Raw genomic sequence first — 72,089 nt, forward strand, 5'->3', positions numbered from 1 at the left:
CTCCCTAACACCATCCACAAAGATAAACTCAAAATGGATTAAAGACCTCAAAGTAAGGCCAGACACTATAAAATACTTAGAGGAAAACATAGGCAGAACACTCTATGACATAAATCACAGCAAGATCCTTTTTGACCCACCTCCTAGAGAAATAGAAATAAAAACAAAAATAAACAAATGGAACGTAATGAAACTTAAAAGATTTTGCACAGCAAAGGAAAACATAAACAAGACGAAAAGACAACCCTCAGAATGGGAGAAATGATTTGCAAATGAAGCAACTGACAAAGGATTAATCTCCAAAATTTACAAGTGGCTCATGCAGCTCAATATTAAAAAAACAAACAGCCCAATCCAAAAATGGGCAGAAGACTTAAATAGACATTTCTCCAAAGAAGATATACAGATTGCCAACAAACACATGAAAGGATGCTCAACATCACTAATCATCAGAGAAATGCAAATCAAAACTACAATGAGGTATCACCTCACACCAGTCAGAATTGCCATCATCAAAAAATCTACAAATAATAAATGCTGGAGAGGGTGTGGAGAAAAGGGAACCCTCTTGCACTGTTGGTGGGAATGTAAATTGATACAGCCACTATGGAGAACAGTATGGAGGTTCCTTAGAAAAGCAAACATAGAACTACCATATGACCCAGGAATCCCACTGCTGGGCATATACACTGAGAAAACCATAATTCAAAAAGAGTCATGTACCACAATGTTCATTGCAGCTCTATTTACAATAGCCAGGACATGGAAGCAACCTGAGTGTCCATCAACAGATGAATGGATAAAGAAGATGTGCCACATATATATATAATGGAATATTACTCAGCCATAAAAAGAAAAGAAATTGAGTTATTTGTAGTAAGGTGGTTGGACCTAGAGTCTGTCATACAGAGTGAAGTAAGTCAGAAGGAGAAAAACAAATACCGTATGCTAACACATATATATGGAATCTAAAGAATAAATAAATAGGTTCTGAAGAACCTAGGTGCAGGACAGGAATAAAGACGCTGATGTAGAGAATGGACTTGAGGACATGAGTGGGGGGGAGCGTAAGCTGGGACAAAGTGATAGAGTGGCATGGACATATATACACTACCAAATGTGAAATAGATAGCTAGTGGGAAGCAGCTGCATAGCTCAGGGAGATCAGCTTTGTGTTTTGTGACCACCTAGAGGGGTGGGATAGAGATGGTGGGAGGGAGACACAAGAGGGAGGAGGTATGGGGATATATGTATATGTATAGCTGATTCACTGTCTTATGAAGCAGAAACTAACACACCATTGTAAAGCAATTATACTCCAATAAAGACGTTAAAAAAAAAAAGAAGTGAGTAGATAATATATAATAGCTAAGGGCTTTTAAAATTCTGCTTGGTTACTTTTTACATATGATGATATAAGCCATATATAATAATTAACATAAATCAAAATAAAAAAATGAAATTAAAGAGGGGACATCACTACAGATCTCATGGACATTAAAAGGATAATAAAGGAATACTATAAACAACTCTATGATCACAAATTTGGTAACTTAAATAAAATTGACCAATTCCTTGAAAGACACAACTCACACAAGAAAGAGACCATCTGAAAAAGCCAACAGACTATGGCAAAGATGGTGGGATATCACTCCCATGATTACGTTACCTCATATGGCAAAGGTTAAGGAATTTTGCAGATGTAATTAAGGTCCCTAATCAGTTTGACTTCCAATTAATCAAAAGGGAGACGTTTCTGGGTGGACCTGGCCTAATCAAGTTAGTCCTTTATAAGAGACCTTAGGCTTTTCCCAAGATCAGAGACTTGAAGCAGCAGAGCCTCCCTTTTTCCTGCTGGTCTTGAAGAAATAAGTTCTATAGTCACAAGGAAATGAGTTCTGCCAACAACTATGTGAGCTTAGAAGAGGACTCTGAGTCTAGATGAGAGCTCAAGGCCTGGCAAACACCTTAATTGCAGCCTTGTGAGACCTTGAGCAGAGGATGCTAGACCATGTCTGGACTCCTGAGTGGGGGAAACTGTGACATAGTATATAGGTACTGTTTTAAACTGCTAAGTTTGTGGTAATTTCTTGTGCAGCAATAGATAACTAATATAGCAGAGGAGCAAAGATTTCCACCCAATCTGACTCCAGGATATGTGCTTTAAATCCTGGTTCTCAGATTCTTTCTGACAGCAGATGAGAGATTTTTTTTTCCCCAAACCAACAAATTCGCTATTTCTCCAACACCACCTAGGTGTTCTACAATTGAAATTCCAACAGTTTGACAGGAACTGGGGACAAAGACTAAATATGTATATCCCATTACACCACACTGGTCTTTAAGACCTTTTGGAGGAGGACTGTGGCCCATACCAGTGACTAAGTGACCAACCAACGATCTGATGGCCACTGACTGAGGGACAAATGCCCCAGTCTTCATACTTTAGGACTTTTTGACTTCTAGCTCTATCCCGAGCCTGGGCTATCACCCCTAGAACGTGTAAAGGCAGGTAAAAGTAAAACTTTTAAAGGAGAATTTTTAATATATAAGAGGCAAGAGAACATTGGCTAAAGGTTACTAGTTTTCTCATAGGTCATATTCATTATGATTCTGTGAGGTAAGTCAAAGGAGATACGGAAAGTGAAGCTCAGAGAAACTAAATAACTTCTCCAAGGTTACGGTCATGGGAGAGGCCCTGGGATTTGACCCTGGACCTGACACCCTCTTTCTCTTCCTTACAACACCACCAAAGAACAAAAGGGGAATGTATCAACTATCTTCTAGTTTCCAGTGGATTGGCAGAATTCTTTAAGGAAGGACTACAATCAGGAAATTTCCATCTCCACAGAAAGAACTAAAGAAAATGAATGATAATTAAACCATAAAGGATTTAACTTAATCCTAAGGAAGAGCTTTCCAGGGGTAAGGTTAATTAAACACTAACAAGATTTTATTTCAGAAAAAAAATCGAAAGGCTCTAAAATTCTGCCTCCAGATTTCTGTTTATAAAGTCTCATGTAAAAACAGCAAGAAGAAAGGTTGGGGATAATTTTTCAAGCCGGTCAAAGTGCTTGCAAGCCCAAGGTCTTCAAATTTGACCCTAAGGATGAACTGAGTAAATCCTGTAATGATCAGTCATAGTTTTCTGGGAACCTATAGCAAATGTTAATAACATTAAATGTTTACATGTTAATTTCCAAGTTTGAAATAAAAACTAGCTTTTCTCATGAAATCATTGGTATTATTTTTCAAAATTATCAAGAAAGAAAGCACATGGATTCAGGCACAGGTTTCTGCACTTACATAGTGTATTTCCTTTATAGGTGAAGGATTTCAGACCCTGCACCATCCCCCTGGCCCTCTGCAGGGCTGCAAAACTTCCCTTCTCCCCCATGGCCCCTGCTTTGTACTCTTTCCTTTTGCTGCTGCAGATCCATTGCTGCATGAGACCCTGTATTCAGCCCCAATCCTCTGATGTATCATGGGCAGTCTTGGGACAGGAGATTTAGGTGACCTCATGTGCCATGGGGTGGGGGCAAAGGTATTAGGAAGTGACGGGGATAACCCCAAATTCTACATATTTGTGTACACCTTTCCTGCCCTATCTCTCCAGATCTGGCCCGAGATCCCCCAATCCCATCCTTTCTTTCTACCCTACTTCTTACACCCAGCTCCTACTCTAAGTCTTTTGACGAAATGCCCGCGAGAGGGGTGGCTTCCTCTGGATGTAGCTGAGTCTTAACTCCTGGTGTGGTCCAGAGGCCAGTCCTTTCCATTTATAGAACTCTTACCAACATCTAACTGAAAAGAAAAAGAAAGGAAGGGTAGTAAAGACAGCACTTTCTTGATTGAAAAGAATGGGACCATGAATTCCAACTTAGAAATAAAAGGAGCAAAAGGGGTTGGGCAAGGAATGCTCTCAACAACAAAATTTGGCAGTAGCAAAACTCTTTACAATAACCATATCGTTTGGTTCAGGCATTCTACTTTTAAGGATTAAACAATGGAAAGATAAATAAGATCTACATAAGTAGAGTGATATACCATTTTCATCTATTAGAAGTCTCAACATGGTAAAGATATGGAACTATCCCCATTTCACAGATAAATAAACTGGGCACAGAGAGGTTAAATAACTTGCCCAAGGCCACACAGCTATCAAGTGGTGAAACCATGATTCAAAACTAAGCAGCTGGGGCCCAGAGACCATGCCCTTTACCACTCTGCTTTCCTACCCGCCCCCTGTGCTCCCACAGCCCCGAGCCACTGTTCTCACGCATTTTCCCCTCCCTGTGTGCCTGTTTCCTCTGCTAGAAAGAGCAAGAACCGTATCTTACTCAACTTGGCATCTCCAAGTGCCTGACACACAGGAAGTACTCAAAATATTTTTACTGAACCCAACAAAATGGTACATTAGTAAGTTGTCTAGTCAATGGGGCTTATGCTTCTACCTTTATAGAATTCTCTGTAAACCAGGACACAGACATAGTTCCAAATATACAGACTTAATAATGATTCTTACGAAAAATAGTTTTCTCAGCTACTCCTCTTTCTTGGTTTAGGGTTGTTAAATTATTTAAATGGTAGATCCAGAATTAATTTTTTAATATGACTTTCTAAATTGGAAATTCCAAGACATTTCTCACCTTTATATTATTTGAGAGCAAGGATCAAGTATTTTCATTGTTATTCTATAGCGGGGGTTAGGGGGTGCCCAATAAATATTAAATACTGATGCCCCCATTAAAACTATAAAATTGTAAAGAGGAAAGCAGAGTAAAGCTTTTTTTAAAGGAGGATGTATGGTTAGAGGAGGGAGATAAGAAAGGATTTCTTTATGCCTCTTATGTTTACAATAAAAGTACTGAACCTGGTGGAAGTTTATGAGACCTGTGAATATGAAATGGTTAAACAATCCCTAAAAGTTAGTTTAAGAAACTGGAAGTAGAGCGTTCCCAAGCAAAACTGCGGACATTTAAATCTGCCTCTGGTTGATGTGGTGACTTGCTGTGTTTCAATATATAACCAGTCCCCTCAGCCCTGACTACTCTAGTCATCATAAATCCACATAGCCTCTTTGCTTTGACCTCTTAGTATTACCAGAATTTTACAAAACTCATGATCAGATATGTCATAGAGAAAGTGACCTCCTGCTGAAGAGGTCCAATTTAGGTCAGAAAAGACAGGAACTCTTTTCTGGTAACCATTATTTGTTTTGATAAAACCATTGTATTTCTCAGGGTTCTCCAGAGAAACAGAACCAATAGGACATGTGGATTTCTCTCTCTCTCTCTTTTCTCTCTCTCTCTCTCTCTCTATATATATAATATAATATATTTCCTTAAACTAATTGGCCACATGATTGTGGGGACTGGCAAGTCTGAAATATGCAGGGCAGGCTGGCAGGCTGGGGGCCCAGGGAAGAGTTGATGTTGCAGGCTCAGGTCTAAAGGCAGTTTAGAGGTCAAATTCCTTCTTTCTCTGCGGACCTTGGTCTTTTCTCTTAAGGCCTTCAACTGATTGGATAAGACTCACCCACATTACAAAGGATAATCTGCTTTACTCAAAATCACTAATTTAAATTTTTTTTGAATTTTTGAATTTTATTTATTTTTTATACAGCAGTTCTTGTTAGTTATCCATTTTATACACATTAGTGTATATATGTCAATCCCAATCTTCAATTCATCACACCACCACCACCATCTCCCACCTCCGCTTTCTCCCCTTGGTGTCCATACATTTGTTCTCTATATCTATGTCTCTATTTCTGCCCTGCAGACTGCTTCATCTGTACCATTTTCCTAGGTTCCACATTTATGCGTTAATATACGATATTTGTTTTTCTCTTTCTGACTTACTTCACTCTGTATGACAGTCTCTAGATCCATCCACGTCTCTACAAATGACCCAATTTCATTCCTTTTTATGGCTGAGCAATATTCCATTGTATATTCTTTAGCCATTCATCTGTCACACCTGTCAGAATGGCCGTCATCAAAAAAATCTACAAACAATAAATGCTGGAGAGGGTGTGGAGAAAAGGGAACCCTCTTGCACTGCTGGTGGGAATGTAAATTGGTACAGCCACTCTGGAGGACAGTATGGAGGTTCCTTAAAAAACTAAAAATAGAACTACCACACGACCCAGCAACCCCACTCCTGGGCATATACCCAGAGGAACCATAATTCTACCATTTAAATGTTAATCATATCTAAAAAATATCTTTACAGCAACATCTGGACTGGTATTTGACCAAAAACTCGGTACCATAGTCTAGCAAGTTGACACATAAAATTAACCAACACAACCATCAATATTCTTTTTTATGCCAGTTATTACAGCTACAATTCATTCAGCCAATAGGAAGAGACATACCTTTAAATTTCTCCCCAAAACAAATCAAACCAGTCCCTCTTCAAATTGTGTAATATTTCTGTGGACTAAAATCTATATCAAATATCCTTTGGCCAGATTCTTCCTCGGCCTACGTATTACCCAACAGTAGTTGCTATCATTTTTCAATATCAGCATGATGGCTTTTATCCTCTTTGACTACGTATTTCCAAGGAGGTACCACAGAATAAGGTGCTATCACATTCCACCAGCATGGTATCTCTCATCGATTAAATTATCCCAGTTGCTCTGATACAGGTAAGTAATTGCAGTCCCTTTGTTTATAAATCTGTGTCTTGGATTAAACATTCATGGCGTCCATACAGTGAAGAAAAACACAAAAGTATTCTACCTCTAATGAAAGTTTAATCATTATCTGATAGCGGGGGCTTACAAAACGCCCAAAGCTGCAACTGGGTGGCGTGATCTCCTTGCTGGTCAAAAAGTAGGGGCTGCACACACTTCACCTGGGCATCTATGCCAGCCATCTCACTTCACTGCCAGCTCTCTCTCTCCCACCCGAACAACTTCCTTCTTCTAATTCCTTACATTATCTAAACAGCCATGGAGCCCTCGGACCGGGAACAGAGCTCCCAAGAGCTGGATTTAGAGGAGATAACTAGGAAGATTTCATTTCTGGACAAGTGGAGGGAAATCTTTAGTTATCAGCGGTAAGATGTTCTCATTTTCTCATTTCTCGAGAACCAGAGGGATTTTAGGTGTTTAAGTAATCAGCTTTTATGCTTGCCACGTGAGAAGTGTCCGTTACAGATTTACATTTTAAATGCTTCAGGTATGACTGTTTGCAGAAAGAGCCATCCCTAGCAAGGTTGAAGTTGAAGAGGTTTGAGGGTATAAGGGTTGAACATAGTGAGTAATTTTCTTGATGTTTTCTCTTTCATTTATAGGTTGGGAACCAATAATACAACTTCTCAGGTAATTATTTTTCTCAGAGCCAGTGTGTTTCCCTCTAGCTGCTTCTTCAAAACAATCACATTAACAGCATAATCTGCATTTATTCTGTGCACATAATGTCACTCAGGCACCCAGCATTTAACGTGTGAAAACACAAAACTAGAAACCTTGTTGAAGATCTTTTCTTGCGCCTTCTTTTTTCAGAAAAATCTCTTCCTACTTTTTCTTTTTAATTGGGGTATAGTTGCTTTACAATGTTGTGTTAGTTTCTGCCGTACAATGAAGTGAATCAGCTGCATGTATACATATGTCCCCTCCCTCTTGGACCTCCCTCCCGCCCCACCCCATCCCACCCATCTAGGTCACCACAGAGCACCGAGCTGATCTCCTCTTCATCATTAAAAGCACCATGTGGTTATTATTTTAGAAAAAAAAAATATGAGAATCTAGAGTTCCTACACTTGTGAAATAACACTAGATTCTGACACCCAAGTGCTTCAGTGATCCTGGAGAAAAGTAGTTCTGAAAATAGTTATTGTCTTGTTTCAGCTTCTGAAAAATTGTTTTCCTTACCATCTTCAAATAAGGAAAAGATGACTGAATTCAGGTGTTAACATGTATTTTAAAATCTGTTATACAGTATAAGATGAAAGATGTTTTTCTCTCACGTCACCTGAAAAGGTTAGAAGGTAATGGACTTTGTGTTTCAGATATTAATTCAATCACTGAACAAACACAGCATAAAATATTAAGGTGATTTTCTTGGCACTAATATACGATACAATCAAACAACTGAATTATTAATATTTTAACTATTACCACTAAAGCACCTTGCTCCAAGTAACCTGTGATCAAAAGCCTTATTATATGTGCTGAAACTCTCTGACCCAGTCTGTTAGAATTGGGGAGATAATACTTCTGTTTTAGTCCTGAAAGTATTAAATGGAGGTAGCTATCATTTGGGGGAATAGAATAGTCAAAAGATAAAACAATCTTTACAAGGAAAAAAAAATAAATGTCAAGTTATGCTTTACACAAGGTGGGGGAAACCCCCTGCCAAAAATGTAAAGATTTTCCATGTGATTTGCGAAATGCATCTTATCCCACCAGTAGTCTGTGACTTGGATGCTGTGTTTCTGAGATAAGAAAGCATCTTAGCCTCTAGGAATCCAGAAAAACTAGGAAGGCAGTTTCCTTCATGTTTCAGCTACCAACTGGGCAAATTTGTTTCATGAAATTAGGATAGAAGTAAATTGGAAGAAGAATCAATGCTAACTCATATTTAAATGCCGTAAGAATCAGTTAAGAAAAGTAAAAATAGATGTTTTTCTTAAAGGTAGGGGGTGGATTTTTTTAAGGAAGAAAATTATTATATTCACTTGCTAGGCAACAGGAATCTGAGAGAATTAAAAGGAGGTAACCTGACTTTGTTTACTGGCCAGTTAACAACGTAATGAGAAATACCTCATATAGACTGGAAAGATTCACTCATTGTTTATAAAATGTTGCCTTCTCAAAACAAGAGACAGTGACACTTACATTCTTCTATAAACATAGTTTCAAGTCAAGGTCTTGATAGCGTTAATTATGTTTCCATAGTTACACTTAACCTCTCCGAGTCACATAAAACTTAGGAGAAACCCTTTTGACACAGACACTGGGATTTTTCTGCCTCTTTTATTGCTATTTATGAAAATTTTCAGACAGCTTTAAAAGGGAGACAACATTTTCTGAACACTGATATTTCAGACAGAAAGAGAGAAAAGAGAGGAAAAAAGGTCATCACCAGCTCTGTTTGCTTTGTTTTTTGGTGGTGGCACTTTACACAGAATCGTGAAGGCAACCATATATCTGCCGGTGAAACTGAAGATGGAACAGGAATACCTCAGCCAAAAGGACACGGACATTGGCCATCGAGTAGCCTTTGTTCTATTCCCAAACCCTCTATCATCTCTTCAAAATCGGGCGGCCTTCCTATCTCCCTAGCAGTGGCCACGGTAAGTATAGCTTGTCAATTAAACATGAAATGAAACGTAATCTTCCCCAAACAACAAGGCAGGGGAATCTTATCTGCTGTCATGTGAGAGTATTATGGAAGATAAGACTACAGACGGTGGTTACTGGTAAAAGGCGAATATAATTAAAATGACTTATTTATGGTATTTTTCAAGGACACCGGTGACGTTACAGGCTTTTCCTCCCAAACTCTCAGTCTCTCTTTATTTACTCCCTCAGTGTGACAGTCAAGTGTGAAGCCATGAGGGAGTTAAATTCAAATAATTTACATATAAGGTAGGACAGGGCAGCCGGTGAGGACTGCAAAGGTGGAAGACGAGGTAGATGTGGGAGACAGGACCCCTGTCCTGTGTGGGCAGGAAGGAGGGAGATGGGGACACATGTCCAGGCCCAGTCTTGGGGCAAAGAGATGATCTCAAGAAAGAAACGTTCCCTGGGGCTGCCAACAAATAAGCAGATTTGAAAAGAACCCGATGTTCAAGAATCCAAGTGGACCTGGAAGCTACTGTTCCCAGGGACTGTTTGTTCCATTCAAAACTTGACCAGGGCTGGGGAGAGGGGCTGAGGCAGAGACCCAGACACACCTCACTGCATGGGCTGGGGGCAATGCCTTGGCGAATGGCCAAAGGACCAGCTGTCATGGTCAAAGAGGCATGATCGGGAATTGGGGAAGTAAAGCCAGGGGTCGAGGCAGGGAAAAAGCACCAGAGAGGGTGAGAGATCCCGCCAACAGGATTGTCCTGTAATATGGCCCTTTCAATCATAGTGAAAATCAGGGCTTTTAGGGACAGTTTTCCCACATTCACCCCATTTCCTCAGCCTCCAGACCACATTCTAGATACTTAGGCAGAAACCTCTCCTTGGGGCCCTAAGGACAAAAGTCAGAAGAAGCACTTCCTTTCTGAGGACACGCGGCCCTGCACCTGGGCACGCTTGCAGAACCCACCCGGGACCAGCCTGGTCTTCTGGGTAAAGACCAGCAAGGCCTACGGTCAGACCTGCCATGGACATAAAGCTCTGTAGTCTGTGCCCTGCAGGCAGGGTCCCTGATGAGAGGCAGGAGTGGGGGCCAGACCCCCTCTGGGGAAACCTCACAGTCTCCCCCTGCTTGTCGAGCCCAGAGGCCAGGCTGGCCCCGACTGCAGTATTTCTAACCCTCAGTGTAGCTGTTCCTGAGGCTCCCCAGGTGGAACATCATCGTACACAGGGACTACAGCCCCCGTGTTCTTTTTCATCACGTACATCCGCACAGGCTTCACAGAGCAACTCTCTCCACTGCTGAGGTTGCGGCACAAACGTGCTGGGAGGCCCACGTGCTCTTTCTTATCTTCACAGATCTTTCTGCCTCAATCCACCTTCCCTCTTGTGCTCCAGTGCCAGATGTCACAGGAAGACAGGCCAGCAGGGCTCTCTTGAGATGCTGCACGTTGCTCGTTGGCCTCACAGTTCCTGGATGGTGCCTTAACTTGTGTCTTAGGTGTCTAGTTCATCACTCTCCTTTTGAGGAATGAAGACAGGTGACGTGTAATCCTATTAGCATCTCCAGGCTCAGTGGTTATTCTGCCTACACTGTGCTGTAGAAACAGTAGTTAGAGCAACTACAGTGCCCCTCAATATCCTCGGGAGATTGGTTTCAGGACCCCCCAGAGGAAACCAAAATCCTCTGATGCTCGAGTCCCTTATAGAAAATGGCCTAATACCATTGCCCCCCCCATATCCGCAGATACAGAGGGCCGAGTGTATCCACATTTTACTGTAAAAGGTTTTTAATGAACACTTTAATAAAAAAGTATTATTGGCTACTAATGAATTTCTATGAAGAATGTCATTTTAAAATTTACACATATCAGGAAATAGGCTACCTTTTGTACGGAAAATAGAGAAAACTGATTCTACACTGATACCGTATTTGCCTGTATATGCACACAGAAATTCCAGAAGACTTCCTAAAATGTGACAGTAGGCGGAGGGAGAGGGGCAAGGGCCCTGGGTCGGGGGGAGTCTTCTCAGCATAGCTTTTTGTACTCTCTGGATTTTGAACCATGTGAATGGACAATCTATTTCTAAAAACACCGTCATGCCTTTTAAAAACAGGGGAAAAAAAAAGGCATTCACAGGTGTTTCCAAAGTCTTCTAGTTCCTCTCTCTATTGTGGAGGCAGGAGAGTCTGGGTCTGAATTCTCCCACTTGCCTACAAACACAGACATGATGCAATTGGAGACCTCCTCAGTGACTTTTCCAAGGTAATTCTCTCCCTTTGGAAAAGGCTGGGAGACGAAAGAATCAGACCTGATGGAGGGTTCAGGAAGTCCCAGAAGCAAAGAGAATTGATTTTTCTTCAAAAAAAAAAAAAAAACAAATTTGGACGTATTCCCATTATGAGGACCAGATGATAATGTATCCTTTAAATAACAGTAGCATTAATTAAACACACCCTGGGATTTCAAGATGATGAGCCTTGCGGTTCTGAATACTCGTGTCCAGGGAGGCAGTTTGGAAGCTTGACCAATTCTAATCGACATTTTGGCCGTGCAGCCGCCTGGCAAATTATTAGAGCGATTGGATCCTAGCACTCACATGAGAGTGTTTTTCGTTGTCATTCTGCTGTTCTCATTTCCCGCCTCCATTTGGAATTGCGATTCATAGGATTTCCTGACACTGGCACACACTTTTTGCTGGGAATCTGCTGAGAAAGTAGGGAGTGGGCAAAACAGCCAATGCCCCTTTGCTTTCCCCAGCTCTCCTGTTTCTCGCCTTTTGTTGCCCTATTTCCAGTACCACAGGGTTCTTCCTTCCCCCAGCCGCACGTCTTATAGTGTATGTGGTGTAATGAACGGCGGGCAAGGCTGCTGGCCCAGGTGGCATCATCGGAGAAGGTGAGAGTCCTCCTCTGGGCTCTTCCACAGCAACACCCCCTCCCCCGCTGTGCTTCCCACCAGCAGAAGTTTTTCATCCTCCTTCACAGTCAGGCCCTTCTGCGGGACCCAGCCTGGAATACATTCCTATTGCCTCTTTTATCAGCAGCCAATAAACAAACCCCTAGTGTATTTGCAATATCACCCAGCAGGATCATATTAAAACTGTAATACTGGGAGATCAAAATATTCTGGGGGAGAACCAGAAAAATGAAGCTCTAATCGAGGGTAACAGGCAATGGGCTGGCTTTAGGGGAGCAGGAAGCACAGCCTGGTAACCCCAACATAGGTCTGGCTGATAGATGGTCCTCAGTAGGTGTTTCATTCATTCATTCATTGCCTCTTGGGTGATCCCCAAGAGAGGCATCGCTGTACAGGGTAGTGGGTGTCATTTGTGTGCCCCTTCAGAAGCATACTCTACCCCTGTCCGCCCTGCTTTCTGCACTGCAGACTGAGCTGTACTCACCCCATCAGTAGGGCTCCCTCCTCTGACTTCCTGTTGAGTTTGACCAATGGGAGCCCTGGAGGGAGCCTGGAGGGACGGAAGGGAATGAAGTCAGGTGTGCAAAGCTGGCTGAATCCCTCTCCTCAGAAGGCAGTCCTCTCCCAGGACTCCCTCGCCCTTCCACCCCTCCAGGTGTCAGCGACATAAAAACTTCTCACTCTTGCTAACCCTGGGGCCCTGCATTAGCCACTCTTGCTGCCCCACGTGCAGCCCACATCTTTGTAAATGGTCCCTGAATTAAAGTTTCCTCAAGTTAATTATCCTGACTCGAGTGCCATCTGTTTCCTGCTGGGACCCTGACTGGTACCAGTTGAAAGGCTTGCATTTGATTCCTGGCACTACCATTTACTATCTACGTGACCCTGGGCATACCACTTCACTGCTCTGGGCCCCAAGTCCTTTAACTGTAAAACGAGAGCCAAATTCGCTTTTTAAAAATTCAACAACTACTTCTTGCGAGCCTGCTACTGCACCAGATGCTGCGAAATTGATGGTGAATGCAACCAGGTAAAGAGACTACCACTCTATTTGATGGGCTAGTTTAGAAATGTCTTCTTAGGACGCAGTAATTCTAACCTCTCTGATTCCATGATGGTCCAGTAATTTCTAAAGCAGGAAAAGATTTAGGGAAGGAGCTTCAAAGCAAATTATTCTACTTCAAATTGTGGGCAGGGAGCATGTGGGAGAGGACTGGACGGGGACAGGTGGTCACAAGAGGTCCCTCTAAGACCAGGGACAATGGACAAGGCAGTCAGGGTAAGGAAATGAAATCTGTTGGGAAGAATGATCCAGGACGTGTGTGTGTGTATGTGTGTGTGAGACAGAGAGAGAGAGCGAGAGAGAGACAGACAGAGAGACAGAGAGACAGAGAAACAGAGAGAGAGAGAGAATGATCACCATCGTTATCATCACCACAGCAATCAGGGAAGAGAGGTATTCCTGGAAAACTAACAAAGTGAAGAGAGAAAAACCGTGCCTGATTGTGTTAAGTAATAACAATCATTATAGTCATTTATTAGGACCATTTGCCATTTGTGTCTAGTTACCAGGCAGCACAACAACATACATGTATCACTGACTATGTGTCAGGTTAATCTTGTTATAAATTATACTGATATGAAAGTCAGTGTTGGGAGGAGGGATAAATTGGGAGATTGGGATTGACATATACACACTACTATATATAAAATAGATAACTAATAAGGACCTACTGAACAGCACAGGGAACTCTACTCGGTACTCTGTAATGGCCTATATGGGAAAAGAATCTTAAAAAGAGTGGGTATATGTATACGTATAACTGATTCACTTTTGCCGTACAGCAGAAACTAACACAACATTCTAAATCAACTATACTCCAATAAAAATTTTTAAAAAAAAAGAAAAGAGGGCTTCCCTGGTGGCGCAGTGGTTGAGAGTCCGCCTGCCGATGCAGGGGACACGGGTTCGTGTCCTGGTCCGGGAGGATCCCACATGCCGCGGAGCGGCTGGGCCCGTGAGCCATGGCCGCTGAGCCTGCGCGTCCGGAGCCTGTGCTCCGCAACGGGAGAGGCCACAACAGTGAGAGGCCCGCATACAGCAAAAAAATTAAATTAAATTAAATTAATAAAATTTAAAAAAGAAAAGAAAAGAAAGTCAGTGTTACATAAGTAAGGTGAGTCATCTCTGTTGCCACCCTGGACACTGGGGGCTCCCTGAGAAGCCTGCAGCCCCCCTGTTCTAGGCCTTCCCGAGGTGAAGCTGGACAGTGGCTCTCCCTAAGTTGGAGGGGGCAGCTGGCAACAGAAACGGGAGTTTGATCTGGCTTACTGAGCTTTTTAAATTGAATTTGAATTCTCAGCTTTCTCAGCCACAATTGTCTTAGGCTGTCACATTATCCATGGCTTCTCCTCCCTTACCCCTGCCAGTGTCTGGGCTTTTTCCATCTGGGCTGGGACTTTCTTCCATGCAACATGAGAGGTTCCAGTGTAGACAGGCTGTGTTTTCACAAAGGTAATAACAGCACTTATGGTTCCCACAGTCCTTTCCATACTTCTCCTCTTGCAGTGGTAGCTTTCAATTTCAGTGATGGGGACAGAGCAGGGGTTATCCCCGTTTCAGGATAAGCAAAGAAAGCCTTAGAGAGGTTTGACAATCTGTCCCCGTTCATGTGGTCGGCATGTCCAAGCAGAGCTGGGGCTTCTCAACCCTGGAGTCAGGAGTGAGCAGTTTTCTTCTGTGCAGTCTTGATGTCAGGGAGACACTTTCTGTCCATATTCAGGGCTCTGCTGGGGATGTCCTGGGTTGGTGGCCCTCTTTGGTTGCAGTGCACACCGAGTCTGTGTCTCCTAAGAGCAGCCTTCTCCTCCCTCTCCTTGATGGCCACCGGACAGATAATTTTCCTTCAGGTGCAATTCTAGGCTCTTGCTTATTCTGAAATGCACCTGTCTCTATTTCTCTGTAGAGGCAATCTTTTCTTTTGAGGGTGGGTGCAGAGGTGGCCAGGAAATAAACTCCAGCCATGGAACCAGACCCTGGTTTGAGATGGAGAAGACCATTCCAGATGCTTGCTTCTCCTGCATCTGTCCTTCTTGGAAACCATTAGAGCCCACGCTATGCACAGCTGGGAAGAGGTACCCTGGCTCTGACCGGCTGGGCTCCATGTTCCTTTTGTCCACACTCTTCAACTGGCTCCAAATGCCTGAGTGTGATATTCAAAGCCCTCCAGGATCAGACCCAAGGTACTTTCCATTCTGAGCTTCCACTGACTTCCTGCCCTGGGGCCCCAGAACACACAGTGTTCTAGACCCAGTGAACCACTCACTGTCCCTGGATACCCTGGTACCATGTGTGTGCGTTTGCAGATCTCTCTCTCTACCCAGCCTCCCCGCCTTTACAGGCGACAGACCACTGTGTGGTCTGTCACAGAGTGTGGGACATGTGCCTGTGCTGGAGCATGGGGTGCTTTGGGGATATGGCAGTAAGCGACACTGAATAGCACTGAGTTACCTGTGGGAAAGTCAGCCCCTTCTCCACTCTGGCAGGCCAGGGAGAAGACCCGGTAAAGGGCAGCACACATTCACACCTCTTTAACACGTCTTATCTCCCTTTTAATTACAAAGAGCGCAGGGCTCAGTCAGAGCTTTCACAGGCAACGGTTTCTAGCATAATCTAATAACATCGTTATATCTCTATTTTTTTTTTATTATGGCAAGTGATTTTGATTCTCATTTAAGGATGTGGTATAAAGTGTCCTTTTAAATAAACGCTTTATTTATTTATTTAAATGAATGTTTCCTTGTAAAATGGGGATTAAATGAGATAATGCACATATCTGACCCTTTGTAAGCTCTTAATGACGGTGAACTGATTTGAAATAAACGAGAAACTGCCAACTTCCCCACCAAGAAAGAAAGAAAGAAAGAAAGAAATGCTTTAAATAAATGTTTTCTAAGTTATAAAAGAATGTCCCAAGCTAATGAGAAATATTAATTCAATAATTATTGGCATACAAAAATGACAGCAGTTATAAGGATGGTACATACACTATTAAAGCTGGGGAGGCAGATCAGTGGTGTTAGCATGGGTACGAATACCAGCCCTGCCTGATTTGCTGGGTGACCTTAGGCAAATACTTTCCTGTAAAAGGAGGATGATAACAGTACCTTTCTCAAGGAATTGAATTAACATAATGAATGCAAAGCACTTAGCCCAGTGCCTGGTGCGTAGAAAATACTCAATAAATGCTAGACACCATCTGCCAGCCTAGTTTAAATGCCACCTCTTCCACGAAGCCCTCCTGAGTACTTCAGTCGGAAGTTCTCTCTCCATACCCATACCCCACACAGGACCTAGCACAAGCCGAATGATTAATATGCCTCTGATTATAAAGGGATTCCCTTTTTGTCACGGGTTTGGTTTACAAAGGCTTGTACCCAATTTTCTGGGATTTTCTAAAAGACCCTCTCCAATCTTAACATGCTGCAGAGTATCCAGAAAAAAAAGATTCTAGGGCAAAAAAACAGAGGCTGCTTGTTTAATACCAATTTACACCACTATTGTACTCAGACTGCTGGAATCAGAGTCCTGCCTATTCCTTTTTTCTGGAGCAAGAGAGAAAGACCCTAACGTGGGAGAGATAGGAGTTACAGAGTCATGGTTAGAGGAATGAGAGGCATAAGGAGAGCGTAGTCGCCCGTCATGGATCTTAAGGGGGTACAGGGAAGATGGCTGGCAATGGAGGGTGAGACAGACGCAGAGACAGAACTCGGATGAGGATAAAAAGGTGCACAGTTGACACTCTCAGCCTTCAGGATAAAATGTCCTAAGTGAACGCTATGCAAACCTTTTGCACAGAGCTGGACAATTACAATCAGGGAATAGAGTAATGTGTGAACCTGACTCTAGGAAGGGGACAGGCCCTCCTCCATGGTTTCACCACCTTGCTTAAGTCTGTTTGCTGAGGGCTTGTGTCTTGTTTGAACCATTTAGTTCCCCTCTTTTCAGAAACTGCGCCAGATCCTCTTTGGAAATACAGCCCAGGTCTTCAGCTCTGACTGGACAAAGGCCTATTTCCGGTTTCATGATCCTTTTTCTGACCTGGCTTTCGCTTTGGAAGTGGGAAAGGTAATAGCAGGTGATAATTTTTTTTTTTTTTTTTTTTTTTTTGTGGTACGTGGGCCTCTTACTGTCGCGGCCTCTCCCGTTGCGGAGCACTGTCTCCGGATGCGCAGGCTCAGCGGCCATGGCTCACGGGCCCAGCCGCTCCACAGCATGTGGGATCTTCCCGGACCGGGGCACGAACCCGCGTCCCCTGCATCGGCAGGCGGACTCTCAACCACTGCGCCACCAGGGAAGCCCAGGTGATAATTTTTTAAAGTCCTAATCCCATGCTCCCTGTCTGTGTTTCCTTCCATCCTCCTCCATACGAGGCATGTTTTCATTATCATCATATGTAGAAACATATCGACGATTTAAAATGTAAACTTAAATGATAACAGACTATTGAAAATTATGACACGCTATCTAGGATGTCACAAAGTCTCAAACTCCTCCCCACTCTCTTCCAAATTTTCGTTTTCCTGGCACTTTTCTCCAGGTCCTAAGCATTCCTAAGAATCTAGAGGCTGGAAGAGATCTAGGAGTTTCTTTCTGGCTTGTTTAAAACCTCAGTAATTCAAACCATTGATCCCTAGCCAGGCAGAATTTCAAGAGCTAGCCGACTGGTTCCTTACCTCCTGCAAATCTAACGGTTGGACATGAGGCACGAGCCCAGTGAAGGTGGGGCGGAGGGGGACAGGCATCCCGGGGTGCCCGTCTATGGGGCTCCACAGAGAAGCTAGTCATTGCAGATTCTAGCCCAGCCACAGCCCATGGGGAGCGGTGGCACATGTAGAGAAGCCTAGGGGATGCTGTGTCCCAGAAGGGAAAAGGCTGCCGAGAAGAATAAATAATGACATCCATTTCCAAGACCTCTCTTTTATAACGTGGGCCCTGAGGGTTCCACCACCATTGTAAACTCCTCACTGCTGACCCTCCACTTTTCAGGGAGGTGCCCGAAGCATTCAGATGGCTGTACAAGGATGCATCATTAAATATTTGTTGTTTACAAGGAAGGGAAAAGACTGTAACTTTCTCAGGTAAGAGGCCTATGAAAAGTATTTGCAAAGAATTACCCATTTCCCGAGAACCTTTGTAGGCTAGATAACCACCAGGGAAAATCCCCCAGGTTGCCTCAGGAAGGAGACTTGCCTCATAAGAGGACTTGCCTCGTAAGACAGAAATGGCTCTGGCTCTCCCAGAGGGACTGAATTTCGTGAGTAGGTAGAGCTCTTCCAGAGTCCCTTTCAGTGTTCAGTGGCAGGGGTAACCCTGACAGTTTTTATGCTCCACTGCAGAGCCCCCTGACAGAGGAGACGAAGCACCAGGTCTCCAGACAGGCTTACCTGACAACATTTGATAGGAAGTCCCAAACTAACAGTTCCAGAGAGAGAACAAAAGGGGTGATGACAAACCTAATAAATGAAGGATTCGTCCTCCTCTTTAATCACGCTGACAAAGTACAGTGTTTGGTAGTTGCCTATTTAAAAAATCAGTTCAAATTATTTTGTTCTTAGATGCTAATAAACCCCTATCAAACTCTATGATATTAGAGGAAACAGAAATAATTAAAAGGCATCTACCTACCCTCAGGCAGGGTAACTTATCACCCAGAACAGGAACTGAACGTCTCATCTATTCTAAGAACGTGAATTACCAGCTTCCTTAGAAGCAGAGCCAGAGATGGGAATTCTTCATGCAGGTGATTTATTAAGGGAATGCATGCCCTCAGGAGAAACCCCTAAGAGAGCAGGGGAGCAGGCTAGGGAAGGAGGAGAAGCAGAGGAGGACTGTGGCTGCCAGTGATGTCTAGCCTCCGCCTGAGCCATGGGAGCTCTGGGGGGCAACTGCTCCATCTGCAGATAAGGGGGCGGGGCCTTTACACCTCCCACCCTCATCAGGCATCCGCTATGGACCCTCCTATGGGCAGGTGGCACAACTCCCAGTCACTTCCAGGGAAGGTGGCTCCAGTTCATCCGAGAAAGTTGAAAAGTATGAGGCCCTAGCAGCAGTGCCCAAAGCAACGGGGGGTGGGCATGTCCACCAACTGAGTAAAAGGGATCCCAAGGGACCTAGATGGAACACATACAGCATTTGCTCCATGAATAGCAAGCAGTTAGCACAGTACCTGGCTCGTGGCAGGTATCACATAAATGCTAATGAGTAATTGCTATTATCGACCTGCTCCATGAAGCCTTCCTGAACCTTCCCAGTCACAAGTTCTCCCTCCTGCCCCTGCAGTCTCACAGCACTTTGTTTGACTCTCATTCTACCTTGGACAAGGGTTTTGGAGTGTGAGGGTCCTGCTACTGATTTCGATATCACCATAGAGCTAGATGGATTCTATAAATCAGGAGTCCCCAACCACCGGGCCACAGACTGGTAACAGTCCGTGGCCTGTTAGGAACCGGGCCACACAGCAGGAGGTGAGCGGCAGGCGAGCGAGCGAAGCTTCATCTGTATTTACAGCCGCTCCCCATTGCTCGCGTTACTGCCTGAGCTCCACCTCCAGTCAGCATTATGGTGAGCTGTATAATTACTTCATTATATATTACAATGTAATAATAATAGAAATAAAGTGCACAATGAATGTAATGTGCTTGAATCATCCCCAAGCCACCCCCCCACCCGTTCGTGGAAAAATTGTCTTCCACGAAACCAGTCCCCGGTGCCAGAAAGGTTGGGGACCGCTGCTATAAATCATGGCTGAGTTCATTCACTAACCTCTGTCATGTGTTTCTTCACCAGGAAGACAGTTGTCAATGTTAAACATTTAGAAAATGAGCATAGGAAAGGTCTGTGATGTAAAGATTGGCTCCCATTTCCGGGGAATTCTCACCCACTGGGATTATTTGATGGAATCTAATGGTTAAGAACAATCTAATGGTTAAGTCAGGAGGCACACTGCCCGCATTCAAATCACTGCTCTACTGCTTTAAAGGTGAATGACCAGGGGCAGAGTACTCAACCCCCGTCTTACTTTCCTCATCTCTAAAATGGGACTAATAATATTGATAGCATCCACCTCACAGGTTGTCATAAGGATTAAATGAGGTAATATGTGTTAGGTGCTTAGAACAATTCTGGGCCCAGTGAGTACCAGATGAGTGTAAACTATAAGTTAGTAAGGGGGAAGTGGGCCTCAAATGATTCGTAGGACGTGATCAGTCAGGAAGAACAGACAGAACTTGCATATTAAAGGCAGACAAGTACATCAGAAAAAGCATGGAGGTAGAATGCAGAAACTATGTCTAGGGAACTAGTCCATCTGGGGCAGAGGGTTTGCAAAATGGAAACCTGGGAGATAAAACTGGAAGGATTGTTTGGGGTTGCACTCGGGAAGGGCCTGTGTTATCAGGTTAGAGAGTTGGGATGGAGCCTGGCTGGAGTTCAGGAGAGAAGACAGTGTTGAGATTCAGCAGGGGCAGTAATGCACAGGGAGGGATCAGTGGAGAAACCAGAGGATTAATGCTCTGGGGTGAGGATGCCCGTTCAGTGCGGGCAGAGAGGCTGAGGCCCTCCACAATGTTCTCACAGTGTAGGTTGATGAAGGAACCAAACTGACCCATCCTGTACTCAGAGGGTCCATGAAAGTGGAGGTCCAGGCCCTCAGCTAAGGGGCACTCATTGCAATGCGTTCCTACCCTCCCCCCCCCCCGGGCTGAAGTTTGTGCGCGATGAGCAAGCAGGGGCAGAAGCAGGCGCTGGCCGCGGCGCTCGCAGGCATCCTGTGGGCCGCAGGAGCAGCTAGGAAAGCCACCATCTGCCTTGTCACCGAGGACACTTACGTCGCCCTGACTCCTGACTACTCTGGGGACGGTTTCACTGAACGGGTGAGTGCACTCCTGCCCGTCCTGTCCTACCAGATAACGGATGGTGAAGCCTGGGTGAGTATTAGACTCGCCATGGAACTGGAGGTGGAACTGATGCTCCTGGGTGGACCTCCACGATGTAAGCATCTGATGTGGCCAAAGGTACCTGCCAAAGAGGCCAGGATCAAGGGCATAAGTAATCCAAGCAGCCAAAATAGAGATGCCTGCTGTGAATTTCTCCTTCCAGAATTCACCATGATCAAGAATACTCCATACCCAACAGAAAGAAGCAGATTCACAGACATAGAGAACAAAGTAGTAGTTATCAGTGGGGAGAGGGAAAGGGGAGGGGCAACACAGGGGGAGGGGATTAAGAGGTGCACACTATTATATATAAAATAAGCTACAAGCATGTTGTACAACACAGGGAATAGAGCCAATGTTTTATAATAACTATAAATGAAGTATTACCTTTAAAAATTGTGAACCACTATATTGTACACCTGTAACTTATATAATATTGTATATCAACTATACTTCAACAACAAAAAAAATTTTTAAAGAATATCCCATGCCTGAAATTATCATAAACTCCATTTCCATAGCCACTCTTCTAAACGTGGCTGAATTCTACCTATTAGGGAAAAAATCTGTTTACAGTTTTCCTGCTCAAGACACCATATTGGTTTAAAACTGAGGAATGTAAAAGTGAGGCCGGTGGCCACCCAATCTTACCATGTATGTTTTACAGGGCCTTGTGTATATGTCAGTTTCTAGCCATGTGATTTTGCAATGAAACAAAGAACTCCCTTGAGGTACTAACAGTGAGTTGACATCTTCTAGCTATAACTTTCATCTTCCTTTTCATTTTTATCTTCTATTTCTGATTTATAGCTCCAGCTGTTTGAACTTTTAGAGAAAGAAGCCACGGAGAAATTCATCTATGATCACGTACAGTGTGTAAGTATTTAAGGGTTGAGATAATTCCTTTATGTTGAACTGATCGTACAGGAATCTTCTTCCTTTTATAAAGTGTATTTCTAATGATGCTTGTTAAGAAAAGCAGGTCATTTTGAGGACTAAGAGAGGGCAGAATGAGGGAAAGAGAAACCTGTCTCTCCCTCCCCACAATCTAGAAAGAGGCCAGATCACACACAGGCCCACTCACAAATGCCTCTTTCTCCTTGGCTAATCAAACGCAGAGAATAATACTATAGAGGGCATATACAATAAGATTGCTTTTATGGGAAGAGAAAATGTTAGAGCAGCCTTGCCTCATCTAAGGGATAAAACACAAAAATGGTAGTCTAAATTGCCAAAACGGCCATTCACATTGGCTCAGAAAAATGACTGCCAGTCTGAAAAAGGTGGCCCCCTTTCACGTCTTCTATCAGCACCTTCCACACAATGCCCTCCCCTGCAATGAATCTCCCCCACCTCCTGTGTGTGGGAAGGACACAAAGTAGGGGATAGGGATGGTGGAAAACGGAAGGTGCTTTTTTTTTTTTTTTTTTCCTTTTGCGGTACGCGGGCCTCTCACTGTTGTGGCCTCTCCCATTGCGGAGCACAGGCTCCGGACGCGCAGGCTCAGCGGCCATGGCTCACGGGCCCAGCCGCTCCGCGGCACGTGGGATCTTCCCGGACCAGGGCACGAACCCGGGTCCTCTGCATCGGCAGGCGGACTCTCAACCACTGCGCCACCAGGGAAGCCCCAGGAAGGTGCTTTTTTAAGTTTCCTCTGTGGATAAAGAAATGAAAGTTGATTTTCTAAAGAATCAGAACCTTACAATGTAGCAGAGGAAAATTAGAGTAACCATGAAGCCATATAAATGTGGCTTGTATGGAAAGGGAAAATTTGATTCATGAAACTCACAACCCCATTCCTTTCAAAGGTCATAGGGACAGAAAACTTGGGCATGAGTTCTCAGTCACACACTAGCTACATGGTCTTGCTTAAACTAGTTACCCCAGACCGTCCTCCCCCACCCTCTCTTGGGTCTATGTGGTAGGCAGAAGAATGGTCCCCTGAAAGATGTCCATACCCTACCCCCTAGAACCTGTGAATGTTTCATTACATGGTAAAGAGGAATTAAGCTCGTTAATCAGATGACTCTAAAATAGGGAGATTACCCTGGATTATCCGGGTGGGCCCAGTGTAATCTCAAGGGACTTTAAATGTGGATGAGGAAGGCGTAAGACAGGGGAAGACTGATGTGATGTGAAAAGAGTACCACTCACTGTTGCTGGCATCGAAGGTCAAAGGTGGGGGCCATGAACCAAGGAACGTGGGCAGGGCTGCTAGAACCTGGAAAGGGCAAGGAAACAGATTCTCCCCTAGAGCCTCCAGAAAGAACGCAGGGCTGCTAACATCTTGATTTTAGGCCAGTAAGACCCATTTCAGTCTTCTAACCTCTAGAACTGTTAAGATAATAAACCTGTATTATTTAAGCTACTAAATGTATGGTAATTTGTTACAGCAGCAATATGAAACTAATGGAAGGTATATGATAGATTTTAAATACCTGACATGAAATGTTAAGCTAGAAGCCTGCTTAGGGACTTTTTGTGGTAGAGGGAGATGTTTAATGGGGCTACACGGAGAGGAACCATGTAAGAAATGACTCTGCCAGCAAACAGAGGCAAACCCTTTCCTCTCTGTCTTCCATCTCTTCAACTCAGACCTGGGAGAGTCTGATTCAATAAGAAAGTCTTTCACAACTGCAAGGGCTTCTTAAGTGTAGCCAGAGTTGAGAATAAGATGATTAGAGCTAGAGCTATACATAGGTTTTCCCCCTCAAGGACAAAGAGTTGATAATGGGGACCTACTGTACAGCACAGAGAACTCAATACTCTGTAATGACCTATATGGGAAAAGAATCTTAAAAAGAGGGTATATATGTATATGTATAACTGATTCACTTTGCTGTAAAGCAGAAACTAACACAACATTGTAAATCAACTCTACTTAATTTTTAAACTAATGTTTAATTAATAAAAATTAATTTAAAAATAAAATTTAAAAAAAGACTAAGAGTTGAGCTGGAATAAGTAATGAAAGGAAGCAGAATCAGACTGCATGGTGCAGGTGGGCTTTGCACAAGAGTGGTGTCAAGCGGACCCAAGCTGACCATTACCATAGCCGCGCGGGGAAAGGGTTGGCACCATTTCCTGAGTGCGGGGGCATCTGGATGCATAGATACTCCTCTGAAGGGCACTCCCTAACCGGGGCTGCGTGTGTGATCAGCCCCCATCCAGACCTTTACCAAACACCATTCACTATCAAGATGAAGCAGTTCTGTGCCCTGTCTTCAGGCAGAGATCACAAGCTAGAGGTCTGAGGGTTACATGTGGGCAGCAGGCCTATTGTTATTATGGGTTGAATTGCATCTCCCCTCTCCCCAGAAAAGGGATATGTTTAAGCCCTAACCCCCAGTACCTGTGAATGTGTTCTGATTTGGAAAGAGTTTCTTTGCAGATGTAATCATGTTAAGATCAGGTCATGCTGGATTAGAGTGGGCCTTAATCCAATGACTGGTATCTTTATAAGGAGACAGAAATTTGGTCATAGACACCAACACATGCAGGGAGAATGCCATGTGATAATGAAGGCAGACTGTCCCAAACCAAGGACTCCAAGGACTGCCAGCAGCCACCGGAAGCTAGGAAGATACAAGGAAGGATCCTCCCCTAAGGCCTTCAGAGAGAGCATGGCCCGCCTCTGACACCTTGATTTCAGACTTCTAGCTTTCAGAACTGTGAAACAATAAATTCCTACTGTTTCAAGCCATTCAAATTTCTGGCCATTTGTAGGGTAGGTCTAGGAAACTAATACATCTATTACATAGGATCTGCAGCATTAGCTCATATGGTGTTGTATTTTTAAAAACTCGGCTTGGTGAACTTCAAAAATAATCAGAAAATTCCACGTAAAAACCTAAATGTTCAGGCATTCCCTGGTGGTCCAGTGGTTAGGACTCCTCACTTTCGCTGCTGAGGGCACAGGTTCAATCCTCGGTCGGGGAACTAAGGTGAAGCCGCCCCTCAATCTGCACAGAGCAGCAAAAAAAAAAAAAAAAAACCAACAGCAAAAAAAACCACACACAAAAACTAAATGTTTAGGTCCTCCCCACTCCCACCCAAAATCAGAAACTCTGACAGCACTAGGCCTGTATTCTAGCATGTCTTCAATCAGCTGATAAAGGGAGCAGTGACTCCCATTAGACAAGTTGTGATAGACTGAATGATGTTACCTAACTGGTAAAAAGGACTCTGCAGATGTGGTTAAGTTCAAGATCTCAGATCGGGAGATTATTCTGAATTTTTCTGAGGGACCCAATGAATCCTAAGGGTTTTATAAGAGAAAGAGGACGGCAGGAGATTCAGAAAAAGGGATGTGATGAGGGAAGCAGAGGAGAAGAGGCTATGTGATGTGGAGTCATGAACCAAGGAATAAGGACAGCTTCTAGAAGCTGGAAAAGGCTAGGAGACATCATAGCCTCCAGAAGGAGCACAGGCCAACCAGTAGTTTGAATGGAGTCCAGTGACACCAGGGCTGGACGTCTAATCTCCAGAACTGTGAGATGATGGATTCCTGTGGTTTTAAGCCAACACGTCTGTGGTCGTCTGTTAAGGCAGCAACAGGAAACTGACACACAAGTGCTGTCCCTTGCCTCGGGCCCCACCTTTCCCCGTTTCCCTCACGTCCTGGCGTACACCCATTTGGGTTCCCATCTGGCTTCTGTGGGCACTGAAATTTCTTCTCCTGCCTGAAGATCCAGCCCCTGCAAGGGCATACATAGTGAAGGGGACAAATTAATCCACAAAAGGAAAAGTGCATGCATTTTAGCAGAAGGCTTCCTGCTATAATGCCTTTAAAGAAGAGGCTTTAACCCTGGGCACCTTGAAAGCCAGCCAAGGAGCTTCTTTTCTGCAGGTAGAGTATTGACACAAAGCTAAGATAAGGCCAACCAGTGAGAGGCCCTGAATGAGGATGGATTTTTATCCTGGAGCTCACAGGGCACCTTTGGAAAGTTTGGAGCAGAAGAGTAACCTGGCCAGGAAAAGAGACAGGGAGAAGTGCCTTAGAGAGGGACAGACAGTAATTTTGCTGTGGTTCTAGCATGTTCTAAGAACTACGGTAGGTCCTGTGCATTATTTCATTTAACTTTTGCAACAATCCTAGGAAAAGGGTCTTTTTATCTACATTTGCAGATGAGATTGAAACTTAAAGAAGCTGGAGTTAATATAGTAGAACTGGTTTTGAACTCAGGTTTGTATAAGTCCAAAGCTATTTCTAGAACGCTTCTCTGCTCCCCCTGAGTTTAACAGGATGATGAGGAAGGATGCACTGATGGAGGGAGGCTGGATAAGGGCCAGCCAGAGCAGCTCTGAGGAACTGAGCTAGGATAGACGCTGGAAAATGGAGAGGAAGTATACACTATGTCTTAGCCATGATTCGAAGAGAATCACATGATAGAAGTGGAGGAAAGATGGGTTGAAAACCAAGAGAATGATGGTGCCATTGGCACGCCTGAAGCAAGGAAAGAGGATGCATCTGAGGGTTGAGGTGACCTAGAGAAGCAGAGAGAGCTCCCATGGTCCTTTCGGCAGCTAGAAAAAAATCTCTCAGGTGTAAATCCTTGAATTCATGTCCACAGATACACAGAGATGTACTGTGTTTATGCAAACGTGTTTTTCCTTTGTTTTTCAAATAGTTCAAAGGAGAAGGAAGCCATGGTGTCATCTTGTTTCTTTACAGTCTGATCTTCTCCAGGACATTTGAAAGGTAAAGTCTACAAATATTTGCACAGGTATTTCCTATAGCTCTGGGGTCCCATAAACAATGCTCTCTTGTGTTGGAAAATATTTTCATGCCTTATTGGAGACATGAGTGCAATTTTTTTCTAGTGGACACTCTTCTGTTGATTCATCTTTTTCTGTAGTCAGTTTGGCCATATTCGTGGGAGAGTGGATGTCATCAGAAAAGTCTGAATCTACTTTTCTAGCACAGTAGTAGGTTCCTTTTTCTTGTGGTTATAAATATTGGCAGATACCACTCAGGCTTATTTGTACAGTTTTCATAAATGAAAATATTTTATGATTTCTATGTACGATAAAATATATATCCACAAATATTTATTTTGTCCCTATGAAATGCAAAGCCCTGTTCTTGGCACTGTGGGAAATACCAATAAAAGAGAATATGGCCCTGACCTCCTTGCAGGTTCCAATTTGGGAAAAACCAGGGGTACACAGAGAGACTGAGCAGTCCCAGGTGGTACTTAACGTGCCAAATGAAGTACAGAGACAATGAATCTTAAGGGATTCCAGAGGAGGGAGGGGCCCCAACAGATAAGGTGGCCAAGGAAGGCTTCTGGGAAGAAACAGACTTTCTTCTGGACCCTGAGAAAAGGGTAAGCTTTTGAGAGTCAGAGAGAGAGAAACAGAGGGCCCCCAGAAAGGAAGAATTTCAAGCCTTGAAGCAGTTCCTGAAAACTTGTCTTTTGCATATCATACTTTTATGATCTATATTATTATTTGCTTAACAATGTCCTTAAATCAACACACACTTGGGACTTCCCTGGTGGTCCAGTGGTTAAGACTCTGTGCTTCCACTGCAGGGGAGGCACGGTTTCAATCCCTGGTCAGGGAACTAAGACCCTGCATGCTGTGTGGCACGGCCAAAAAAAAATGAAAAAATTCAAAATCAACAGACATTTAGATATCATCCTCTTCTTAAACATTAATATCCTCTAAATCACGTAGTTGCTGTGCTAAAGAAAAAATGTATTAAACACATTACTGTAAATTTTTTTAATGCTCATATCTATACCACCTAACTTCATGCCATCATTTAGGAAACACTGCCCTGAATTACATCTGATGTTTGACCCACGTCTTTAGGTCTTATTCACAGAAGTGCTTGACCTTCCAGTCCTGTGAACAGGTTCGTTCAAGAACACATACAGCTCCTACAGCTCAGCATCTCCCTCCGGGTGACAACACGAGCCACTTTCCACCTCGATATTATACTGTCCTGGGTGGAACCCTGACCCCTTGGCCCTGGTGAAACAGTAGAGGCTTCAGCCGAGACATGGGCTTAACTCCCCAGCTGGTGGTTTCCACTTGAGCAGTCTGGTCAACTCTGCCTTGGGCCAGCACTCTCTGGACGGGTCACGTGTCACCGCCCTAAGTCAAGTGTCCCTTGGCACTCAGCGCAAACAGTTTTGCTACAGAGCCCAGCACCCACACGGAGCCCACACCCAGGGATTCTAACATGTGAGGTCTGCCGCTTTGTCCTCCTCCCTGACCACTTATCACTGGCTTCCCCCAACGGCATCCAGAGCTTGCCCCGTCACCTCTGCAGCCCCAGTCCTAGAAGCTTTCCCAGTGACAGATGGAAACGTGCCAGGCACATGGGAAGGACAGTGACCAGGCAAGCCCAAGTCACTGCTGCTCTGCGTTGGGGGGGCGGAGGGAGGAGAGGCTGCATGTCCCTGGAGCATCACCGGCCGTGAGTGCTGATGGCTTCTCCCACTCTGCAGGCTTCAGAAGGACCTGGACGTCTCCACCACTCATCTGCTACGACCAAATGCTGGAGGTTTCCTGTGCAGGCAGGTGGGTTGGAAGACTTTGCCTTTTTATTGTAGCATCTCAATTAGGCTTTTTTTTTTTTGGCAGTACGCGGGCCTCTCACTGTTGTGGCCTCTCCCGTTGCGGAGTACAGGCTCCGGACGCGCAGGCTCAGCGGTCATGGCTCACGGGCTCAGCCGCTCCGTGGCATGTGGAATCTTCCCAGACCAGGGCACGAACCTGCAGCCCCTACATGGCAGGCGGACTCTCAACCACTGCACCACCAAGGAAGCCCTAGGCCTTTTTTTTTTTTTCCTTTCAACTAAGCATATTCTCTCCTTAAGTGAAGAGTGATCAAATTATCTTTGAAAAACTAAGATGCTCCCCTGAGTTTGTTATCAGATTCTATCTTCCCACTTTCCATTACAGTCCTTTCTAGTTTACCTCTGAGAGCCTGCCATCCCTGAGATTCTAGAAACATTAGAAAATATCTTGACAAGACCGCCCAGGAGTCCCTAATAACTGAAAGAAAAGCACTATGAAAACTTCTTAGCTTCATGCAGCTTCAATCACAACTATGGAAACCTAAGTTTAAAAAAAATATGAAGGGAGGAAGGTCCCATGGGGAGTTACGGGGCATGGCTCAAGAAAAAAAAATCAATAAACTCCTGTTTTAACACTACCGAACATTCATGACATACGTTTTCCCAGAATTATATATTGTGGGATTTCATTCTTTTCACTACAAATGATACATTTTATGATGATTAAAAGAAAAAAGAAATTAAGTCCTTGTGTCATCGCTACCTGAAATGTAAATATTTGTAAAATGTGTCATCTAGGCAGTTCTGAACATGATTTTAACTGGAAGAGCCAGTCCACACGTCTTTAACGGCTATCAGAAAGGAAAGTCTCAGGAAACGTTATGTGGGGTCCTGACCCGCAGTGACGTCGGCTATTTGCAGTGGCATAAGGACACCTCAGAGGATGATAGACTTTCACAGGTGAGTGTGTTCCAGTTCTCAACCACACCACCAGAGTGTCACTATCTGGACAAGGCAATTCAAATCGGAGCTTACTTTTTCCTTTACTACTTCCCTGCATGCCTTCCACTTGCACATATAGACACACGTGGAGATTTTTCAGGGACTAAATGGAAATATCCAAGTCTACTCGCTTCCTGTTTTACTTTATATATTTTTATGTATACAGAGTATAGGTAATACGAGTAATATGCAAATAATTTTTAAACAATACTTGAAATATACAAATAAAGTCTCCTGGCCTCCCCACTCATCAGAAATCAATACTGTCAGCAGAGAATGGTTACCTTCCCAACCGTGTATTATGCAAACATGAATGCATATATTCTATCTATCGCTCAAAGCTTTAAAAAGAATAACTGAAAAAAAAAGGGAATCCCACTTACGAAACACCTCTCAAAAAGCTTTCTAGCTCAGGGGATGTACAACCTCTGACAACCAGAAAGTAGACTGTGCTGTTGAAAACACAGCCAGAGAATTAAGTTAAGATGTGCTTCTGTAAAAACAACCAGGAGAGAGAGTGAGGAAGCAGGTGTACCCACCCAAACCACAAATCAAAGATGCTTCTGTGATATTTTCACCAAAATGCCATTACAAAACCCAGGGAAGGCAAGGCAGATTCTATGAAAAGCCAACACTTCTTTGGAGCGGCCCTAACGCTAGCTGGGATGGAATTCAATGTGATGTTGACAACCCCCCCCAGGCTCACCGCCCACCAGCACCAAATGAGGCCCCATTACTCAGAGCCCGTCCTTCACTCTCCTGGTTCCAGCTCAAAATCCCTTTCAACGTACAGGGCTTTACACTTTATAATGTCCTTTTATATCCATAGCTTCATCTGTCTTTCCTCCTACTGTTGGCTCCAGCTACAATGCGTTAATCATGAAATCAGCATCTCACAACACATACAAATCACGTCTGATAGCACTGGGAACGTAGCGTCTGACTTTCGCAGAATTAGTATATTTTGTGTACAAGTGTGTCTTAAAAGTTTACCTAGTATTCCGAGTTTGAAATCTAGTCCATCATAGAAAAATGACACCAGAAACTAACATAACATTGTAAATCAACTATACTTCAATTTAAAAAAAGAAAAAGAAAAAATGAGAAGTGACAGATAAACTAAAAGCAAAAGAAATGAACCCAATCCCATCACCCAGGGTCAATCCTCTCAGAAATGCTTCCTTCTCTTTCTCGTATAAATATGTTCTATCCTACTCCTCTGAACCCTGCATTTAACACTAATGTCCTTATATGCCAATGAATATATATCTTTCATCACATTTAATGAATACAAAGATTTTCACTGTATGAATGTGAAGACTGTACTTTGAATATGCCCTAGAGAGAATGGATTTATTATTATTATAAAGTTCCTAATTGTTTGTTCCAGACAATTTGGGAATTCATCTTAGAATTTGATATATATATATATATATAATGACAAGGAAAACTAAGCCAGAAATAGGGGACTTACAGATTTCATTTTACGTATTTTTCTTTTCTTTCAACCATGCATGGTCACTTGAGGTCCATGGTAAAGCATTCTGTACCAATCAGAGCCCAGTAACAGGCCAAGACTCAGTCTGGTAGGATACACTGGGGGCAAATTTCAAGGAGTGAGGGTGCAAAAACCCCAACAATTTTAGTGCTTTGCCTACTATTACAAAGCTCTTTCACAATATTATTTCACTGTATCCTCATTTTAAACTACAAAGATTTAAAGTGTTTCTCATAGTTCTGTCATTTAAGTAGGTAATTCAAAAGCTTTGTTATATCTTTGCACCACCTCTGCTGTTATTTGCTTAATATTTTCCTTTAAATCAACTCACTTTTACAATTTGAATCTAACATTTTCTGCAGCAGTAATACAAACTATGGACTTGATATGCTATTTTTTTCTAATACATATTAAATAAATAAGGAAACGTGTTTTGTTTTAAAGTTCACCCCTTGTGCCCTGACTTCCACGCCACTTGCCACCAAGGGGCACGTGCACCATACTTTAGAAACCTGGTATAAAAGTGAGAAGGTTCCCATAACACGTGGGAAACAGCCCTGTCCTGGGAACCAGGAGACTTGGCTGGAGGCCTTGCCCTGCCACTCACAGGAGTGTGACTTGGGCCAGTCACTTACCTGCTCTGAGCCTGCTTCCTCATCCACAGACTAATGTCCTAACACTTGCCCTGCAACCACATGACTGATGTGAACAGCAAACGAAACCATGAATGCTGAAGCCTGTGTGGAAAGCCTGAATGACCTCTCCACACATAAGGCTTCATAATAGATGATAAGGAATAACAGTAGAGTGTTTTATTCAGCCATGTTCATTCAGCATCTATTGATCGTGAGATTCTGTGTCCGATACAAAGAGGAGTTATACATGGGCCAATACCACGGACATAAACTGAGTGCTGTAGGAAGGATAGGCAATAAAAACTAAATAACAGCGATCCTGACACTGGCTGCACATTGAAATCACCTGGAGAGTTTTGTTTTCTCAAGCGACTTTATTCTTTTAAAGCAGCTTTAGGCTCACGGCAAAGTGGAAAGTATTTACAAAGATTTCCATGTATCCCCTGTCCCTACACAGGCATGGCCTCCACATTACCAGTATCCATCACCAGAGTGGTAGATTTGTTACAACTGATGGACCTACACTGACATATCGTTATCATCCAAAGTCCATCGGTTACATTAGGGTTCACTCTTGGTGTTTACATTCTCTGGGTTTGGACAAAGGTACAATGACACGTATCCACAATTATAGCATTATACAGAGTAGTTTCACCGCCCTAAAAATCCTCTGTGCCCTGCTGTGCAACCCTCCGTCCCCCCCAACCCCAGTCACCAATGATCTTTTTACTGTCTTCATAGTTTTGCCTTTTCCAGAAGGTTACCTAGCTGGAATCATAGAGTATGTAGCCTTTTTAGATTGGCTTCTTTCACTTAATACTATGCATTTAAATTTCCTCCATGTATTTTCAGTTTGATATCTCATTTCTTTATAGCACTGAATAATATTCCATTGGAATATTGTGAGTAACATTTCATTGAACAGATATTATTCCACTGATAAACCATGGTTTATTTATCCATTCACTTACAAAAGGTATCTTGGCTGCTTCCAAGTTTTGGTAATTACGAATAAAGCTGCTATAAACATCCATGTGCAGGTTTTTTGTGTGGATGTAAATTTTCACCTCCTTTGGGTAAATACCAAGCAGGGCAAATGCTAGATCATATGGTATGTTTAGTTTTGTAAGAAACTACCAAGTTGCCTTCCAAAGGGGCTATGCCATTTTACATTCCTACCAGCAATGGATGAGATGTCCTGTTGCCCTACATTCTTGTCAGCATTTGGTATTGTCAGTGTTCTAGATTTCGGCCATTCTAATAGGTATGTAGTGGTATCTCAATTATTGGGGTATTTTTGGCATCGCCCTGATACTATTATAGTATATGATGTGGAACATCTTTGCATATACTTATTTGCCATCTGTCTGTCTTCTTTGGTGAAGTGTCTGTCAGTCTTTGGTCCACTTGTAGAGCTTTTAAAACTATCAATGCCCAGGTCACCCTCCAGAACAGTGTCAACTACACGTGTGTAGGACCTGTGTGCTCACACTCAGCCCCACACTTACAAGGTGCTGCACTTGGTTTGATGCTCTGTTGTCACTGCCTTAACATCCTTAACACTTTTTCAACAAAGGCCCCCACTTTTTCATTTTGTACTGGACCCGACAAATTGTATAGCCTTGTCCTACCCAATGACTCTGTTTATCTGGGCTGGAGAGCACCTGGGCATTGAATTTTTTTTTAAGTCTTCAGGTGATTCTAATGTGCACCCAAGGTTAGAAACCTCTGTTCTGGAACAGGGCTGCTTAACCTCAGCACTACTGATATTTTGGACTAGATAATTCTCTGTGATGGGGGCTGTCCTGTGCATTATGGGATGTTTAGCAGCATCCTGGCTTTTACCCACTATGCCCCCCGCCCAGTGTGACAACGAAAAATGTCTTCAGACATTGCCAAATGTCCCCTGGGGGACAAAATTGCCCTGCCTGAATCACTGCTCTAAAAAACAGAAAAAAAAAAAAATCTTGTTAGACTTAGCTGATTAAATCCATGGCGTGCAGAATTGGAAAACTAGCTATTTCAACTGAAATTACAAGAAAAAGTATCTTCTTTCAATCAGTATCAGAAAGGTTGACAGCTTTCTATTCCTTTTTACCGTTTGCAAGGCTTTCGGGGCAAGTTTCAAACCTTATCTTAAATTACAATTAAACAGGTGTTTGCTAAATAGCTACTAAGCTGCTCGAACACAAGAAACTATATCGAAGGCTACGCACCCCACCACCACCACCCCTGCCCTTGCTCCAAGAAAGAGAGATTGAGAGAGAGAGAGAGAGAGCCTCAGAGAGTCAAGAATTCACAGCCGTCCAGTGCTACCATTTTCCATGCATTTCTTTTGATACAAGTCAGCTCTGACCAATAGTGCTATTAAATCATGCTCTAAAGAAAAATACCTGCAGAGCCTAAAATATCTTCCAATAATAAAGTGGATGTTTGTTGGGACCTTAAAGTCAATCAAGAGACCGAGGCCTAAGGTAAAAAAAATAAATAAGAGCTTTCCTGCTGGGAAGAGGGCAAAATGTACCCGACCTCAGGACCACCGTCCAAAGGCCCGCTCGCAGATTGGAAGTAGGGCAAAGGATGGCGACAGGCCAGGTTAGCTTTTAAATCTACATAGAAATCACATGTAGGAATCAAAGCTTCCATCTTTTCGAAAAGTGACTAATGTGGCTTTTCGTCCTTTCTTCTTAGAGTCAGTGTTCTCTCCCCAGGGAGACGCCTATGAACCCTACCCGCGGTAAAAATTGCCTGAAATTGTACACTAATGGCTTGAAACCCGGAGGATGTTTATTATGTTGTCTCTCACGTGCGCTTCAAGTTTGGTTTCAGAACAAATGTATTAAAGAGCAGATATAGGCTGGTGGGTAGTATTCTTACTTGAACTGCTGAGATATATGACTATTCGGCAGCCACATGTGTACATATAAGGTTTATTTAATCTGAAGGTGCTTTTTTAGTTTCTATAGCAGCTCATTATATTCCAGGATAAGAGCAATCCACAACTCATCTATTATTATTAAAATAATTTTTACATAGAATGATTTTATGGATATAAGAATTTTATATTTTCTCATCATCCCTGAAGATGGCATTTTTTAAAGCTCATTTAGTCATTATAGTGCCAACGGCCACTTGTGTAGAGCACGTACTGTGTGCCAGGCTCTCTCTAAGCCACTGGTAATGATATCTTCTTTCATTTCCTCCTCACTTCCACTCAAAGGTATAATCAGTGTTAGTTCAAGTACACTGGCTGTTGTTTGGTCATTCATTTTAGAGATGAGAAAATCCAGACTGAGAAAAGTATAGGAAGTTGCCCTAGGCCACCAGCTAGGGAAGTGTCAGAGCCAGGGTTCTGACCCCAGACCCAGCTACATTCCAAGGCCCCTTCAGCCCACTGTGCCACGTTGCCTGTCATGATCATCTTGGCTTGTTTTCTGATAAAGTGGTAAATACAAAATGTCACCCTGGCATTATATCATCAGAAGTACTTTCGTAATCGATCACATCAATGTATGGACATAGAGATGTAGATCTGTATTACATAATCTATGAGATCAATCACAGGTCCAGTGATGCTGAACTACAACAGTTAGATGGTGGCAAGATCATGGCTCCGTTTTAGAATGCATGACGGTCGTGCTCAACATCTAGAACTTTATCCACTGACTTCTAGGTTAAAGCAGTGGTGAGTTTGAGTTGATCATGAACTGCAGGTACTGGTAGCACACACCCTTTCAAGCACCTGTTACCCTTCACCTGTGGTTTGTCAGACCACAACTCTCACTTACGTGCTAGAAGGACAAGCTCAGTGGCACTCAGAGACATGCTAACCAGAAGCCCCATCTGACTGCCGTGCACACAGATGTCTAGTATTTCACAACATTTTATCATAGAACTTCTTGCAGAACAACAGTTTGCTCAGAAAAGAACCAGATGTGGGTCTAGGACAATGCTTTAAGCATCACTGGATTGAGGATCTCACAATCACTCCCCTCCCTTTCTGCTCTGAGGCATGGTGACTCTGCACAGGACACGTGAATATGCCAAAAGCATCTAGGTTTAAGCATTTTATGGGTACTTAGGGACTCCTGCCTGGGGTGGATGCTCTAAATCAGAAGATTCTGTGTAGGCACTGGTAATAGAAACCTAATATAAGAAGGTTTCTGAGTTCAAAAGAAAACCAACGTGCTGCCTGACAGATTCTGCTGTCGAGGTGAAACCCCTCCTGTACCACTGCATCTGTCTTCCCGAAGTGAATCTCTTCTTACTCGGTGACAAAATTGCAGAGATTGCAAAAACACACGTCTTTCAGTCCCAATGTCACAGCCCAGCGGGTGAGATTAAAAAATGAAAAAGGAGCTCTCATTAGATGACATGGCAAGGCCCCCAGAGCCCAGCAGACGGCTGGTTCCTGCAGCACACAGCCAGCTCCCCTCAGGACGAGGCACTATTTTGAAGCCTCCCGTCACTTTTCTATTTGAAGGTGCAGGTTTGAGTGTGAGGTTCCAATACCTAAGTGAGAACATAAAGCAGTTGGAATCTAACACCATCTGGAAAGCCTTAGGAGGTTTACATTACCTTCGCACCTGCCACAGAGAAGAAAAATCAACTCTGGTTTTTAGAAGGGACTGAAGCCATTTATATCTTGCTGGATTTATTCCCCCGGCAGCCCTGGCAGAGCACATCACCACCCGAGTCCTACCCTCTTCCCTTTTTACACTTTCCCTTTAAAGAGACTGATAGGAAGATAGCCAACCCTCAAAGTACCAGATGAAGCTCCACCCACTGTTCTCTACCACTGAGTCACTGAGGTAGTGCCCCGCAAACATGACAACATCCCTGCAAACTCACTGAGAGAATTTACATCAACTCAGGTTCCAGGTGGCAGAGATGAGAGTCCAACCACGAGCACTCATGCACACAAATTGTCACCAGGAATCAGCGAAAAACGCACAACACTTCCAACACCTTTCTCTGGTTCAGATCACCGGCTGAGGGCCTTGGGACTTCAACATCAAGCTCGCTGTGCAAAGGCATACTGTAAGAGCCATTGTTCTAGACGGCAGCATAGGAAAGCATTACGTGGACGCCATCCTCACCCTCTGGTGCTTAGAATTGTCCCGTCCTTCTTCCTATCTTCATAACTTTACATTAAAGGATACATGTTATGGAAGGCTTGACTGCTGCATGTAAGGCTGAACACACTGGGCTTATTACACGATGAGTGAATTTAAGGAGAAAGGTATTTTATTTATAGCACCACTGTATCACAATTTAATTTCCTTCTTACCATGGCAACATGAGGCAACACGCACCAATTCTGCATTGGTGGAATCTCACCAATAAAACATATTTAGAATCCTCCTTTGGGGGAGCTTGGCTGATAAACTGTGTCTACCCCAAAGCAATACAAATTCTTTTTTTTTTTAATTTAATTTTATTTATTTTTTTATACAGCAGGTTCTTATTAGTCATCCATTTTATACACATCAGTGTATACATGTCAATCCCAAACTCCCAATTCATCACACCACCACCCCACCCCTCTGCCACTTTCCCCGCTTGGTGTCCATACGTTTGTTCTCTACATCTGTGTCTCTATTTTTGTCCTGCAAACCGGTTCATCTGTACCATTTTTCTAGGTTCCACATATATGCGTTAATATACGATATTTGTTTTTCTCTTTCTGACTTACTTCACTCTGTATGACAGTCTCTAGATCCATCCATGTCTCTACAAATGACCCAATTTCGTTCCTTTCTATGGCTGAGTAATATTCCATTGTATATATGGACCACATCTTCTTTAACCATTCGTCTTTTGGTGGGCATTTAGGCTGCTTCCATGACCTGGCTATTGTAAATAGTGCTGCAATGAACATTGGGGTGCATGTGTCTTTTTGAATTATGGTTTTCTCTGGGTATATGCCCAGTAGTGGGATTGCTGGATCATATGGTAAATCTATTTTTAGTTTTTTGTTTGTTTTTTTGTTTTCCGTACGTGAGCCTCTCACTGTTGTGTCCTCTCCCGTTGCGGAGCACAGGCTCCGGACGCACAGACTTAGTGGCCATGGCTCACGGGTCCAGCCGCTCCGCTGCATGTGGGATCTTCCCAGACCGGGGCATGAACCCGTGTCCCCTGCATTGGCAAGCGGACTCTCAACCACTGCGCCACCAGGGAAGCCCTATTTTTAGTTTTTTAAGGAACCTCCATACTTTTCTCCATAGTGGCTGTATCAATTTACATTTCCACCAACAGTGCAAGAGGGTTACCTTTTCTCCAAACCCTCTCGAGCATTTGTTGCTTGTAGATTTTCTGATGATGCCCATTCTAACTGGTGTGAGGTGATACCGCATTGTAGTTTTGATGTGTATTTCTCTAAAAATCAGTGATGTTGAGCAGCTTTTCATGTGTCTCTTGGGCATCTGTATGTCTTCGTTGGAGAAATGTCTATTTAGGTCTTCTGCCAATTTTTTGATTGGGTTGTTTGTTTTTTTAATATTGAGCTGCATGAGCTACTTGTAAATTTTGGAGATTAATCCTTTGTCCGTTGATTCCTTTGCAAATATTTTCTCCCATTCTGAGGGTTGTCTTTTTGTCTTGTTTGTAGTTTCCTTTGCTTTGCAAAGGCTTTTAAGTTTCATTAGGTCCTATTTGTTTATTTTTGTTTTTATTTCCATTACAATAGGAAGTGTATCAAAAAAGATCTTGCTGTGATTTATGTCAGAGAGTGTCCTTCCTATGTTTTCCTCTAAGAGTTTTATAGTGTCCGGTCTTATATTTAGGTCTCTAATCCATTTTGAGTTTATTTTTGTGTATGGTGTTAGGGAGTGTTCTAATTTCATTCTTTTACGTGTAGCTGTCCAGTTTTCCCAGCACCACTTATTGAAGAGACTGTCTTTTCTCCATTGTGTATCCTTGCTTCCTTTGTCATAGATTAGTTGATCATAGGTGCGCGGGTTTATCTCTGGGCTTTCTATCCTGTTCCATTGATCTATATTTCTGTTTTTGTGCCAGTACCATACTGTCTTCATTACTGTAGACTTGTAGTATAGTGTGAAGTCAGGGAGTCTGATTCCTCCAGCTTCGGTTTTTTTTCCCTCAAGACTGCTTTGCCGATTCGGGGTCTTTGGTGTCTCCAAACAAATTTTAAGATTTTTTGTTCTACTTCTGTAAAAAATGCCATTGGTAACTTGATAGGGATTGCACTGATTCTGTAGATTGCTCTGGGTAGTATAGTCACTTTCACAATATTGATTCTTCTAATCTAAGAACATGGTATATCTCTCCATCTGTTTGTATCATCTTTAATTTCTTTCATCAGTGTCTTATAGTTTTCTGCATACAGGTCTTTTGTCTCCTTAGGTAGGTTTATTCCTAGGTATTTTATTCTTTTTGTTGCAATGGTAAATGGTAGTGTTTCCTTAATTTCTCTTTCAGGTTTTTCATCATTAGTGTATAGGAATGCAAGAGATTTCTGTGCATTAACTTTGTATCCTGCAACTTTACCAAATTCATTGATTAGCTCTAGTAGTTTTCCGGTGGCATCTTCAGGATTCTCTATGTATAGTATCATGTCATCTGAAAACGGTGACAGTTTTACTTCTTCTTTTCCAATGTGTATTCCTTTTATTTCTTTTTCTTCTCTGATTGCAATGGCTAGGACTTCCAAAACTATGCTGAATAATAATGGCTAGAGTGGACATCCTTGTCTTGTTCCTGATCTTAGAGGAAATGTTTTCAGTTTTTCACCATTGAGAATGATGTTTGCTGTGGGTTTGTCGTATATGGCCTTTATTACGTTGAGGTAGGTTCCCTCTATGCCCACTTTCTGGAGAGTTTTTATCATAAATCGGTGTTGAATTTTGTCAAAAGCTTTTTCTGCACCTATTGAGATGATTGTATGGTTTTTATTCTTCAATTTGTTAATATGGTGTATCACATTGATTGATTTGCATATATTGAAGAATCCTTGCATCCCTGGGATAAATCCCACTTGAACATGGTGTATGATCCTTTTAATGTGTTGTTGAATTCTGTTTACTAGTATTTTGTTGAGATTTTTGCATCTATATTCATGAGTGATACTGGTCTGTAATATTCTTTTTTTCGTAGCATCTTTGTCTGGTTTTGGTATCAGGGTGATGGTGGCCTCATAGAATGAGTTTGGGAGTGTTCCTTCCTCTGCAATTTTTTGGAAGAGTTTGAGAAGGATGGGTGTTAGCTCTTCTCTAAATGTTTGATAGAATTCACCTGTGAAGCCATCTGGTCCTGGACTTTTGTTTGTTGGAAGATTTTTAATCAATTTCAATATCAGTGCTTGTGATTGGTCTGTTCATATTTTCTATTTCTTCCTGGTTCAGTCTTGGAAGGTTATACCTTTCTAAGAATTTGTCCATTTCTTCCAGGTTGTTCATTTTATTGGCATAGAGTTGTTTGTAGTAGTCTCTTAGGATGCTTTGTATTTCTGCTGTGTCAGTTGTTACTTCTCCTTTTTCATTTCTAATTTTGTTGATTTGAGTCCTCTCCCTCTTTTTCTTGATGAGTCTGGCTAATGGTTTATCAATTTTTTTTATCTTCTCAAAGAACCAGCTTTTAGTTTTATTGATCTTTGCTACTGTTTTCTTTGTTTCTATTTCATTTATTTCTCCTCTGATATTTATGATTTCTTTCCTTCTACTAACTTTGGGTTTTGTTTGTTCTTCTTTCTCTAGTTACTTTAGGTGTAAGGTTAGATTATTTATTTGAGATTTTTCTTGTTTCTTGAGGTAGGCTTGTATAGCTATAAACTTCCCTCTTAGAACTGCTTTTGCTGCATCCCATAGGTTTTGGATAGTCGTGTTTTCCTTGTCATTTGTCTCTAGGTATTTTTTGATTTCCTCTTTGCTCTCTTCAGTGGTCTCTTGGTTATTTAGTAGCGTATTATTTAGCTTCCATGCATTTGTGCTTTTTACATTTTTTTCCCTGTAATTGATTTCTAATCTCATAGCGTTGTGGTCAGAAAAGATGCTTGATATGATTTCAATTTTCTTAAATTTACCGAGGCTTGATTTGTGACCCAAGATGTGAACTATCCTGGAGAATGTTCCGTGTACACTTGAGAAGAAAGTATAATCTGCTGTTTTTGGATGGAATGTCCTATAAATATCAATTAAATCTATCTGGTCTATTGTGTCATTTAAAACTTGTGTTTCCTTATTAATTTTCTGTTTGGATGATCTGTCCTTTGGTGTAAATGAGGTGTTAAAGTCCCCCACTATTATTGTGTTACTGTTGATTTCCTATTTTAGAGCCGTTAGCAGTTGCCTTACGTATTGAGGTGCCTCCTAAGTTGGGTGCATACATATTTATAATTGTATGTTCTTCTTGGATTGATTCCTTAATCATTATTTAGTGTCCTCCCTTGTCTCTTGTAACATTCTTTATTTTAAAGTCTATTTTACCTGGTACGAGTATTGTTACTCCAGCTTTCTTTTGATTTCCATTTGCATGGAATATCTTTTTCCATCCCCTCACTTTCAGGCTGTATGTGTCCCTAGGTCTGAAGTGGGTCTCTTGTAGACAGCATATATATGGGTCTTGTTTTTGTATCCATTCAGTGAGCCTGTGTCTTTGGTTGGAGCATTTATTCCACTCACGTTTAAGGTAATTATCGATATGTATGTTCCTTTTACCATTTTCTTAATTGTTATGGGTGTGTTTTTGTAGGTCCTTTTCTTCTCTTGCGTTTCCCACTTACAGAAGTTCCTTTAACATTTGTTGTAGAGCTGGTTTAGTGGTGCTGAATTCTCTTAGCTTTTGCTTGTCTGTAAAGCTTTTGATTTCTCCATCGAATCTGAATGAGACCCTTGCCAGGTAGAGTAATCTTGGTTGTAGGTTCTTCCCTTTCATCACTTTAAGTATATCATGCCACTCCCTTCTGGCTTGTAGAGTTTCTGCCTAGAAATCAGTTGTTAACCTTATGGGAGTTCCCTTGTATGTTATTTTTTGTTTTTCCCTTGTTGCTTTCAATAATTATACTTTGTCTTTAATTTTTGTCAATTTGATTACTATGTTTCTTGGCATGTTTCTCCTTGGGTTTATCCTGCCTGGGACTCTCTGCACTTCCTGGACTTGGGTGGCTATTTCCTTTCCCATGTTAGGGAAGTTTTCAACTATAATCTCTTCAAATATTTTCTGGGGTCCTTTCTCTCTCTCTTCTCCTTCTGGGACCCCTATAATGCAAATGTTGTTGTGTTTAATGTTGTCCCAGAGGTCTCTTAGGCTGTCTTCATTTCTTTTCATTCTTTTTTCTTTATTCTGTTCCGCAGCAGTGAATTCCACCATTCTGTCTTCCAGGTCACTTACCCGTTCTTCTGCCTCAGTTATTCTGCTATTGATTCCTTCTAGTGTAGTTTTCATTTCAGTTATTGTATTGTTTATCTCTGTTTGTTTGTTCTTTAATTCTTCCAGGTGTTTGTTCTTTAATTCTTCTAGGTCTTTGTTAAACATTTCTTGCATCTTCTCGATCTTTGCCTCCATTCTTTTTCCGAGGTTCTGGATCATCTTCACTATCATTATTCTGAATTCTTTTCCTGGAAAGTTGCCTATCTCCACTTCATTTAGCTGTTCTTCTGGGGTTTTATCTTGTTCCTTCATCTGGTACATAGCCCTCTGCCTTTTCATCTTGTCTATCTTTCTGTGAATGTGGTTTTTGTTCCACAGACTGCAGGATTGTAGTTCTTCTTTCTTCTGCTGTCTTCTCTCTGGTGATGAGGCTATCTAAGAGGCTTGTACAAGCTTCCTGATGGGTGGGGCTCAGTTCCCTCCCTGTTGGTTGTTTGGTCTGAGGCAACCCAACACTGGAGCCTACCTGGCTCTTTGGTGGGGCTAATGGCAGACTCTGGGAGGGCTCATGCCAAGGAGTACTTCCCAGAACTGCTGCTGCCAGTGTCCTTGTCCCGTGGTGAGCCACAGCCACCCCCCGCCTCTACAGGAGACCCTCCAACACTAGCAGGTAGGTCTGGTTCAGTCTCCTGTGGGGTCACTGCTCCTTCCCTTGGGTCCCGATGCACACACTACTTTGTGTGTGCCCTCCAAGAGTGGAGTCTCTGTTTCCCCCAGTCCTGTCAAAGTCCTGCAATCAAATCCCGCTAGGCTTCAAAGTTTGATTCTCTAGGAATTCCTCTGCCCATTGCCAGACCCCCAGGTTGGGAAGTCTGACGTGGGGCTCAGAACCTTCACTCAGGTGAGTGGACTTCTGTGGTATAAGTGTTCTCCAGTCGTCTGTGAGTCACCCACCCATCAGTTATGGGATTTGATTTTATTGTGATTGCGCCCCTCCTACCATCTCACTGTGGCGTCTCCTTTGTCTTTGGATGTGGGGTATCTTTTTGTTGAGTTCCAGTGTCTTCCTGTCGATGACTGTTCAGCATTTAGTTGTGATACCCGTGCTCTCGCAAGAGGGAGTGAGCACACGTCCTTCTACTCCGCCATCTTGAACTTGCAATACAAATTCTTAACAGAAGATTCCAGTCAAACAGATTACATGGTGCTCAGAGGAATGAAAGGGGCATGATATTTGGCTGGGTTCCATTGGGAGGTGCTCAGTTTTGGTTTTGTGGGACTCCCTTTAAACCAGGTATGTTCTCAGCTGTAATCCGAAGGCTCACCCCTCAGAGTTAAAACCCAAAGTGCTGTGACAGACATTTTCCTCTTGACCAGAATCTCTCAAGGCAAGCGGGACTCTGCCTGTTTAGTGTGGGGTCTCTGGGTGATCACTTTGGGTGTTGGAGATTGTTATATTTATAACTACTTCATTTTCCTCCTACTTTAATAAAATCTTGAGTAGTTTTGAGTTCAGGAAAGAAAACCATTGCATTGTTGCATAAAATCACTACAGTGTGGTGTCAGCCCTTTGCAGAGTATGAATCTGAGTGCCTGTTGAATTTTCCCTACATTACAAAGATTCCATGAAACAATATCATATATGCCTACAGTCTATTACATCCACCCACACATAATTTACAGGAAATTTCGTTTGTTTAAAATCAGCCAGAACATCGACCTGAAGTTCAAATGGAGTGGCTTTTGATTACAAACAGCCCTCAGTTTCCTAATTGGTTGATCCATGTGTTCCAACCTTAACAATCCCAAGTCATATGGATCATATTTTGATTACACATAACCTTAGCACAGGAGGCACCATCGCAAGAAGGTCTGGGAAAGAAAGAGCTTATTTTATAACTATGAATGGCGACAGTGTTCTTTGGAACTTGGGGGCGGCTCCTGGAACTTAAACACATGGGGCTGCTTCAACGGCACATCCTCTGTGTTTTATTTCCGACGTAGCCAGTGGGCGACTTGCCCCACGTTTGGTGTGTGAGAGGCTCATGTTATACTCAGCCCAGAGGGGTCAGTGCTGGTGTGGTACCACCTGCACCCACTATGAGCGTATCCAGACTGGGGTGCTGGGTTTGCACCCCTTTTTCCAACTGTCAACTAAAACTGAGGTCATTTCTTTTGAACACAGTAATATAATTTTTCTCCAGTAGCTGAAGAGAAAAGCTTAAAGACAAAAGCACCTCTGATTCACCCACTCACCCACAACTGAAGAATTTAAACTCTAGAAAAAGGAAGAGATTTGAATAGAGCTATTGAGAAATCAGAATGTCAAGTTATTAGCCTTTAGTACTTGGGTTTACAAAACACGTGACCATTTTCTGAAAGCTGGATTTCCCACACAAAAGAATTTGCTCCTGAGCACACAGGACAACTTGAAGGACTGAGAAGAAAAGAAACAGAACTGAATCCTTTTGTCATGGGAAGACGTGCCAGGGCTGAGGGTCCAGAGCTCTCCCTGGCATCGTGGGAAAATGATGGGGGTTTCCATGTAGCTCATGTTTATCTCTTTAAGTAGAAAAAAAAATTTTTTTTTAACATTAATGAGTTTCAATGGCATTTAACAAAATGTGCTTCCCTGCCTCTTCAAACAATAGGGGAGACACCATTAAGAAAAATACACTATAATATCGAGATACCCTCAGGGGCTACTGCAGTGTGCAGGACCCTTTGTTACAGCACCTCCCAGAGTGGGGTTTTTGTGAATCTAATGCACTAACTTGAAAATTCAAGGCTGAATTGACAGTTGCCTGGAAAAAACAGATAACAAGCTGATTAAATCAGTGAACTTAAAATTATAGGTAATATTAAACTAGTACACTCAGCTCCAAGTACCTCTTCACAATTGATCTACACGTTAACACGCAGATATAGGTATATCTGTGTGAGTGAGGGTGTGTGTGTTCCCCTTATTTCCCAGAAGCTTTTTTTTGTATTCAAAATATTCACTACTTCCATATTCTAAATAGTCTCTTTTTCCTATATTCTAAATGGTTAGTGCTGCCTGAATGACCACCTGCTGAATGAAATACTGTCCTACCTTGGGAACGGGGGTAAATACACTAGTCAACAACAAAGACCACTTGACGTTCTCTTGTTCCACCCCTACATTTCTATTTCAGTTTATCTATTTATTCTCCACCTCACTTCCAAACTGAACTGAGATGGTTCCACCTCCTCCGTGAGCCCATCCCCAAAATGTTTTAAAATACAATCCATGCAGAGAAAAACTGCAGCGTCACCACCACACCATTCATAAATGCAAATTCATTCATGATGAAGCTTTCGTTTGAAATCTTCCTTCACACACTGCACCCTGCGCAGCTCCCATCGCAATGCCGAGCCTCCAAGCTGCTTTTTGATCCTGATGCCATATCAGCATCTTTCACAATGTGGCCAAATCTCTATGTTCATCTGCATTCCCCTCTCCCCTTGCAGGTGGGCAGCATGCTGAAGACTCCCAAGTTACCTATTTGGCTGTGCAACATCAACGGAAATTACAGCGTCCTTTTTAGCACAGACAGGCAGCTGTTATCAGACTGGAAAGTGGAGCGCCTCTTTGATCTGTACTTCTACAGTGGCCAGCCCGCACAGAATAAGCCTGCGCACCTTACCGTAGGTGAGCATTCCAGATCCCAAGCGCCCTGACCTTTAACGCGCTCAGAGAGATGCGGCTACTGCCGGTTCACAGCTCATGCTAGCTCTACAGGAAGAGGTAGAAGTGTGATCTCTGAGATGAAACCCAGGCATCAATCCCATGGGCTTAACCTAAGCATTGTAACGTGGAAATTCTAAACCTGCTTTAAATAAGGGCAGGGGGTCCGGAAGTAGCACAGAGGAACCAACAACTTTTAGGTAAGAGAAAAAACAAAAGGTTGAGAGTCAGATTTCCAAAAAAGTCTTCCCTGGAGTCTTCTATCTGTGAGCACAAGGCATGTAATGCCCAAGGAAAGAACTAGAAAAAGAAAGGGATGGGGCAGGGGGATTCCAACTGGTCTATTCTATCCCAAGAACAAACATCAGATGATCAATCATCCTGGGACATAGTAACGAAACTGAGAGGGCATTTGTGTTCAGATTAGTTCAAAAAGCATTTTGGAGGCCTACTAACAGCCAGCCACTAGGAAAGCAACGATAATGAAGGTACAGTCCCAGCAAACCTTAGAGGTTCTGCTCCAAGGGCGACCACACAATCCACTTCAATTCCCACCATATTTTTTTAAACACATGAGGAAAAAAGACTAATCTTAAGATGTCTTTAAACATTGGCCTTTTGGACAAGGGAAAAACCATGATGAGACTGGGAGGCTGTATCTGGTACCTCGGCACCATAGGCGGAGCCTTGCTGATTTGATGTCTGACTCTTTGCATTCAGTATCACAGGTCTGGTGTTAAGCAACTTGTCATTATTATGACTAAATTTGGAAAAGTATCTTAGTGACTGCTTTATCTGTGTGACTCCTAATTCTTTTTCTCTACTTATGAGAAATATCTATATAGATATATAGATATACATGAGCCCATTTCATTTAGTGGGACATTGACAATACATTCCTTAAAATATATCATTGTTTCTACTTTACTCTCTTCTTTGAGGAAAGCACCGTTTTTTGTTTTTGTTTTTATTAGCTCACATGCATGGCAAACGTTTTGTTCCGGGTGCTGTGTTGAAAACTTTACATACATTATCCCATTAAATTCTCCCAACAGTCATCTGAGGTAGATACTATGATATTTATTTTACACAGAGGAAACTGAAGTGGCCAAAAAATGATTTCTAACTGAGTAAATGAGGCTGAGAGATGTTAAGTACCCTCTCAAATGTCATTTGAGACCAACCTGGGCCTGGAACTCAGTTCTTGACTACTCATGAGAATACTTTGCCCTTCACCCCCAAATGCAAAGGTACTCTTAGAAGCATTGAGAAGTGGTAAGCTCTCTCTTTTCTTGTTTTTCCTGACAACATCTGGTGACCTACACCCGGCTCTATGTGTCCCATCTGGTGCTGGACCATGCCATTCCATGTCATCAATATTCCATTTCCAAACTCTACAACAAACCAGGTTATCATGGTCGTGTTTTGTATGGGGCGAGTCTAAATACCATCATCTACTACAATCCCCCTCTGCTTACCCAGTTCTAGGAACACAGCTTCCTGAGCCCAACTCCTGCCCACCCATCCTACCTTCCTTCCTTCCTGGCTTCCTCCAAAACCGTATACTATACGTAGGCTGGGGTCTAAATGCTGGCTGTTTCCCCCCTCAGATACTCATTCCCATCACTGGGAAAGAGTCCGACATGAAGATGAACACAGGCCAGGAAGACGGTTTTCTCCAGTGGAGGCAGCAATCAGAACTAGGTGGGGAGAGGCCACCGTCAGCTGGAATGGAACCGTTCCCCTTTACTAAAGAGAAAGCCAGGATGTGCAATGAAGTCTGAAGTGTCAGCACCGCTGGGATACAAAGCCTAATTGGGGGAGAGACCATTTCACATCTACATTCCTCATTCCGAAGCCCCACCAAACCCCGCCCGCCATGAGCAGTCTGTTCTTTCTTTGGTCCTCTATGAACTGTCTGCAGTTGCTATATCAGTGCTGTAGGAGACGTGCAGGCCACTTCCTGCAGCATCTGGAAGGTGTGTCCTCTATACTCACCTAGACTGGTGCCTTCATTTTTATTCAAAAGAGAAACTGAAGTCTCTTTCCTTCACGTTCTCTCCAAATTCCTCTCTTCTCGGTGTGATTCTCCCCGGGGATTATGGAAGCAGGGAGCTAGCTTTCATTTGGGGATGAAGTTATCAGTAATACATCATCAGATTTTTAGTTATGGCAAGAACTCAAGCCTTCTCAAAGATTTCCTGGTATGAAGAGCATTCCCTTCCAAGGTTACATTTTGAGTGCCCACATTAGCAAGTTCTTGTCATTAAAATAGTAAATGGGCTTGAAGTGGGGTCTATTCCTGGTAGGCTGGCTATTGCAACTGGCTGGGAGTTCAAGCCATCAAGGAGAGCACACAGGAGATATTCTTTCTATCAGTGCTATGTTTGCTTCGTTTCTTTATAAGCTGGATATAAATACATAGACGGACAAACAGATAAACTGAAAAAGAAGTCTGATTCCTAGACAAAATAAAATTAGATACAAAAGTAAAACGTCTTCTTATGTCACTGTTCAAGGGGGAAAACAATTCTTTTTAGAATATGATCTTTCCCTGTCCTGTTGAATGCTTACACTTTTTCTGTAGAAATACACAGAGCAAGACACACATTCTTTCTAAAAGAAGCACATGGGGACCATCTAGACCTTTTTCCTACCCACCTCACCGGTCTACCGACTCATAGAATTAGGGCTTTGTAGTCATAAGCCAAAGGTTCGTTTGCAAAGAACAACTTGTCTGCACCCGTTGTCCAAATTAATTTGTTAAGTGCATTTTCTTTTGGCTCAAAGAATAATGTTTCAACTTGAGAAGCATATAGAAAATGAAACTTCAAGGTGAATAATGAATTATGTCAAAAGAAAAAGGCAAATATGGCTTGGATTGCCGATTACAGTATCCTTATCATGGATGCTTTCATTCGGGATTTTAAATACATTGGACAAGTGAGTGGATCCCTACAGACCCTCAGCATACTGCTTAGTCTTAGCAATATTGTGCTTTTCCTGAGGTGCGAGCCTGTTTTTGTTTTACGGACACTGCCTTATTTCTAACCAAATCTCCCTTTTGGTGTGGACTGCTGGAAAGCTTAGAGCCTAATGAGAACCACAGCAAGTGCATCGGTCAGAAACCTCCCAGCCACAAGTAAGAGATCTCACTAAAATTGTCTCACACAGCAAGGACATTCCTTTCTAACAAAATGGTCCAGATAGGGGCCCATGACTCTCTTAGATCAACCACGGTTCATCCTCCAGGACTGAGCACAGGATACTCGATATCAGAACAGAATCAGGACTCTGTAGAAGGAAGAAGGGCAGGACAACCTGTTGTGCAGACAACCAGCAGTGTTGCCTTGCAGTATATTAGTCCTTACAAAAGGCATTTTTTAATTGGCCTCATTTCTGAATCTATTTTCTATCCTACCCTATTTTTCTTTTGAATTCTTAATTGATTTATAATTTATGTTACTTTGCTGTATTTTATGTGCTGTTATACTATCTTCAATTATTCCTGGAACAAATGTATTAATAAGTAAAATAATAGAGGAAAGATTAAGAACATGTTTTATATACAGTTGTATAATAATTTTGACATAGAGAGGCATTAATCACTTTGTATGTCAATATCCAGTGAAAATGAGTGTTTATTTCATCTTAGGAACATGGCACTCAATAATGTTTGATTCTTTTTGTAACGTGGAAACATGTTATTGAAAAGTAGCTAGAAATTTCCTAGGACTGGCAGTTCACCTTTGAACTTTCTGTGTTTTGAGATAAATGACTTTAATTGTCCTGTCAGCTTCGAAAACAAAAAGCAGGAAAAAGCTATTTGCGTGAAGATAGAGATAATAATTTTTCTGAACAGTTACCTAAACTGAATGTGTTTTTAGTGAGACTGTGCCCCTGAGGAGACGGCAAATACTTTTGGTATGTCCCTCAAAATCATTGTTTGTTCTTAGTGAAGATGCCCGTATCATTTTTGTCAAGGGTATGCTCACCAATGTCACAAGACCAGGCGGGACCAGGCCAGGGGGCAGGCGGGCCTGAGGTTCCCTGGCCAGGTTTGGCATCTGCAGGTTATGGTCAACCTTCCATCACACCTGGACCTGATTTTATTTACAAGTTCGTAACACAAACTATGGATATACACTGTGGACTGTTGTAATTGCCTCGTCAGGGCCTCAGAGACACAGCAGTTCACTCATTCATTCAGGGAGCTTTTTATTTATTTATTTTAATTTTGCGGTACGCGGGCCTCTCACTGTTGTGGCCTCTCCCGTCACAGAGCACAGGCTCCAGACGCGCAGGCTCAGCGGCCGTGGCTCACGGGCCCAGCCGCTCTGCGGCACGTGGGATCTTCCCGGACCGGGGCACGAACCCGTGTCGCCTGCATCGGCAGGCGGACTCCCAACCACTGCGCCACCAGGGAAGGCCACAGGGAGCTTTTTAAACATCACCTATGTGCAGGCACGTGGCTGCGTGCTGGAGAGATACAGTGAGCAAACTCAGCCGTGGGCCCTCTTCCCTCTGGAGCTCTTTTGAAGCAAAGGTTTTCATCAAGAAACCACTTTAGTGAATATAAACTTGGAAACTGAGATAAGTGTTCAGAGGGAAGGTATTTCTGAAGTGTAATAGCTTATAATAAAGGCTGGAAGTTCAGGAAAAGGCACCTCTGAGGAACAGAGGGCTAAGCTGAGGTAGGAAGGCTGAGTGGAGATAAGCATGGGACGGGCAGAGCGACGAGCAGGTGCCAATCCCTGCAGTGGACACGCTTGAGGAACAGAGAAGCAGCGGGTCTGCCACGCAGAGCGTGGCGTGGAGCGTGGCTGAGAAGCAGCTGGAGGGGCAGGGAAGGACCCACCACGAGGCACCGTAGACTAGGAGGCATGGGTTTGGAAGGTTTGCAGTGGCCTGAGAAGATGTGCATTTTGAGAAAATGCCTCAGTGTGGAGAATGGATTAGAGAGCCCACAGTGGACACGGAGACTAGTTAGAAGGCTACAGCAGGGGTCTGGACAAGAAATGACCAGAGCAGGGTGGTGGCAATAAAGGTCGGCCAAAGTGGGCCACTCAGGAGAAACTACGTGGTGGGTAAAGCAGACAAGAGATTGATTGCTGGGGCGGGGGTGTGGGGGGAGGTGAGGGTGAAGGAGGCATCAGGAATAGCTGCTAAGCTTCTGGATGGAAGTTTTTTGCCTTCATTGAATTTAAAAACACTAAAAGAACAGCCGTTTGGAGGGGAGGAAATCCCAAGTTCAGTCTTGGATGGGAAACATTCACATGCACAGGCAGAACAGTGGGTTAGAAATAACGACCTGGACCTCAGAGGAGAGGTTTGAACCACATAAATACATTTGGGAGGTACCAGCGGTGAGGAACATGGTGGTCAGGAATAAATTTGCCTGAGGAGAATATGATGTAAGAAGAGAACTGGGCCTGAATCGGAGCCCCGAGGAGTTCCACTGTTAGTGGTCAGGCAAGTTCTGATGAGCCTGGAAAAGAGACAGAGAAGGAGCAGACAGAGATATGGAAGGTGGCCCTCAGATGACATCTGAATAAAAGGTATTTTCAGTCAGTGACTCTTTATGTCAAAACTCAACCAGAGAGAATGGACTTCGAATAAATACAGCCTGTCAGTTTCAGGATAGCCGGAAATTAATTCTGTTGAATGTATTCATATCCCCTCTCTTTCCAAGAAGGACCTGGGGTGGTTGATAACTGGTAAACTTTCTGGAGAACTTGGTGTGTCTTTTTTTTTTTCTCCTCCAGTTATTAAACCCAATTTTTAAAACTTCTCACTGCTGTCCACAAGGTGGTGCTATGAGAGTGACTTTTTCAATCTCATCAAAAATAATTAAATGTGGTCAATTCAATCACACACACAAAAATAAGCAAATAATTATAAAATTGATGTGACGGATATTTAATTTTTGTGATACTTAGAACTGGTGTCACTAAACATGGCGGGTAGTACTGCTCTCCTTGGAATCTGTCTCTTCAGCTCCAATGGCGGTGAGGGGGGAGGGGTGTGGAGGGGGTGCAGCAAGAACTATAAATGTTAGCTCTAAAATACTTCCATCTGCATTGCCGCCTTCCTGGTGCAGACACCACTGGACTATTAAAATAGCTGCCCGGGGCTTCCCTGGTGGCGCAGTGGTTGAGAGTCCGCCTGCCGATGCCAGGGACGTGGGTTCGTGCCCCCGTCCGGGAGGATCCCCCATGCCGCGGAGCGGCTGGGCCCGTGAGCCATGGCCGCTGAGCCTGCGCATCCGGAGCCTGTGCTCCGCAACGGGAGAGGCCACAACAGTGAGAGGCCCGCGTACCGGAAGAAGAAAAAAAAAAAAAGCTGCCCAGGTACTCCTCTCCCTTTCTCTCTTGGCCTCTTCTGTTTTCAACACAACAGTTATCTTTTAAAACTTTGAATCTGATCATATTATATAGTAGAGTCATGCTTATGGACTTTGAACAAAATGCTGAAATCTTAACATGATTTCCAAGAGCCTGGGGGATTTGACTTCTGATTCATCTCATGCCCCTCTCTTGCTAACCACCATGCCCCACCCAAGCCAAACTCACCCCCACCTCAGGAGCTTGGCGCACATCCCCCTCCCTCTGCCAACAAGGATGCTCAGCCCTATCTCACTCTTCAGATCTCTGCTTAAAAACCACTTCCTCAGATGGACCTTCTCCGACACTATCCCCCATCTAATAGCTCTCCCAAGTTTGTCTCTCTTAGCACCTTGTTCTCCTTTATACACTCACTGTGGTGGTTAATAATTACATACTTATTTGTATGCTTATGTGTTGAATGCCTAACTACCCACTAGCCCAGTGGTTCTCAAACTTTTTGGTCTCAGGACGTCTTTATGCCCTGAAAATTATCAATGACCCCGAAAACTTTTTGTTTATCAGGGTTATTCTGTTAATATTTATCCTGTTAGAAATTAAAGCTGAAAATTTGTTTAAATATTTATCTATTCATTCATTTAAAATAACAATAATAAACCTATTACATGTTAACCTATCTTATGAAAAACAACTGTATTTTCCAAAGGAAGCAGTGGTATTTCTTTACATTTCCATAAGTCTCTTTCATGGCCAGCTTAACGTGAGATGGCTATATATTCTCATATCTGCCTCTCATTTCAATCTGTTGTGATACAATTTTAGGCTGAAATACATGAAGAAAATCTGGCCTCACATAGATATTTAGCTGGAAAACAAAGGAGAAATGGAATAGCTTTGTGGCTATTCTTCTTTGATACTACACCAGAACTCTACAAGTAGTCATTTCTGAAAGGTTAGTTGCAATGCAGAAAGTGAAACCGTATCAACGAGCTTTTCAAACTCTGTTATATTAAAATTCATTGGTGTACCTTGCACTTTCAACGCCTCTTTCCCATGCACTAGTCATTTGGAGAATATTGCTTTGTTGAATTATGTAGATCATTAAATGTTGTCGTATTTTATAATGCCATATCAAAAACTCGTATGAATTACTAATGAACTCTTGCTACATGAAACAACATGGATGGAGCTCATAAACATAATGTTGAAGGAAAGAAGCCAGACAGGAAATGCTACGTGCTACACAGCTCCATTTATATATAGTTCAAAAATAGACAGAACTGGGGCTTCCCTGGCGGCGCAGTGGTTGAGAGTCTGCCTGCCAGTGCAGGGGACACGGGTTCGGGCCCTGGTCCAGGAAGATCCCACATGCTATGGAGCAACTAAGCTTCGCCACAACTACTGAGCCTGTGCTCTAGAGCCCGCGAACCAAACCTACTGCAGCCTGCACACCTGGAGCCCGTGCTCCACAGCAGGAGAGGCCACCGCAATGAGAGGCCCACGCACAGCAGCCAAGAGTGGCCCCCGCTCGCCGCAGCTGGAGAAGGCCTGTGCACAGCAACGAAGACCCAACACAGCCAAAACTGAAATAAATAAAAAATTCATTCATTAATTAAAAAAATAAATAGGCAGATCTGCGGTGATAAAGGCCAGGAGAGCGATAAGCTGTGGAAGTAGTGACTAGCGGGGGTACAAGAGCGTTGTGGGGTGCTAGTAATGTTACATTTCCAAGTCTGAGCACTGGCGACACAGCTGTGTTCACTTGCAAAAATTTATCAGAATTATACATTTAAATGTATGCTCTTTTCTATATGCATATTATAATTAATAAAAAGATTTTTCTGAATTAGGACGTTTGAGGATAGACATATAGATCAATGGAAGGGAATTAAGAGTCCAGAAATAAACCCTAAATTTCACGGTCAGTTGATTTTTGACCAAGAGGACAAAACAATTAAATGGGAGAAAGAATAGTCTTTTCAATAAATGGTGGTGGGGTAACTAGATATTCACATGCAACAGATGAAGTTGGACCCTTATCTCACACAATACACAAAATTTAACTCAAATTGGGTCATAGATTTAAATGTAAAAGTTGAAACTATAGGAGTCTTAGAAGAAAACATAGGAATAAATCTGAGATTTTGTATTAGGCAAAGGTATCTTAGATACAATACCAAAAGCACAAGCAGTAGAAGAAAAGATTGATAAGCTGAACCTCTCAAAATTAGAGACACTTGTTCTTCAAAGAACACCATCAAGAAAAGACAACCACAGACTGGGAGAAAATATTTGAGAATCATGCATCTGATAAGAGACTTGTACCCAGAATATGTAAAGAACATGTATAACTCAATAATAGTTCAGTTTTAAATGTGCAAGTGATTTGAATAGAGATTTCTCCAAAGAAGATCTACAAATGGCTACATAAACACACAAAAAGATCTTCAACATCATTATCCATTAGGGAAATGCAAATTAACACCCTAAGAAATATTACTTCACACCCACTAGGATGGCTGTAATCAAAAAGACAAGTGTTGGTAAGGATGCTGATTGCTTCATTGCTGGTGGAAATGTAGAATGGTACAGCCACTTTGGAAACCAGTTTGGTAGTTCCTCAAAATGTTAAGCATGAAGTTACCACATTAGCCAGCAATTCACTCCTAGATATGTACCCCAGAAAACAAAAGCCTATGTCCACACAAAAACTTTCATGCAAATGTTTGTATCAGCATTATATTATAAATGACTATTTGTAATAGTCAAAGAGTAGAAACAACCCAAAGGTCCATCAACTGATAAATAAACAATATATTGTACATCCATACGATGGAATATTATTCAGCCATAAAAAGGAGTGGCCTACATAGATGACCACATCACAGTTGACTATAACATAGATGAACTTCAAAAAATTGTGCGAAGTGAAAGAAGTTTGTCACAAAAGACCACATACTATATGATTCCATTTATATAAAATGACCAGAAAAGACAAATCTATAGAGGCAGAAAGTAGATTTGTGGTTGCCTAGGGCTGGGAGGAGAGGGTAGGCAGGGAGGATGGGTGGAGAGTGACTGCTAAAGGGTACAAGGTTTCTTTTCTGGATGATGAAAATGTTCTAAAATTACATCATAGAATTGAATACACACTCTGTACATACACTAAAGAACATGTAAACAGATGAACTTTATGGAACATAAATTATATCTCAATAAAGCTGTTTGTAAAAAATTGCTATTTATAAGGGGTACTAACACCATTTGTTTGAAAGGGGCCATAGTAAAATAATAAGGATCTGATAGATTTGCAAAGACAAGAAGTCTTTGCCTCTGACCAACGTGTCTTGAGAGGCATGACTGTTTATGGTGGAGGGAGAGCCATGGCCACTGAGCCTGCGCGTCCGGAGCCTGTGCTCCGCAACGGGAGAGGCCACAAGAGTGAGACACCCGCATACCGCCAAAAAAAAAAAAAAAAAAAGAAGCTGGTACTTTGGCCTATTTCAAACACTGAAATCAGACCCCCCCCTACTTGATTAAGCCCCTTCACCTCTAATTAGCTTTTGTTTTGCATGAGATTGTAACCCAACGAGGAGGGGGGCAGCAATGCAAATGGCCCCTTCCTCTCCCAGAAGCCCCAGCTTCCCTGGACTCTTTCCCCTTTCTCCCCTGGGTGCCTGAATGGCTGACCACCATCCACGAGAGATGTGCTGCGGGGAACACACAGGTTACCCCTCGGCAGCAGCCCAAGAAGCCACGATGTGCAAGAATTAATCAGACTTGACCAGGCAGAAAGACAGGGCAGCCCTGACGGGCAGAACCAAAGTAGAAGGTGAGCAACCTGCTTGATCGCTACTTAAAAGTAAGACAGATTCACTAACTGAGCAATTGAAAGCCACCGGGGAGGAAAGAGCTGTGCAAATGAGCTGGCTAAGTGAACTCAACTGTCACCATAGAAAGTAAAACAGCCCCTGGCTGATGGGCAGTTCACAGGACAGTCTCACAGCACAATCAGTACCAGGTCTCGGGGGAGGTGAGGGCAAGCGTGCCCACTATGAGTCATTTCCGAACGGTGAGTCCAGCTCCGGGTAACATCAGATACACTCCAGAGCCTGAATTTCCAGGGTAATCAAAAGGCAGAAAGTTGTTCCATGCACAGAGCTGTAATCACTGCTTAAAGCTGTTTGTAGCTGCCCCGGCTATTAGCGTGTAAAATGAAAAACCAATTTGGAGTCTTTTCCATAGAATGAGATTTCCCATTTCAAAAAAGGAACAGTACACCATAGAAAATACTTTGCTCCTTGGAATGATCTAGGTCACTTTGCCCTGCATACTCAGGTTGCAGCTGCTAGCGTAATGGAAAGGATGAAATCATCATCCAAGAATTTAAGAGATCCAGCTATGTAAGGTGTGACGGATCTCCTTGCTCTGCCCCTCAAAGTGCTACCCCTTCCCGGGAACAACCAAAGAAATGTGTGTGAACAGCTGCCATTCCAACATACAGGCCATACCCAGGCTGGGTTTTTTCCTACTTTCTTCCCATATACATATATACACACACACTTTTTCAGATTCTTTTCCATTATAGGTTATTATAAGACGTTGAATACAGTTCCTGTGCTATACCGTAGGTCCTTGTTGTTTATCTATTTTATACATAATAGTGTGTGTATGTTAATCCCAAATTCCTAATTTACCTCTCCCACCCCCTGCTAACACTCTGGTAACCATAAATTTGTTTTCCATTTCTGGGAGTCAATAAGTCTTAAAGCCATCTAGTCCCTTCTATTCTTCTCAGTACCTCCTTCTCACCCATTGCCTTATAAGTCATTTATTGATCTGAGAGATACATTTTTTTTTTTTTTTTTTTGCGGTACGCAGGCCTCTCACTGCTGTGGCCTCTCCCGTTGCGGAGCACAGGCTCCGGACGCGCAGGCTCAGCGGCCATGGCTCACGGGCCCAGCCGCTCCGCGGCATGTGGGATCTTCCCGGACCGGGGCACGAACCCGTGTCCCCTGCATCGGCAGGCGGACTCTCAACCACTGCGCCACCAGGGAAGCCCTGAGAGGTACATTTAATCAGTCATTTGATGTTGATTAAAAGGTATCTTTTGGTGATCTAATCAAGACAGGTGCCTTTACTGATGAAAAGAATAGGGAGTGAAGCAGGGCTGCTGATGAGTGTGAGAGAAAGAGAAAGGAAGGAAGGAAGGAAGGGAGGGAGGGAGGGAGGAAGGAAGGAAGGAAGGAAGGAAGGAAGGAAGGGAGGGAGGGAGGGAGGCAGGGAGGGAGGCAGGGAGGGAGGCAGGGAGGAAGAACCTCCAGAGGTCTCAAGACAGACTGGTAAGGGACAAGCTGCCCAGAGAGCTAAACTGAGAAGAAAAAGAACAGTACAGCCCAGTAATTGTGCACGTTTTATGGAAAAGACATAACAGATACCTGTTTAGTCAGAAAAACTGACTTCTTGTAATTAGTCTGCCTTGATATTTTGCACCAGAAGAAAATAGCATTCCCTTCTTGAGCTCCAATTTTCTCATTTTTAAATAACTACAACCCACAATCTGTTTCCAAAATTATTAGGATGACAGCAGTTACATTAACTACTTCAGGCTCCTTCAGACAATAGTGCAACAATCATCAAGGAAAGAAAAAAAATGCTTCACGCATTAGTGGAACTTTAATAGTGAAGAACTTCACTTACGTTTTTAAACACAATGTGTCCGTGTACTTTAAAGACATGGTATTGAAGGCTATAGATAGTGTTTCCTAACACTGACTTAGGTCCACATTCTGCCAATTGCTATTACCAAATTTTTAAAGTGACCATTTCATTCATGCAAATGCCTTGACATAAATTGGATGTTTTTAGAGCAACAGTGAACATGCCGAGCGGCCTATGAAATGATAGTAGCATTGTGGTATCAGGCAAATAATGACCCAAAATTAAGTTTGTTGTTAAGTTACAACAAGGGTCACCTTGTGTGTGCAATTTACAACTGTAGGAAACGGCTTTTCCCTTAAACTCCACAGAATGGAATTTAACGCAAGACGGCAGGAAGGTTGAGAGGTGTAAAGCGGCCACTGTCCACATGGACTGGGTCTTTCCGCCAACACTCTTGCACCTGAACATTCTGTCAGCCCATACATCTCACCTCCACCCAAGTCTCACACCATGGGAACCTCTCCCTTCCTTCCAGAATCCAGGAACAAGGAAGCACCCGCTGCAACCTGCCAATTAGGTCAAATCCCAAGAGCCCTCTGCTACAGCAGAGGAGGTTCACACTTAATCAGAAGTCTCACACTCCCACCGGCCACCATCCATGCTTCTTTAATCTCTGCTTTAAATCCCTACTTGAAAATAGCTTCAGAATCTAGTATTGTATCGGAAATGCTGTTTACATAGCAAGAGAGAGAATCACAAAGAAAGCACATGACCAATTTCCAGCCTAACTCACCTGTCACTATATTTTTAGCTCGTAATCAAAAGGATATGAAAGAGATGGCATTTAAATTGTGTTAGGTTTGCAATATGCTTTCCCGTGTATCAGATGCTATTGTAAGCTTCGCAACGACCTTGAAGTTGGACTTAGTAACCTGTTTTCCAGGCGAGGAAGTAGATTCAGAGAAGGTAAGCGAGCTGCCCAGTGTGTTACATCTAGTGAACTACAAGGCCACTGGTTTCCTCCAGGACTCCTTCCCCCACCCCTCCCTCTGCTCGCTAATTAGTTCAAGGCTCACTGGGTAAGCGGGGGGCACAGGGGAGGCGGGCCAGCCCATCTTTTCCCAGGGCCCTTGGACCAGGGTCCCTGGTACTGCTCTCAAGTCATTGAGTCTGAGTCTTGAGGGTTGATAGAAAGGGAGACATCAAAGCTGAATGCTGTTCTGCCATCTCCCTGACCTCACACAGTGCCCTTCAAGAGTCCACAGCAGGTTAACCAACGTTTGGAATCTTTCTGAAAGGTGCCAAGACTCCTGTTTCCTCCAGCAAAAAGTGAATTCTGCCCCAGCATGTCATTGGTCCTTGTTGCCAGCACTGATTCATTCATTCATTCATTCATTCATTCATTGTCTGCCTCTCCTCGCTAGGATGTTAGCTCCACGAGGACAGGAATTTTGTCTGTTTTGTCCACTGATAAATCTCAGCACTGAAAAACAGTGCCTGGCACACCATAAGTTCTGAATAAAAATATGTTGAATCAATACACAGATCCTATAAGGTTTTCTTTCCTATTTTAACTAAATCACATCTTAGCACAATGTATGTTTAAGGCCATGGACAAAATCCCCAGAAAACAAGGGAAACGTGGTGGAGGGAGCTGCCCCAGAAGGGGGTGCTCTCTGCACTAGGAGCCCTACTAAGTTATGGGCAGGGGGAGGTGCTTCGAGTGATGGGCACAGGTTTTTAAACCTGATAATTAAACAAAATAATCAACCTCCTCTAAGATATTTGATAAGTACAAAAAACAACTGGATACCAGAAGCCTTATTTCAATGTTAAAAGAATACATTGTTTGGTATGATCTCAGTTTTTAGGTATGTAATGTGGCATACTTTAGTTACTTATGCACTTACTTAGAAAATGCTTCTAGCAGTTCTCTGTAGGCAAAGATGAAAGGTGCACTCAGAGCAGGTCTCTGTCCTGCCCAGTCACGTGAGGCAGCGGTGTCCTGCAGCTGGCTGGACTCCCAGGGCAGAGCGTGCCAACGGTGTTCATCAACACCCAACTCCAAGTCCTGTGGCATCACCTGGATGGGTTGAAATTGGTACGCATATTTCCGTCACAAAAATTGGCAAACGAAAACTCAGGGCTTTTTATCTTTTCAGAGATCTGCTGGTTAAACACTGACCGATATACCATTGCTTGAGGAGTCCCGTTAATTATAGAAGTGTAGGTGGCGGCCACCCATGACCCTGGAGAGAAGGGTGTGACTGGTCTCTACCTTTCGTGAAGCTTAGCAAAAGCTCCCCTCCCCCTAGTAGGGAGGACTGGAGAATTGTGGGGATGGGTAGATCTCTGAGCATACAGTGCCCAGGCTCCTTCTGGATAAGAAGGTACTGTAATGCCCCAGCCCTGCTTACTGAAATTCAAGTTAGGGAAACTTGTTAGGAGAATCATGGCATCCTAAGCAAGATCCAGTACTATCAGCAAAGGGCAATGATGCCATGATACAAAATTACCCTGAGGAAAAGGGGGTAGTTTTTTTTAATTTTTATTGAAATATAGTTGATTGACAATGTTGTATTCATTTCAGGTATATGGCAAAGTGATTCAGTCATATATATATATATATATATACATATATCAATATATATACTTTTTTAGATTCTTTTCTATTATAAATTACAAGATATTGAGTAAAATTCCCTGTGCTACACAGTAGGTCTTTGATATTTATCTATTTTACATATAGTAGTGTATATATTTTAATCCCAAACTCCTAATTTATCCCTCCCCCCTACCTTTCCCCTTTGGTAACCATGTTTGCTTCCTATGTCTGTGGGTCTGTTTCTGTTTTGTAAGTAAGCTCATTTGTATCAATTTTGTAGATCCCACGTATAAGCGATATTATATGATACTTGTCTCTGTCTGACTTACTTCACTTAGTATGATAATCTCTAGGTTCACTCATGTTGCTACAAATGGCATTATTTCATTCTTTTTTATGGCTGAGTATTCCGTTGTGTATATATACCATAACTTCTTCATCCATTCCTTTGTCGATGGACACTTAGGGTGCTTCCATGTCTTGGCTCTTGTAAATAGTGCTGCTGTGAATACTGGGGGGAGTTTAGAGTTGGTCCGGACTCAACACAAAGGCCTTGGGATGGGCTACTTCCCAGCTGTGCCATTCCTCAGCTGTTTCATGCTTTGGGACTCCATGACTCTGACCTTGAAGCTAACATGTGAAGCACCTCTGTAATGCTTCAGAGAGTACCAAGGTCATCTGTCCAATAGCACAGAATCGGTCTTCAAGAGCAATTCTATGATGCAATGAGTGGGAGAGGAATGATCACGTTTTCTGAGGGTACTCACACCTGGCATCTGGAAACAGGACTAAGCTACTCTATCCCAAGTAAGCTCCTGGAGTTTTTCAACAAATAAGCATGGGGAGTGGGGCATCCTATAGAACAGAATTCCAGGGGGAGATTCTGGGCTTCTTGTTAACAAGGTAGCATGGAGGCTCAAGCAATCACGTGATGAGCAGAGAACATTCTATACGTACATATACAAGAAAATATATTCAGATAGTAAGAATGATTATCAGGAGATGATGGAATTGTGGATGATTCCCTTTACACTTTATTTTTTACGATTCTATAAGAAAAGTAAATCATAAGCCCATGTGATTTGCTGTTGTGTGAAGAACATTCAAGTTCTTCCCAATGGCAGGAAGAGGCCTCCACACCCAGAGGGTTGCCCCTGTAGGGCTAATAAGGGAACCACCTGGATCGTACCCTCCAGTTCAGACCTTTCCAGGATCCGCTCCACTCCAGGCACAGGGGAGAATGGCAGTGTGGGGGCCCTGCTGGGGCCGACTGGAGGGCTCGCGAAGGTGATGGGTTGTCACCAGCCTCACCAGGACAGGGAAGAGAAGCACAATCACAGTCAAGACCCAGAGGCTCCTGGATGCAGATGACACCATGAAGATCACCTACCACAGCTGCTCCCTGGCATTGTATTCGGTGAGAGGGACTGTGGCTGACCTTTGATCTTTTTTCTCAAATTTCTTTAATGTCATATTCTCACAATTAAACACAAAAAAGGCAAAAACAAGACTGGTCAACGGGTGAAACTTCACAAGATTTCCGCTGGGTTTTATGTAAAGTAGGAACTCTAAGGACCTACTGTGTGTTTGTGTGTGTGTGTGTATGTATACATATAGAGAGACATACGACTGAATCACTTTGCCGTACACCTGAAACTAACACAACATTGTAAATCAACAACACTTCGATAAAAAATAAAAATTAAAGCGATTTTTTTAAAAAGTAGGGACTCCACAGTCGAGATGAGATTCTTGTGCCTTGCTGAGTCTCTGTGGGAGATTTTTTGTGGGTATGGGGTTGGGGAGAGGGACTTTCATCCTAACATTAGTTTGACTCTGGAGAAATCTGTCTCCACTCCTGAAGGCTGTGAGGGGCGCTGATGCTGGCAGGTCCACCTCCCTGCCTTCCCCCCTCCCCGACCCCATGCCAATGACAGCTCCTCTGTGAGAGACAGAGGCCAGGGTAGGAACCACTCAACCGTAGTCTTTAATAACTCTGTCTCCCCATGCTAACATGGGATCAATGAGATCTAAATTGAAATGTGTGGTTGAATGACTTTCTGAAAATGTCCTGTGCCTCTGAGTCTTTGCAGAAGTTCCGCTCTCTTTCAGGGCAAGTTGGGGTGGGTACTCATGTGGACGGTTATTGTGCACCTTACCCCTTTCACAGAGATAGCACAGAGGAGAATGGCTTCCTGCTGCTGACGGAATGGGAAATGGGATTTGAGGAAACAAGGTGTTCTCCAGCAAGCAGAGTCTGAGAGGTGAAGGCTTCCGTGCTTCTCCTTTATTTAGGGGTGGAAATTCCACGAAACAGGAGCAAGGGACACGGGGAGGGAGACAGGGAAGGAGGAGTACCACGTCAGGGTGAGATGCATGGAGGGTGCTAGAAGCTTGACCTCCTGCCACTCCTCTGAGAAGCATTTTTTTTTTTTTTTTTTTTTTTTTGCCACCCCCTGCAGCATGTGGGATCTTAATTCCGCGACCAGGGATGAACCTGTGACCCCTGCAATGGAAGCGCAGAGTCTTAACCACTGGACCGCCCGGGAAATCCTGAGAAGCCATTTAAAATGTGCCTCAGGACTGTTCAGCTGGGTGAGAAAGGGGAAAAAATGTATCTAGCAGCTCTCCTCTCAGGTTGAAGGTTTATTCCAGGGGGTGTTTTCTGCCCTGCCTTTCCGGTTGTGTATGTATGGGGGTTTCATAACTTCCCATGCATCGGTGTCAACAGGGAGGCCCCAGAACAGAAGGCAAGAAGTCTGAGGGGCAAGCGTGAAGCTGGGGGTGGGCCAGGCATAGCTGGTCACCACTGCAGCCCCTGGACCTGGAGACATGGGTTGGTCATCAGCTGGCTTAACTCCTACACATGCGTCAAATATCAGATCGGATGCTTCTCCTCCAGGAAACCTTCCCCGACGGGCCACTCCTCCATGGTTCCACTAAATTGATTCACTAATCCTATGTTCACTGACAAATGATTCCAGCCAGAAAACTGTTAAAGGCTTTAGACTCTATAAAATAAATTACTATTTAGTAAACTAAAAATTCAAACACTCCACCTGCTGTTTTAACTTAACATGCCCAAGATAGACGCTCCGGTGGTTTTTAAATTCTTGTTCACTGTGGCAGAAATTGATAGTTATCCCCAAATATTCATTACCCTCCTTCTACAGTAATACAGTTACACTAATAGCTTTTATCTGGGCAGATGGCCTCCCAGAATACATTTCCCAGGCTCCCTAGCAGCGAGATGCAGCCACGTAACTCAGTTCCAGCCAATGGTATGTGAGCAGAAGTCAGGAGTGCAAATACCAAGTTGGGTCCTTAAAGGGAAAGAGTGAGGGCTTTGTCATTCCCTTCACTCTTCCCACTTGTTTGAATGTGGGTGGACACTGTGGAGATGGTCCATCTAGGCTCACATGGACGACAGCAGCACCTTCAGGACAGTGAATCAAAAAGATAGGAAACTGGGACCCTTCACCCTAGAGCTGCTACCCCCGCCCTGGACCCTCATATCCAGACTGTTTGGTGAGAAAAAGGTACACGTCACGCATTCATTGCCTAAAAGAAAAAACTGTATTGACTGTCTTACTAGGACTTCCTAAGTTCTGGGAACTCAGAGTAGGACTGTGGAGATCAAAGATGTCATTCTTACCTAAAAGAAGCTGTTGGCCTAGTGACAAGGGAGACTATAAAAAATATCACACACACACACAAGTGTGACAAGGGCTATGACAATTAAGTACAGGTGCTGGGAGAGTGCATGTGAGAAGGCTTCCTGAAGGAGGTGATGTCCATATGATTTCTAAACAAGGAAAGGAATCCATGAGGAAGAAAAACAAAAAGAACAGCATAAACAAAGACAGTGAGGCGGGAGAGCATGGTGCCTTCAGGTTAGAAGGCGGTGGAGCCCAGCAGTGACGGGAATGGGCTCGGTGGTCAAACTGCTCAGATTCAAATCCTGCTTTAGCACTTATTAACTACTGGACCTCAGGTGAGTCACTTAACCTCTGTGTGCCTACCTCGTAGAGTTGCCATCAGGACTACGTGAGCTAACCCATGTAAAAATCCTTAGCACAGTGTTTGACTTGTAGTACAGAACAGGCTCGGTAAGTATTAGATTAAAAAAAAGAAAAAAGTAGGTATGACCGGCACCCAGAGAGCAGAGTGAAGAGTTATCAGAGAAGATGCTAAAGGGATAGCCCGTGACCAGATCTTCAAAGAGTGTGGGTATCATCCGGAAGCCTAAGGGATTTTAAGCAGGAAGTTCACGTGGTCAGAAAGATTTCTGCCTTCCAAGAGCTCAGTTGGACGGCAGAGGGGCACAGAGGTCACCAGGGGTCAGTCCTCCTTTCTAAATGAATCTTGGCTTTGCACAAAGAAAAGCATTTACTCCACACATCGCACCCCCTAGGCAAATATTTTTTGTGAACTGTAGACTGAGAAAATGGGTGGACCAAATACAGATGACCACCCTGGTAATGACAATTCAGCACGCCTTCTGGCGGAGCCTCACTGCCTTGTCCCTGTCTCAGAGGAAGACTTTTATTGCTTTTTACCACTATTATTTGATAACAAACTAAATTTCCACTTCCTGTCTTGCTAAGAAAAATTTCCATGGTCAGATGACCAAGAATATCATTTTCCACCTGAATGGGGTTGTCATTACAGGGGCTCCCTTGCAGTCAGGGATAAATTCACTGAAGCTTTTCTCAAGGTGGAACCTGACTTACTTTCTTAGTCTGATTTTTCCATGCAAGCATATCCAAAAAATACTCTGAAGTTGGCCGGGCTGTTTACATCCCTCAGACGACCCAAGTGTATTCGCGCTCTGAACAGCGCTCTGGGAGCAGTGCGGTCTGGTGGCGGCTTTCTCTGAAATTTCTCCACCTGGTATCGGATGGCCCAGCTCCTGTCATGTAATGACTTTCCTCCCTGCAGAAACGGTGAGTGCCAACAAAATAGTGATTCTTTTCCTTAAATAAAGAATGCCAAATAAGGTCTGCACAGTTTCCTATAAAATATCTGCACTAAGGGGGAATAAATAGCATATGCAAATCCTTGCTGGAAGGTGGGAAGAGAGCCTTCTTTCCCAAATAAAATCAAATCACCCTGAAGCAAGATTTAATGGGATTTTTCCATGAGTATGAGCGTAAGCAAATTCACCGAAATCCTGAAAGCTTCCCAGGAAAGACAATAAAAAGCACTGGAAATACCACCTCCATTTTCTGGAAGGGTAACCAGTTAAGTCTGCAGAGCCTCAGCTACAAAGGCATAGGTGACCCCTTGGTCTTTGGATTATCCCTTTTATAAATAATGGTGATCAGACACTGAAGCAGGAGAAAATTACGTGAAACACACCAGGAGACACACTGGGAATTCTCTGCCTCTGTAAAGGGTACATTCACCCATCATAGGCTCACTTCTGATCTCCCAGTCCCCTCCTACCTGGAAGTCTCACTTTTCAGATGGGACTTCACTGTGCAGTCTCTGAATTACTGGAGACTGGGTCTTCTCTCCTCATTAGCAGGGGCAATCTCCTGTTGTGTCATATGCATGGCTAATGTCCCATTATGCCTTCTCCATTACTTAGCCCTAATTACTCCAAATTAGTGATTTCCCATGGCACACCAAGGAGGGAGGAGCAAAACCTCTCCTCATTCTTTGAATGTCTCATCTATTCCTCACCCTCAAAACATTCCAGAGACAGGTGGCAGAGCTCCCCAGGACTCTAAATGACTCTGACAAAACAGAGTGTTGGTAGAATGACCTTTCAGAGGTGGGGAACAATGAAAATGAGACAAATTCCATTGATCCCGACATCCCTTTGTCATGCGCATACCAAACTTTTCAATGATTTCTACATTTGAAAAGCAGAAATTGTTCATTCACAGATCAGGGGAAGCTCCAAGACTATTGTTATAGTTCTTCAATGTCAGCTACTAGAACAGGAAAATGCCCAGAATATGCATGTGTAGATTCATCCCATCTCCAAGCTATCTCTGAGGAATTCATGATTTATTATATGCTGCCACTGTATTGAAATTAATTACGTACATGTATTATTTCTTCCACTAGATTGGAAAGTCTGGGAGGGCAGAGATAACATCTATTGCCTCTTTACTTTGGGGAACAGGCTGGAAAATATAATCATGCCTATATGAGTTCACACACACACACACACACACACACACACACACACTGTATACCCTACAGCCGAGCACAGTGCCTTTCCTAGTACACTCTTTAATTATTTTTTAACAAATTGTTTAAAGGCTTAATGACAAAAACAAGATGTAAAACTGTTAATACACATCATTCTTAATATTGTCAAATAGAGCTACATAGACATCTATGCATGAAAAGTAGATAATTAGAAAATGTTAATACTTATTCTGAACGGTAGAACTTTTTGTCTTCATTCAAAAAATTTCCAAGATTTTTTTATGATGAACAGGTATAATTTTTATAATCAGGAAAATGCTATTCTAAAAATATTTCTGTAGCAAGCATTGGATATCTAAATTGTTAAAAGGATCCGTGTATAATTTTCAAGATGCTGAAAGCATCTGATTTTGCAGTGAGGGAGTAAGAGTTTAAAGGAGAAAAGGGAGGATACGATGAAGATTACTTTACAGTCTGCGTGCCCCTGAGACTCCAAGATCTGCTGTCTTCTGAACATGACTGAGTAGATGATCTAAGAAAGACCCCCCCCCCACTTCTACAATCAACACAAAGCCACTGAAACGCCAAAATGAAGATGATTTGGGGTTCCTATCCTGGAGGCCTAAAGCCCTGATACTGGGAAGACGATGGAACCGGGAGAATGTTAGGGATGGGCACCCAGCACCTGGGTCTCCACTAGCACAGATGTCACCTCTGCACAGGTTACAGAAAACTCCCCAGAAGATGAGGTACCTGAAGGCCCTTCCTTGCCAGGCTGCAAGCCTGGCGAGCCTGGGGCTGGACTTCCTCCCTCCTCTTGCACTCTGGCTCCTTTGTACAGGGCACGAGCTGCCGCCCTGCACTGAGACCTGGCCAGAGAAGCAGGACATCAGGGGATACTGAGGACCCATGCCAAGATGTAGATGAGCAGTCTTCACACGAGAGCCTGCACCTCTGCAGATAAACACAGACCTTCCCAGAGAAACTAGAGCAGGGATTATTTTAAGGTACCGGATTTCTAGACCCTATGCTTCCTTAGGTACTCTGCTCAAACTGATCCACCTAGGAGAGGGGGCTGCACCACAATAGTCCCCTCCCACATTAGCCCTCACCTATTCCAAATCTTACGGTTGCATTGCCACAGGGTATAAAAACCTCTCCCTTTGTTAATTAATCAATCAGGAACCCATAACTCCTGCCTTTCTCTGTCTTATACACCTCTAAGGTTAAAGGCAGAGCTCAAACTTTAAGTGGGCCAGCTGGTGTTGGGGTGCACGAAATGCAGAACGGTGAAAGCCAAAGGATTAGGGATTCTGTCAAATAGAACTATAATTGTGAAATGCAACTGAGTAGTTTGGCTTGTGTTGGGATGTTGTGAATTAAAATACAGAGTCAAGGGCTTCCCTGGTGGCGCAGTGGTTGAGAGTCCGCCTGCCGACGCAGGGGACTCGGGTTCGTGCCCCGGTCCAGGAGGATCCCACATGCCGCGGAGCGGCTGGGCCCGTGAGCCATGGCCGCTGAGCCTGCGCGTCCGGAGCCTGTACTCCGCAACGGGAGAGGCCACAACAGTGAGAGGCCCGCGTACCGCAAAAAGAAAAAAAAAAACAAAAAACTAAAATTGGAACTACCATATGACCCAGCAATCCCACTACTGGGCATATACCCTGAGAAAACCATAATTCAAAAAGAGACATGTACCACAGTGTTCATGGCAGCACTGTTTACAACAGCCAGGACATGGAAACAACCAAAATGTCCACTGACAGATGAATGGATAAAGAAGATGTGGCACATATATACAATGGAATATTACTCAGCCATAAAGAGGAATGAAACTGAGTTATTTGTAGTGAGGTGGATGGACCTAGAGTCTGTCATACAGAGTGAAGTAAGTCAGAAAGAGAAAAACAAATACTGTATGCTAACACATATATATGGAATCTAAACATTATGGTAATGTTGAACCTAGCGGCAGGGCAGGAATAAAGACACAGACGTAGAAAACGGACTTGAGGACACAGAACCAATAGGATAGATGTAGATACAGATATATAGACAGCTATACATATAGATCAAAGGAGATTTATTATAGGAATTGCCCATGCAGTTATGGAGGCTGAGAAATCAGTCTCACAACTGCCATCAGCAAACTGGAGAGCCAGGAAATCCGGTGGTATAATCTAGCCTGAGTCCAAAGGCCTGAGAATCAAGGGCTAATGGTGTAAATCCTAATCTAAGTCCAAAAACCTGAGAACCAGAAGTACCAACTTACCAGGGCAGGAGAACATGAATGTCTCAGCTCAGGCAAAGAGAGAGTGAATTCGCCCTTCTGCCACCTTTGTGTTTTATTCAGGCCCTCAGTGGACTGGATGATGCCCAGGCGCACGGGGGAGGGCGGGCTGCTTTACTCAGTTCACCTGTTCGAATGCTGGTCTCTTCCAGAAGCCACAGACTTCCCACTCCCCACCCCTGGGGAAACAATATTTTCCCAGCTATCTGGGCATCCCTTAGCTGAGCTAAATTGACACATAAAATTAGTTATCACAGTCAGGGCTTGTCTTCCTGACTGATGATGGACAGGGGGGTCAAGAAGAGAAGATGGTTGGAGAGTCGGGTAGAGCAAGAACAAGCTGGAACCCACAAAGGCAGACCAAAACCTATGTCAGCTCTTGTTGCCTCTGACCTTAATGGTGTCCTGCAAAAGCCAGGGCCTTTCTTCATGTAGCTGAACACACATCCCCGCCCAGGAGTCAGAAAAGCTAAAGTAGACCCAGCTGCCGCCTCTTGCCAATGAGCTGAACCACAGCTCAATCAAAATCCCACTAATCCCTTCCCCAAGAGGAGACGCCAAGTCCCTTTTTTTGTTCTTGGGTGCTGTTCATTCTTCTAGCTGACTCACATGCCCCTTTTGCTATCCTGTAACTTACATACTGAGATATAAAGTTAAATACTATTGACACATTTTAAAATGTGATAAAAGGATAATAAGGGAAGAAAAACAAAACTATCTGGCTGATATATATCAAAATAAGAAAGAGGGCTTCCCTGGTGGCGCAGTGGTTGGGAGTCCGCCTGCCGATGCAGGGAACACGGGTTCGTGCCCCGGTCCTGGAAGATCCCACATGCCGCGGAGCGGCTGGGCCCGTGAGCCATGGCCGCTGAGCCTGCGCGTCCGGAGCCTGTACTCCGCAACGGGAGAGGCCACGGCAGTGAGAGGCCCGCGTACCGAAAAAAAAAAAAAACGAAAGAAAGGAATACCCTGTTAGATTTTTTCAACTGAGCATGAGTTTTTAGTTCTTACCTTTACTGTTGCCCTCAGCAAACACCTCAGCTGATCGTGGTTCCTTGCCCAGGTGGGGTGGATAAATCAATTCTACCAGGTCCACGTGATCTAAACAACAACGTCACTGCTTTCATAATCTACAAGTTAATTCTCAGGGGTTGTTATAATATCCCTTAAAATATACAGAGTTCAAAGAATTAAATGTCATTGCTAGAGCAAGAGTCCTTCCATGCCGAACTTCCTATATACATGAATAAATGTCCTCATTTCTCATATCAATAAAAATGGGAAAGTATTTGGGAAAATGGGAAAGCTTTCGGTCTGCCTTTGTGGGTTCCAGCTTGTTCTTGCTCTCCCTGACTCTTGTCTCCTTCTAGAAATAAACAGTATTCATCCAGATACATGAATTAGTTGAAAAAATCATTTTATTAAGTTTATTTCTAATACAAGCTTACTTTTTCTTTGGCACATGTTTATCAAAATGTATCATACATTTGGGGCTTCCCTGGTGGTGCAGTGGTTGAGAGTCCGCCTGCCGACGCAGGGGACACGGGTTCGTGCCCCGGTCTGGGAAAATCCCACATGCCGCGGAACGGCTGGGCCCGTGAGCCATGGCCGCTGAGCCCGTGCGTCCGGAGCCTGTGCTCCGCAACGGGAGAGGCCACACAGTGAGAGGTCCGCGTACCAGAAAGAAAAAAAAAAAGTATCATACGTTTGTTATTCTGATCAACTCTACACAAAAAAATAACTATAATGACAACCCAAGCTAAATGTTTTTAACATTTGGAGTCCTGAGGTAACAGGAAATAATTACAAACCTTTTTTTACGTACACATATTTGTTGCAGAAAATACAATAGCGTGATCAATAAAAGACTTTCAAGCATAAAAGTATATTATGTTAGAATAAAATTCTGTAGGGTAAGTGAAATGAAAATACAAATTCAAGGAGAAAAAGTAAAGAAATAAAATGTTGTACTTTAAATATCACAGAAGAGGTTTTACAAGAAAGAAAAGCTTGTTCATGTGTTTTTAAAATAGGGACAGCTGGCACCCAATCATTGTATTTAGATTCCATTGGATATATTTAAAGGATTGATACATCAGTTTTAATTTAAAATGTTAATAATTACTACATGCCAGAAATTAAATCCTTTGCTATTATAAAAATCTGTAATGAAAAATTTTAGATGTCAACTTCGAAGTGTTCAATGGGTACATAATTTCTTTAAAAAGTTTGCTTGGGGGCTTCCCTGGTGGTGCAGTGGTTGAGAATCTGCCTGCTAATGCAGGGGACACGGGTTCGAGCCCTGGTCTGGGAGGATCCCACATGCCGTGGAGCAACTGGGCCCGTGAGCCACAACTACTGAGCCTGCGCGTCTGGAGCCCGTGTTCCACAACAAGAGAGGCCGTGATAGTGACAGCCTCGCGCACCGCAATGAAGAGTGGCCCCCACTTGCCGCAACTAGAGAAAGCCCTCGCACAGAACGAAGACCCAACACAGCCAAAATAAATTAATTAATTAATAAACTCCTACCCCCAACATCTTTAAAAAAAAAAAGTTTGCTTGGATGTATCTAAGCAAAAAATAACAATATCACTAACACTTTCTGAGCCGCTACTATTTACCAGGCACTATAGTAAGCTTTCTCATAATTTAACAGTCTGGTGACAACCATGTGAGGTAGGTTTTATTACCCTCATTTTGAGGAAGAGGAAGCCAGGGTGTGAGCGGTCTCATGTCATCTGTAGTTTGCTTTCAAATATTTCAACATAAACAGTGTGCTCTAAATATATGTATTAGTTAGTTTGGGCTACACCCTTGTGACAGTCATGCCCTAATCAGGAATATACACTCCAGGGGTGGTGTGCTGGCCTTTAATCAAAAGGCCCCACTCCAGAGGGAGCTGCTATAAGCTCCTCAGGTATTTTTATCTCTCACCAGCACTTGAAGTTTTTTCATTAGCCTAATGGATACTAAACATGACTTTCCATTGGTAAAGTTAACAGCTTGTTCAACGTATATAGATGAATAACACAATTTAAAGAACCCACTGGCATCAGTGGTACCTAAGAAACTTAACCCTTATCAATGACCCCCAAGG

General features: G+C 43.2%; 1 protein-coding gene across 1 annotated transcript; it reads left to right on the forward strand.

Annotated features, from left to right (window-relative positions):
- The first annotated feature begins 6,964 nt into the window (after window positions 1-6,964).
- Window positions 6,965-47,680, forward strand: MINDY4B (MINDY family member 4B). Its single transcript, XM_030873497.2, has 12 exons — window positions 6,965-7,071; window positions 7,309-7,336; window positions 9,145-9,312; window positions 17,237-17,356; window positions 18,278-18,369; window positions 20,997-21,162; window positions 22,036-22,101; window positions 26,856-26,926; window positions 28,686-28,758; window positions 29,556-29,717; window positions 45,711-45,891; window positions 47,538-47,680. The coding sequence occupies exons 1-12, from the start codon at window positions 6,965-6,967 to the stop codon at window positions 47,678-47,680; spliced, it is 1,377 nt and encodes a 458-aa protein (XP_030729357.2).
- Window positions 47,681-72,089: the final 24,409 nt, after the last annotated feature.

The sequence above is a fragment of the Globicephala melas genome, chromosome 4 (genome assembly GCF_963455315.2).
Source record: "Globicephala melas chromosome 4, mGloMel1.2, whole genome shotgun sequence".
In the NCBI taxonomy this organism is placed as follows: Eukaryota; Metazoa; Chordata; class Mammalia; order Artiodactyla; family Delphinidae; genus Globicephala; species Globicephala melas.

What these genes read in the sequence shown, in the direction of transcription:
- MINDY4B (XM_030873497.2), top strand. Translation starts at nt 6,965, where the DNA reads ATGGAGCCCTCGGACCGGGAACAGAGCTCCCAAGAGCTGGATTTAGAG. An exon ending in CCAATAATACAACTTCTCAG is followed by an intron (nt 7,337 to 9,144) that starts GTAATTATTTTT and finishes CACTTTACACAG; the next exon opens with AATCGTGAAGGCAACCATAT. An exon ending in AGGATGATAGACTTTCACAG is followed by an intron (nt 29,718 to 45,710) that starts GTGAGTGTGTTC and finishes CTCCCCTTGCAG; the next exon opens with GTGGGCAGCATGCTGAAGAC.